This window comes from Spea bombifrons, chromosome 2 (assembly GCF_027358695.1).
Source record: "Spea bombifrons isolate aSpeBom1 chromosome 2, aSpeBom1.2.pri, whole genome shotgun sequence".
Lineage (NCBI taxonomy): Eukaryota > Metazoa > Chordata > Amphibia > Anura > Pelobatidae > Spea > Spea bombifrons.
Genome location: NC_071088.1, coordinates 16,876,574 through 16,948,662, shown reverse-complemented (window position 1 = coordinate 16,948,662; position 72,089 = coordinate 16,876,574). Strand labels below are relative to the sequence as shown.

General features: G+C 38.2%; 1 protein-coding gene across 2 annotated transcripts; it reads left to right on the top strand.

Moving 5' to 3' along the window:
• The first annotated feature begins 37,593 nt into the window (after positions 1-37,593).
• On the top strand, positions 37,594-71,694 carry COL8A1 (collagen type VIII alpha 1 chain). 2 transcript variants are annotated; one of them, XM_053457343.1, is made up of 6 exons: positions 37,594-37,645; positions 48,238-48,305; positions 58,780-58,953; positions 59,063-59,114; positions 67,118-67,367; positions 69,548-71,694. In XM_053457343.1, the coding sequence occupies exons 5-6, from the start codon at positions 67,121-67,123 to the stop codon at positions 71,461-71,463; spliced, it is 2,163 nt and encodes a 720-aa protein (XP_053313318.1). In that variant the 5' UTR covers positions 37,594-37,645; positions 48,238-48,305; positions 58,780-58,953; positions 59,063-59,114; positions 67,118-67,120; the 3' UTR covers positions 71,464-71,694. The 2 variants fall into 2 exon arrangements, with proteins under 2 accessions (XP_053313318.1, XP_053313317.1); XM_053457342.1 differs by having other exon boundaries at positions 59,063-59,157.
• The last annotated feature ends 395 nt before the right edge of the window (positions 71,695-72,089 follow it).

Genomic DNA, 72,089 nt, shown 5'->3' with positions numbered 1-72,089 from the left:
GTGGTCTAAAATGTACGTGTAAAAATGTATCCGTTTGATAATAATTATTCTGTGCACTGCATTGAATTCCTTAGCAGTAGTTGTATTCTCTTGATTAAAAGTAGCTGTCGCACTGGTTCCCTGGAAGCCCAACATGTGAAGCGTGAGCCAATGTGAATGGTGCAATCTCAAAAACGATGTAAGAAAATAGTGATATTTAAACGGGTTTGGGTAGGGCTTTCACGCAGTCATCACACTTGCTTACTGTGGGTGCCCTAACAAAGCGACAACTGAATACCTGGCTAGTCTGCTTTATCGAATGTCCACTCTTTAGCATTACCAAAAATGTTCCAGCTGTCAGCAAAACGTGAGAGTCAAAGGAAAATATACAAATAAGTTTGAAGTTGGACAGCTTTGGATATGTACAATTATCAGTACTACAACTTATAATGTACATTTATGCCTTGAGCCATACAATTAACACCCTTTGATGTTTAAGTCAAACTTTGCATTAATCAGTAGATTATAAACAATACCCATGTGTTGTTACAATATTTTTTGAAGGATGGGGAAGCTCTTAAAATGTAGCAAACTAGGATTGATACTTGTACCATTATCTAACTGACTTACACAAGGCCGCCTCCGCTTGATTTCCTTTTATATACCGTATGTTTTAATCTGTTTAACATACTTGAATAAATGATTCAAGAATAGATGCATTTAAAAAAAATAATGATATTTGAATTACATTTTATATTAAGGTAATTAGAATAATGAAAGTGAAAATCGATTCCTACTACTACCCTATTGATAGCTTACACCAAATGTACATTTTTGGTAGGTAGATGGATGGCTGTAAATGAACATTATCTGATTCATTTTATGGCTGGTTTAAAATAGACCTGACACCTTTTTCTATATTTACCAGTTTGTAAAAAGCCTTTATAGTTTCATGTGAAAAACGCATGTTAATTTTTAAGAAATTCAATATGTTGGCTGCTAGGCAGTTCCATTAGGTATGTGTTTTAACATTATGTCACTTCTCCAGTGAAATATACCAATCCCTCTCCTAATCCATTATGGTAATCATCACAATGTCTCAGTTCTAATCTCCCAGTGGTGCAAGAGGAGGATAAAACGGCCAGCACCAAGCCAAAGCCCAGGCTCTGCTTATTGAACCTTACAAGAGCACAGCTGGATTTCCCATCAAATACCAAAACTTTAAATCCTATCACTCTAGGTCTGGCACAGAGGTTTGTATGAACAGGCCCTTTTATATTGAAATCCCTTTATGTAGGGCTGGTTAGAAGGAGCTCCAGATGGCCCTGCTGCTCCAGAGATGGCCGCCAGGATGGCAGACACCAGTGTATGGTTGCCTGCTTGCCCCTGTAGAGAAAGAACTGGTAAGGGGAGATCTTTTCATCTCCCCTGCCTGTGCCTCTGGCAGAGCCGCAGAGGAGTCACCAGGGGAAGGCTGACATCTTCTGGTCCAAGGGGCAAATAAAGACAAGTGGCCTTATACACATAATCACATCCACATTCATGCTCACACACTTACACATTCATGCTAACACATAAGCACTTACACATACACTATCCTGCACTAAGATTGGCACCCTTTTACCTTCTGGGCATCCTTATTTTCTAGGATCCCAGAATGTTTGCAGGGTATTAGTGTATCAAAATGTTTTACAGCTCAGCAGTCGCAATAATTTGTACAGGACTTAATGATATTGTCATAAAGTCACCTAAAAAAATCCAAACTCAACCTCTAGCCACACCTATAACCACGCCACCTAAAACAGCCTCATTATTTATTCAAAAATATTGGATTGTATAAAATGCTTTAAAATGAAATATTTGCATAGTACTTACTCTTTAACATGAGTAGATCTGGAAGTGACAAAGTCGAAACTATGTGGCTGTTTATGTGTAAAGTTCTGCTTTTTCCATTATTAGACTCCAAGACTAGGCCCTGCCCTATGCAACAGCTGCCTCACATCAACCAACAATACCAGAATAAAACTGGCTAAGATGATATTTTCTACATAATAGTTATGCACATAGCAATAAGTATATCATGAACATATAACGTTAGAAAAGCAGAACAATTGTATTTGTTTATTCCACAGTGATTCAGAAGAATACATTATAATGGTTTCCATTTACCACATTTGACAAATTATTAGACTTGTGCACGGCAAGCAAAATCATTTTCAGGACAATAAAAATTGTTTCCCAACTGCTTGGTTCGTATGAAATTCGGGGGCACTTTTTTGATTCAGAAATAAAATTTGAGGGGAGTAAGGAAGCAAATAGAGTAGCAGTAGTAAAGCATGTGGCATGGACAGGCATTAGTAGAATTTCCTCAATAATAAAAAAAATGTAAAAATTTATCACCTCAGAGTAACTGCTGCCAGTTTGCCCCTGAAGCAAAACTGTGCCGCTGTGTGTACATAGGTGTTGGTTCGTACCAGAATTGTTGAAATGTCCTAACACTTCACTCAGGCTCACTTCCTAATGAAACAATTTGCACCTTGCCATGTGCCCATCTCCCACACTCTCAAACTAATCCCACAATTTACTAAGGCACTGTGTACCAGCTGAGGTAGGAGCGGTACTAGTATTATTTTCCATGAGTATTAGATGGGGGTGTTACTGGTACCGGCGCATGTAGGGGAACCTGTGGCATAGCTACCCTTTCCAGGTCATCATTATTGACATTGTCAATGACAATATACTTTTCCACTTGTGTACAAGGCATAGTAAGACCCACTTCTGCAAGGGTTGATCTTCCCTCTTGTTACTTTCTTCTGGCTCAAACATAGATCAGCTGCTATCATCTGACAGTGCCTGCCCACCTTTACTCTGGGGAGTTAGAAACATTCCAGTGATGGCAGTGCTTGCGGTAGTGGTGGTCCGAGTGGCGGTTGTGTTGGCACTGCTAGTTGTTTTATTCCGTGCTTCACCATAGAATATTTTACAGGCAATCTTCGCCTTTGATCCCACCTGTGAGTCCATGGTAAAGACTAAGAATATTTTCTACAGCCAGGATGTTTGCTAGTACTTTGGCTGGGTGCGGCTGCTTGTATTTCTGACCCCAGACAAGAAAGCTTCAGCCTGCTTGGTACTGGTATACCAGGGGTTACCTGACTACTTTTTACTACACGCCACAGCCTCTGCCCAACCTAAGAGCTGGAATCATTCTGTCTCACAGACATTTTTAAGTCCATTGTAGTCACCGGTAAAAATGGAGAAAAAAGTCCCAATTTGCCACCAATATTTTCTGATTGAAAATTTGTGTTGTCCAAAATTAAGTAGTTTTGCTGGTACCGTTAATGTGCAACTTAAGCCCGATTCAGTATTTCCAGAAGTCGAACACACTGCACGCATGCACAGCTCTATGCCCTGTCCCGCCTAATTTGTCACCAATATTTTCTGATTTATTGTTTTGTGTTGTTCAAAAATAAAAGATTTTGCTGCTATTATAAGTGTATTACTAAGGCACAACTTATTAGGAAAATTGGAACATTTGTAAGGATTTGGCTTCTAAATGTATTCTTACTTTGAAAAACAGCCCAAAATAAATAAGTTCATTATTCCATAAAAAAAGGGGGGGAAACTTCTGCTGCAGTCCCAGTAAATTAATAAAATGAACTATGGTACAGCTTTTCTAATCTACCCCACCCGGTAAATGTTCTGCACTACACTACCGACACTTGCAGTACGGTAGATGAGCCTCAATCTCAGCCTCAACACTGTTACTGTCACTGACTGTCTCACACTCCAACTCCCATCAGTCTGTGGCTGCCAAGTTAACATGGCGTCAGCACACTTATATTTCTAATGCTTGTCCCTTCCCCTTGTAAATGTTGATTGTGAATAAAGTAAGGTCAAAAACTCCACAGGTCGATCGACCACAGCCATAACCATCAGTGACTACCAGTCATTGATATGCACCCTTCTACACACAGTCCCTACCACTTTTGCCTCATCAAAAGACGCCAAAACTTGTAATGTTGTAATGGCACCAAACTGTGGCAAAATTCCCGAGATTTTGCCATTCATTTTCGTTTGTTCCGCCGGGGGCCTTCAGATTATTGGAGATTTGTACAAACGAATGGTAATTTTTTAAAAAATAACGTTTGTACGAATCAGAATTCACAAGTCTACTAATTATATATTTTAACAATTGCTCAGAGGTTTAATCTGCCAAAGTTTTTTTGTGTGGTTTTAGGATGTGTACAAGGTGTGCACTCCAGGGCCCGTTACTAGTGTTTTTTGGAAGTGATTTAAATGTGCTTTACAGCGGAAATAAAATAGCAGTGGATTCTCTGCCGGGGTTCACAAGCTTTCATATGGTCAGGTTAAAGGTAAATTCAATTTATTAAAATGGCTGTCATGGGAATGATTATTGGCAGTAAAAATGAGGTTTCCAGAAGACCACAGATGTATTAACATTACAATAAGGTTTACTTTGAATAACCATTTCTTTTGCTGCCGACACGATTAACTCAGATTATTTATAGCTCTGATTTTTTTTCGTATTTTTCAAGCCCTTAGATCTTGGCCACTTGCTGGCAGTCACACATGATAAATTCTTTTAAGTCCACTGCCAGACAGTGAAATCTTAGGCTGACTCCAGGAACAATAATAGTTTAAATGAAATAATGAATTGTCTTTGGCTATCCAGTGTGGTAACATTACAGTTTTGTTTGGATAATGACAGACAGGGTAGAAAGCAGAAAAAAAAAGTCCTAATACCAGAGATAGTTCAGTTTGCACTCGTTCTTCTGAGGCAATGTTAGAAACCCGAAGCTCACGTAATACAGTATCTATAAATCTGTTTCTTACAAGAAAATTAAAAATGCCTTTTTAATACTGCTTAGATGAGAATTGAATAATAGAATGTGCGTAACATTTCCCAAATGACAGAGTTTGCATAATTTCTTGCAATCCAATCAGTTTTTAATTGCGGTTCTGAATTTCATCAGGGTTATTGAAGGTTGATTACCTGGTTACTTTTTGAGGTTACAGTTAAAGGACTTTCCCTGCGTGTTCCTCGGAGTGCATCAGATCTTAGCACTAACGGGACATCAAAAGCAAGCAGAGAAACGAATCCTACACACCTCCGAATGATAGCCCAAAGTCAAGGTGTGTGGTACCTTCTTTTAGAAGACTACCACTACCTGATTTGAATAAAAATTAGACTATTGTAGTTCAGGCAGCCATGGAATACATAGACCAAATACTTATAAAAATATAATAAAAAAGTAAAAAAAATAAACAAAAGGCCTTATGGGTATCCTAGTAAAAGTATGAAATTGGAAAGAATACCAGAGTTTTACGGAGTTGTTTTATCAGGTTTTATCCGGTTTTTATCAGGACCTAACATATGAGATTACCTTGAGGTGATGAGATTACCTTGAGGGAGGTTTTCAATGTTCTTTATCCATTGAAACCATTGTGGTTTCAGGCGATGGGTGATATTGGTAAATTTAGCTGTGGTTCTGTGTTGAGCTGATCTTTTAAGATGCCATGTCAGGCAAATGTATACACGAGCACTGTACCGTTGTATGTGAAAGGTATAGAAAACTTTAGAAAGTCCAGAGATTTTATACTTCCTTGCACCTGACTCTCATTAACTAAAATTCTATGTAACTCTGTCCATCCTTGGTTCAAATCCACCGAGGAGCATATTCACATCTGAATCGTGTGCTAATAATGTGGGATAGGCAACTGTACCCAAAAACCGGTGTCCAGAATAGCCCCTTTGAGCTAGACTGCTAAGGCTACACTATTTCCAGTATTACTTGGATAAGGACTGCTATAAGTCCCAAGAGGGCCCGTTGGTAATATGTTATTGTGTTATCATTAAAAATTCATTATTTCTAGGAGAAAGTATTTGATTTTCTTTCTTACCTCATATTTTTCACCAAATAAAATTAAAACAAAGTCAGATAATTACTGTACAATTATGCACGTATGACCTGTATAGTGCAAATTATCCAAATTACACTTTTGTCGTCATGGCTCGGAAGCACTTACAAGCAAAAGCAAACTACTGTCCTTTCACGTAACTCATTTGATCAAAGAGAATTTAATTATTACCAGGATTTTTGAGCAGGAAAATTTTGTACTTTGGATTTTGTATCTAATAAATGCTTCCAGGCACTTTTAAGCCTTTGAGTGCGGGGGGGGGGGAAGCCATATTTTGGCCAGGTATGACGGGACAATTTTTACTTTTGTGACAACCTTATAAAAAAACGTACATGTACATCTTGTTTAAGGCAGGCCAGGTATCTTAGCACATGATATAATAAATAATTACTCCCCATACACACAAAACCAAATAGCAAAAACAATGAAAAAAATATTGAAAGCCACAACTTAAATAAATACATTTAGCAAAAAATGGGGTTGCGCATGCATGTTGACTGCGCACAAAGCCCATATGGGTGACTGCACACAATGTATTGTAGGCTTGGCACACAGAAGATAGGGTTTAATTCCATAATTATGCTAAATACACACAATATAGGTATGAGATTGGCACGTCATAATGTATCTGCTCTCCTGTAGACTCTTCTGTCCACTCTTCCTTTAGTGAATACGTCCTAAAGAGTTAAGGCTTTGAGTGTTGAGTAGGATAAAGCATATGCTGCACATTAAGTATCTGATACTATTTCTATGCCAGCACCTCATAATTTGTAAGTCATACGGACTACAATTTAAAATCAACCACACCACATATATTGTCCTCTATGTCTTACTAAGTCTTGCTAAGTCTAGTTCACACCATTTATAAACATACACTGATAATCTATGTACATGATCTCTGAACTCTGAAAATGCATTTGTGTGAGAATAGGGAATTCTTGTTTGTCAATGACCCATTTTTTGTTTAAAAAATAAAATTGACCCACTATCCTCAACATCCTCTTATTTTACCTCCTTATCTCACCCCAAGTCACACCACCACCTCATTTCCAGTGTGCCAAACCATATACATAACCATAACTCTTGGAGCAGGGAGACCAGTGGTCTCTCCCTGCCAAGTTGCGGCACCAGGATTTTAAAAGTCTGTACGAACGACTCTATTGGTCGCCAGCAAGGGGCTCGTCTGCCATGAACCAATGAAGTACAGTTGCACTTCATTGGTTGGCGGCAGAGGAGGGCCCTTCAGGCGACCAATAGAGTTGCTAGTACGGACATTTAAAACTCTAGCGCCAAAGCTGCTGCGTAGTCCGTACCACGTTAACCCCGTATTAACCCCTTCTAAAAAAAGGCAAAAAACTAAGAAAACACGAAGAATGTACATGAATATTCGCCCGAACGGAACTAAGGAACGGGCGAATAGTCGTGGAATACGAAGATGTTTTCCCCCACGAACACGAAGAGTTGGCCGGCGCCCCAGTCTAGTATATACTGTATATTTTTTTATACATTGTAATAATTGCTAGCAAATGCTTAGATAACCTATACATTCCTAAACTGTTCATAGCCTTGGTATATACTGGTATATGTGTTAAGACCATTTATATAGAAGCGTGATCCATAACATTGATAAAAGTCAACTTATTTATACAGACCCCTGTTCAAGAGATATCATGGTGTATTTCATATGGGTTAGAATAGTGACCTGGTGAAATACTTTCTGTTTTATCATTAACTTGATTGCGTTTGACACATGCCTGTAGAAGGTTTGCATTCCTTAAGTGTAATTTTAATGTAAAACCCATGGCTTATAGATGAAAAAGATTATTTTAAGGATGAAAGATATTTCAATGGGGAATAAGTACATTTTATCTGCATTTTACTAATTATTTGGCAGAGACTTCTTTAATCACAACTTTCATATATACATACTGTATAGTTCATGGTAAGTTTTACATACCCGTAATCAGAAACTTTTATCCCTTTGATTGGTCAATTAGTATGAAAGTATTTTTCTTCTGTGGTCTAGACACAGAAACATCTAAACTTGTTTTCTTTGAAATGCAGCCATGTGCAGGAATGTACACCACCCTATCACTGTATTTCATGTTTAGTTAAGTCTTGATGGATCAAATTGTATTTTAATGTAAAGAAGTCTCAATGTATCTTAATAGTTCCATGACTTCAAAAAGTGCTTTTGAGTTGTTTGGAAATAAGTGTTTTATTTTTTTCTAAATAAAGTGTTGTACGCTTGCAGTGGGTCAGTGTTGAGGTGAACAATGCGCTTGTTTACAGAGCCCTTAACAAGACTGCACCTCCTATATCTCTACCCTTATCCCCAATGATTCTCCTCTCCTCTTCATTCTGCGCATGACTTGTTATCACATCATCCTGCTCCCGTCTCCAGGATGTTGTCAATGCCACACCTATTGTCTGAGTTGGTAAGAAAGTGAGTTTTGCACCCAAAGGGTTGTGAGTTGACTTGCAAAGTACCCCTCATAAACACTTCAAATAAAATAAATAAAAAATCCTCTCTTTCTTCTCCTCCGAAAATACATGATGGGTGGGGGTATTTAAATAAGCATGAGGGTGTATGTGTCCATATATACCCCCACCACTCCATTGTATTCATGTTGTTCAATGCAGACACCCATAAATTATAAAGCAACAAGTAACCAGCAATTAAAGGCTCTTTGCCACCAATGGCCATGGGGCCTGGGGCAAATGGCTCAATGTTAATCAGCCCCTGATGACAGAGATGGTATCCCAGTCTAATAGTTATTATATTTCTGGTGCTTACAGACTCCTCAACATGCTAGAAGTTATTGTTTGCAAAATGTAATAATTTTATCATAGAGTAATTATTTAGTATTGTAAAAACATTAAGATATCTGTAAACATACACATATACTCATCCTCAAGATTGTAAGCTTGCGAGCCGGGCTCTCTCCACCTAATATATCAGTTTTTCTTAGTCTGTCAATTTTTGTCTTGTCATACCCCTTGAATTTATGTATTGTATTAAGCGCTGCGTAAACTGTTGGTGGTATATAAATAAAAGATAATAATAATAATCTGTAAATACCATATGATTTTCCATTCAATGAGACCTGCAGTGTAAACTGTTTTGATCAATAAATAACTCAGAATTTACTGAATTAAATGTCTTTATGAATATTAAGTACCACAAGAGCAATGGTCCTTAGTTTAAAAGTTTATCGGCCCCCCTAGTGGCAAATCAACTAAGCGCAACAAAGATACAGAAGGCAAGAAAAAGCTGCAGTAAGGTGATAGAAAACAATGTCGTAGTCTCCTGGGATGTTATTTATACGTTTTCAGGCAGGATAATGGGAGGACAATAAGAAGAATTAGGCTGAGAATGGGTGGAATCTTCTAACTGTGTATAAAGGGCTGTCCAAAAGATTGAGTATTCATTTGTCATGCCTGGAACCTGTAGGGTTCTGACAAATGTATAAAGTAAGATGATAAGTTTCAACTTCCTAAAACTCACAATTTAGTAAATAAACCCGAAAGCTCATTCCAACCAAGGGCGGATCCAGAGCCTGAGTGCCACTCACACTAACACCCACACTTACACAACCAGACACTCACACTAACACGTACTTACACCCAGACACACACACGCTTAAACTGATATAGTCACACACATACACTAACATATACACATACTATAATACTCACACAGTACTCACTTACTCTGCGAAGCCACATCCTGTTTTAATTGGTGCAACTACCGTGGGGTCATATATCATTATGTGACCCGGCTGAACCCTGCCTCCTCCTTGAAATTAGGGAGGTAAAGAGGGAAGTCCAGAACTCTCCTCCCCTAGCATATAGCCATCTTTCTCAAGGGGGCAATTGCCCCCGTCTTCCCCTGGATCTGGCTATGATTCAAACAACAACAATACATTCTGCTATGAAAATACCCATAAGGTTAGACATAGATGACAAACATATTATCTTATCATGGTTAATTTCCTGTTATCAGAATCTGCATGGTTATTACTCACCAATATTATCTCTGCCCTTTGTTAAATTGTTCATTATTCTCAATTGGTATGGGTACCCTGAATGCAGGAAGGAAAAGGGACAGGGTATTAATATATTAGATATGCTAATTTTGTCCCCTTTCTTGCCAGATCAGTATTCTTGTAGTCGGTCATTTGCACGGTTTACACAACATCTACAAAACAATTCCACCAACAGACAAAAAGCACAACACATACTGTAGGTACTTTTCATGCATTACTTAAAGAAGCTCCCCTTTTGAATCCAAATTTAACTGTAAGTTTCTATAACTAAATTGGCAATGCAATTTTATACATTTCCTCATTAGTGAATAGTAATGAACTCTGCCAGATACTGACAAACTGTAAAATATATATGGCATCTGAGCTTTATCATGATTTCACTTAGTCATGGTTAACAACACACTATTAGCAAATATTCATTACCTGAGTAATTTTAAGTGACCGCATTTACATTGTCCCCTACATTATTAAAGGTGAAAAAAATTATTGCCTTATTAACAACTGATGAATTCGGCTGCAAAGCTTTTAGTATTCTGGATCTTAAAGTTTTTGGAACCGATGTACTTGACTAGGCTTTATAATAACAGTTGCATACTTTGAACGCTTTGAACAGTTATTTAATGAGCGTTGATCAACTATGTGAATACGTCTGTCCTTTATTGTCTAAAACATACCAATGTGAGTGATATATAACAGGCGTTTCACTTATAGCAAGAAGACATTTCTATTGAATATACAGAGCATGCAAAATGTGTGAATGTTTAAGATCACTACTATTCTTATGATAAAGGCATTTAACAGTGTCTTGATTTTGATATCTGAATATAATAGACACGCATGACACATAAATCAAAAAATCATTCTGTAAATTTACAACTTTATTCCCCAGTTTCCTTCCCACTGATAGAATGACACAAGGAGACAACATTACCCCTGTTTATTCCAGGAATAGAGGAACAAAGGGTAATTCATGAAATAAAAGGATAATTTGGATTTTCTCCAAGTTGTTGACATTTCACGGCAAGAACATTACACATGTGCAGTAAATGTAAACCCCTTCCTGACAGATATATGCTTCATACAAATGTACATACTCATGGAGCTGTCCGGGGGCTAGGAACCTTGGTGATGCCTGCTGACATTTTGAACTGAGTTGCTACGGACGTCCATTGTCTCACCACGTCGTTCTTTTGGGGTTATACTGTGCTCGTGGTGGGCCACAATCGGAGGTGGTTACAGAGAGGGAGCTCATTTGGAAAACCTGGTTTTATTACCCATCTTTAGAACCAAGGTTTACCCAGCCGCAGCTCTGGAACTCTGGCTGTGCGGACCAGTAGTGTACCTAGCATAGAGGGGGGTAGGGGCGGTCCGCCCCGGGTGCCGCTCATCACGGGGGTGCCACCACGCCGGCAACCCTCCAGAGATGGACAGTAATGAGGAGCAGGCTCAGTTGGGGAGATCAAGGATCTCCCTCTAACCGGCCTAAAGTCAGTCAAGGGAGCGGGAGGTCTGTTAATGCATGGATTTCATGTCCTATACCGGCGCACAACACTGAAGCCGCGCCCACCGCCTTCTGTGCTCACTGCACCAGAAGGACACAGAAGAAGAAGAGCCAAGAGGAAGAACGAAGAGGAGGAGGAAAAGGAGCTGTAGAGGGGAAAGTGACAGTGACAGAGGAAAGGTAGGGGAACATTCAGTGAGAGTGGATTAGTAAATGTGGATTATTAAATGTGGATTAGTAAATGTGTGAGAGTGATGGGTTTTATGCTGTGGCCTGAACCATTGCCAGTGTCTTGTTCAGTATAATTATGGGAGTTATGCTCTAAAGTACATCATAACTCCCATCACTATAAACTATGCCAGACATTACATGAATATAAGAATGAGTATATGAATGAGTGAATGAATGTTTGTGAATGAATGTTTGTGAATGAGTGTATGTGTGATAGCATGGATGTTTAAGTGTGGGGGGATAGCATGGCACAGGTTCTAGCATGTACCGACTGCCTGTGCATGATAGGAGTGTGATTTCTGTAAGCAATCATATATATATTTATATACGGTATATAAAATTCTTGATTTTTTTGTCCAATTTTGGTGTGTTAATCACACTTTTATTAAAAGTAAGTAACACACCAAAATTGGACAGAAAAATTCAATAACAATATTAATATATATATATATATATATATATATATATATATATATATATATATAAAGGGGTAGTAGAAGTGTTATTAAACACTCATCTACAGACACCAGACAAGCCAGAAGGCTTGTTTTTCCCTCAGAAATCTCATGGTGCTGCCACAACCACAAGGGATTCTGTGTAGGCACATGTAAATAAAGTTAACAATTATCACCTTTGCCCCTATAATCACTTTATACATGGATCCCTTGAAAGTAATTGCCCGCTGTACAAGACAGCCTTTAGAGAAAACTTGGGTAAGAGGTGCAATAGCCAGATCACCACTCATGGACAGCTGTTTCATGTATATATGATTGCTATCAGCAATCACACTCCTATCATGCCACGTCAGCCAGTACATGCTGGAATCTGGGTATGCCTGGGCATGATAGGAGTGTGATTGCTGTAAACAATCATAAATTGTTGATTTTTTTTGTCCAATTTTGGTGCGTTACTTACTTTTAATAAAAGTTTTTTTTTGTTTTTTTAAAGGTGGGGGTCATTTTTGGTTTTGGTTTCGGCCAAGAGAATGCTGAATTTTCGGTTTTTGTTTCGGTCCAGAATTTTCATTTCGGTGCATCCCTACTAAGCCAGACACTGAAGTGGTAGACCTTCACCACATCAATGTTTGGCTTAGTATATAGTGATAGGGGTTATGCTGCATTATTGTCAATGTCTCGTTGTTTTGCACATAACCCACAGCATCATCCGGAAGAAAGAAACAATCACAGAGACACAGCACTTGAAATCTCATAGCAAAGGGTCATTTACCTAAGCAGGGGTGCTTTTATCTCATATATCATCAGTACATATTACTATATGACACCTAAAAATACTATGAATCATTGAGTTCTGTTTCTGTTATTCCTCTTTGCACCATCTGGTCACTTTTGCGGGCTGCAGGGTATTTTGTGATGGGCCTAAAATCCTTATAATCCCTGCCAGTTCTTGGCTGTTTAAATTGTTGAGCGTAATAGTCCAACCATCACAGAGCAGCCAAAGGTTGCCTATCCATACACTGTATAAATATGAAACTCAATTCATAATTCGATCTACCTTTAAATTTGCTAAACTACTTTAGTGTTACTCAAGGAATAATGAGATATTAACAATTAGATGATATTTTCCTCTGCAAAGAGCCATATTTTAAAGTATTGTAACACTCGATCCAAAGTGTTGCTGAAATTAATTTTCATCTCATATTGGAAATTATTTTCAAGAAAGGTCAATGAAAAAAATCACGCTTCAGTTGTTGATGAATATCTCATATTATGAGAGCACCTTGGATACAAAACCAGGACAGTTCATTACTGTTTCCAAACAAATAGCAAGAGTGTGTTATATGAGGCATTTATTCCTATGCGACAGCACTATTGTAATTCATATTACACATTTATATCAGTTTACAAAGGGACAAATGGGGAACATGACACCAAAATGTAATTCCAAACTTTTTTGGCTAATATTGGCATATGTATGGCCAGAGAGTAACTCTTCCATGTCACTATTATTCTTCATTAGTGTTGAGCTACGGTTTTACTTATATGGAAAATATCAGCCTTATACTGATAGTCTGCATCATTCTTTCCTGATGTATTATCCATGGGCAATGGGTTGACTCATAATCCTGCATTTTACAAAGCAGATGACACATAATTTTAGGCAGATTTACAAAGAATTATTTTTCTTGGTAACAACAGTAGCATATCTATGGGGGTGACTAGTGAGGTTACCCCGAGGAAACAGAGCATGGGGCAGTGGTGCCAAGGTCGGCCTGACCTACAGAGATTATGGGAAACTTCCCTGTAGGTCTCCTCCCTTGAGGCTGGTCTTCAGGGCCCTGCTGAGGAGGGTGTGAGATTTTGATCTCTCCAACTGGCCCTGCTCATTGGACAGTGAGCACCCATGCACCATGAGCGCTGGTCTGGGCAGCAGGAGGCACCCACGGGGTGAATGCTGCCAGATGAGCAGGGCAGGTCGGGGAGATCACAATCTTCCTCTAACTGGCCCAACATTAAGTCCGAGGTCTGTCACTTCAGAACTCTGCTTTGGTGCTCCCTAATCAGTATGTGCCAGCAATAAGGCAACCACATGTCCTGGATTGCCCTGGACAGTCCCACATTGGCACTTTATGTGCCCCAATTCAGGGCAATGTGTGTATGTGGCTGTGTTTGTCTGTGTGTGTTATGTCTGGTAATAGAGGGGTTAATTCACTGAAGTTGATAATGTCTGGTAATGATGGTATGTATAGTATAATAAATTATAATAAACAGTAAATATATTATTAAATCTGAAATCAACATGGTTCCCAAGGCTTTCCAATCATTCATATAATAAAACATTTATTTTATGTGTATGTGGTGGTGTGTATATATATGAACTAGTGTGTATGTGAAATATATATATATATATAAAATAGGCCTGTGTGTATATCTCCTCAGCTTCATACTGTGTCCCTGAATGGCAGGTCCGCCAAATGTGTGTACCCTATAGTACAGGCTGCTTTGTGTTTAGTCTAAATAATAGTACCTTTAAGGCAAAATTACCCTGCCATCAATAAGAACTCCCAAGGAGCTGACTGATTTTTATAACCACCTTAGACCCACAAGAAGTGGTAGCTTAGTCCTACTGGAACATTGCTGTTCAAAAAACACAGACATCGCTCTGTTCAAAAAGTAAAAATACTGTAAAATAAGTGTTTTCATTTTCAATTACTAATATTCTTTTAAGCAAGAAGATCCATAAAATCTGGCCCATTAACAATATTTATGAATATGTTTGGGAACTTCTGGAACACCTGCAGAAATACTCGTACAGCCAGAGTATACTTTAGTTAATTTAACGTGAAGGTCTTTGTATGAGTTACAAATAGAAATGCAGTTATATATGTGTTTAAAAATGACAGCTCATAAGGTAGTTTTTAGTGTTACAGAAATAAATGACTAACATATGCAGAAGTGTTTTCTGCCAACTGTACAATAGAGAGCTGGTTAGGTGACTATATATTTTTTTTGTTCAACTAGCGAAAAAAAGTACTATTTGCTTCTGGAAGAACCGTTTCCCCATAAATTCCGCAAACTTTCCAGTTTTTCATACTACAAATAGAAAATGACATAATCCTTAAAACTATATTCCCAAGGTCAAAGTACTGTGGATTTATTTTAAATAATATTCCAGGAAAGCCAAAGTTTTGTTTTTTTATAATTAAGGAAGACGCCTAATGGTTGCTCTGGTTAACAGTTCTTCGAGGGACATCTAAGGTCAGAATTTAGATATTATCCTTGATTTTATTTAAAATAAAGTTAATGTATATTACAAGATTCCAATTCTGGATGGCATCGATCCAAACGAGAATACATTATTTATGCAACACCTATCAAATATGTTTCTATGATTTTAACCCATACAGTGCCGAAATGGTTTATGGTTCAAAACACACATATTCTTGCTAGCATTGGAATGCCCCATAACAGAACTTCCACGCTGGCCAACGGGGGAACTCTTCCGCCACTGCAGCCTCCAGGGGCAGCCTAGCTAGACCCGAGGCTGCGCCCCCACCCGACAGCCAGCGCCTGCTAAATTCCAGCCTGAAGTCCCATATTAAAAATATCCAACCCAATTGGTGAAAGGTGAACACCATCCTTCCTCATGACATCCACATTATCGCCCTCCAACTCCATTGCACTATGGCAATACACCTTGCCATAGAGCAGCATTCTGGATAGACCCGGTCCCAAGGAAGGCCCCGCAAACCGCGCCATTGAATGCAAATGCTCTTTGGAGGGAAACCTAGATTTCTTCCATAAACCCTGCCCTCTGCTCGCCGTGCTGCCCAATACATGTAAGAGTGGCCCAGAATCCACACCATTCTTGGAGGACCGCCTAAAACAAAGATAATAGTATAATAAGTGGGGTCGAACATAGATTTTAAAAAGATTAGAAGCCCATCTACTCAATTGCCTGATTCACTCCTCTGAAAAGCCAGATCTGAAAGCCTCCGTAGCTACCCTGATCCTGTGAGTGAGGAGAAAAAAGCTTTGCGTCTAAACCACAACCTTGAACACAACGGCAATAAACTGTAGAAAACTGATAACGAGTCAATGGCAAGCCATCGCTATGAATCAACCATGCACCAAAAACATTTGGCCTAATCCTAAAGTAAGACTGAACCAAGCGTACCCCCAACCTTCTTCCCAGCCCACTATGCGAATCAAGGATGAGACCGAGGCCAGATTGAGTTCCACTGTGCCCCCAGACACTCCTGTGTCACACGGTTCTGCTGTATCCCCCATAGTTCCACCGCTACTACTATGGGGAACAATTCCAGAAATGCCAAATTCTGACAAATGTCGGAATCAAGCCATTCTTGTGGCCACCTCTCAGCACACCACTGCCCCTTAAAATATGCCCCCATCCCCATTGCGCCTGAGGCATCAGTGAATAATTCTAACTCTGCATTGGAATATTCTGCCTTCTGCCAACATGTATGACCATTGTACTGGTCCACAAAGTGCAGCCACAAACGCAAATCTTCCCTAATACTCCAGGTGATCCTGATACAATGATGGGGGACCGAACTCCTACAGTAGACAATGAAAGTTGCCTGCAAAAGGCTCTGCCCATAGGCATCACCCTGCAGGCAAATGTCAAGTGACCCAAGAGAGTGACTTTGCACCATTTTTTAAGGTTGCCTTAGCAGAACCAAATATCCTATCCAGCAAAAGCTTAAGCTCCCGAATTTTATCATTCGGTAGCCGAAAGACCATATCTTATCGTATCTATTTCAATTCCTATAAAGGATATTATCATTTTGGACCTTCTGCTTTGTCCCGTGCTAATGGTATACCTAATTCTAATGATAACAGCTGAAAATTATCCATCAAATGCTGACATTCATCAGTCCTAGGAGCACCCACAAAGAGAAAATCGTCCAAGTAATGCAAAACTGAACTTAAAGATGACCTCTGAACCACAACCCATTCAAGAAAAGTGGTAAAAACCTCAAAATAATAACAAGAAATCGAACAACCCATGGGCAAACACATATAATAAAATTCACAGTTAAATTGAAAACTTAACAAATGGAAACAATACGGATGGAAACAAAATGATGAAAATTCACTTTATACTTTGGCAAGGTTCCTTACAGTTCCTTAATTCTGTTTGGCATGGTGGGTAATTAAAAGGGTATTGTTAATGACTCTAAGGGACCATTACTTAGAGTGGAAAAGGCAACATACGGTATGTATGCTATTCCACTGTCTTTTTGTTTAATTTGACCATCAAACACAGCTGTGTTCAGTGAGAACATTTAATTACTTTAAAGGGAATGAGACAGGTCACTGGAATGTTACAAGCTGTTGCATTATTGGGTTCTATAGGCCAGAGTCTTAGAAATCTACTGCATCCAAACCTGACATCACAGTGAGAAAACTATTCTTCATTTAACAGCGTACAGTCAGACACAAGGCTGGTTTCTTTGAAGTAAATATACAAGAGTAAGCATATACACATTCAATAACCGCAGACCTTCCGACTGTGTTCTTCACGGCACCTTCTTTTGGGTGTGAGATAATTCGTTTATTCACTAAAGTTGGTTTGAAAGTTTTTTAAAGAGAGCTGTGATTTTGAACTCCCTGACTTCACTGTTCATTGAATAATGCCAAACTGGCATGTTTCTCCAGTAAGGAGGGCTGAGCTGACCCTGCAAAATGTATAGTTCAATGGAGACTTTAGAGAATTCTCACTGGGTTTAACTATACATTATGCAGGTCCAGCCCAACACTTCCTGAAGCAGAAGTTCACTGGGGCTGGGCCTTCATAATGTATAGTGGGCTGAAACATAACTCTCTTGCCAACTCTCCCTTTAGTGAATAAACCAGTAAACCAGTAAAAAAAAATAGATTGTTTTTAAATTTTGATACATAAATAATAGTTTGCAAGCCTCAAGAATATACAAATATACAACTGTTGTATCATGTGTGTTCAAATGCAGGTATGAGTACTCTCTTATGGTATAGCTTGTATTATTGCATGGCTCTTTATATTTACCTGAGCCTTAAAATGCATTTATTGAAATACCCCTACTACAAAGAGACACAAGGGAAAAAGACCCTGAGATAAAACTAAAAAGCTTCTAAAAAGCCAGCAACACAGTTATAAACCAGTCACTAAAAACTGCAGCAAATATTATGCAACTATTATAAAAAATTAATGCGGTTTTAATGTTAGTATTAAAATATTTGACATTACTAATAATAATGTGACATTATTTTGTGCTGCAATGCCTATAAATTGCAGGGAGCCACAGAGTAGTCTCTGAATGGAAATGGAGACCTGGGCCTACAAGAAAGGGCATAAAACCAGTTCCTTACACACCTACCTCTACCGGAGTTGGGGCTGGCTGGTGGATGTCTGTGCGATGCGCGCAAACAACCTCTGCTGCTGGCACTTCAGCGACAGAGATGCACCGGCTGAAGTGCCGGCAGAGGAGGCTGTCTACGTGCATCGCCGCAGGCGGTAAACGTCTGAGCGATACGTGTAGGCAAGCTCCACTGCCGGCACTTCAGTTGGCTTCCACGGCTGCCCGGAGACAAGCAGGGATAAATGAAAACGGAACAAAAACACCCACCCGACGCCCGGGACACGAACTGCGCATCCCTGCGCAAAACCCTGAATATAGGCCACACCCCCACTTAAAAGACCTAAAGTGTGTGGGGGGGAAGTACGGCCTATATTCGGGCCAATATGGTATTAAGCTTACAGGGATAGAACTTCTTAAAGGACTGAATGTTTAAATCTAAAATGGCAAAATGGGTGTACGAGAAGAAAACATAATTCTATAAGACAAGGAGAAGTTACATAGGACCAAAGATAACTAAACGAGACAAGTAAGACAAGTATCTGATGAAGTGTAGGAAGTGGAGACCTGAAATGGAAAAGGGTATGGGAGGAGAGGAGCTGTGCATGCCTCTTAGAAGTATTCTAAGGTCACCGAGTAGTAGAGAATTCAAGGATCTCATGGGTAGGTAAAGAAAACAAAGCTTTTATATTTTGGGTGGATATAACCTGAATTCTGTCTTTTTTTCCCAGGCTTTTTGAGAAACGGTCTTTACATGCTCTGTTTACATAGTACATAACATTGTAAATTCCGCAAGCTAATGATAAATGCAGCATATTGTGTTACAGTTACAGAATGAATACACTTTATTGATCCCCCTTCCCCCTGTAGCTTCTGCTAGATCTAGAAGTTCCAAAATTCCATTCTGCATACAGGCTTTCCAAAGCACATACCTGGCATATTTGATGTTTTGGCTTGGTATGAGCTGAGTTTAGAGGACAGAGTGATAGTGATTGCAATGTAAGGAACTTCCGGTGGTAGATCTCAAAGTTTGTGATTTCCATATTAGTCCTTTCAATAAGAGAGAAAAAAAAATCAAAGAACCCACTTGCAGTTTGAATTCTTTTAGACGACTGTCTATATGAAACAAGCCAAAAAAATTATTTCATTTACTTTTCTTTTTATTCTTTATAGAAACATTACTAAACAGTCGTTACAGGGTATTATTACTATTTATTGATTTTAGTGCCTCTTTTTATAGGGAGATTATTCCTTATTGACACTGCTTTAATTGTAATGGTTTTATCATTATTATATATTGATTTATATAGTGCCAGGAACAGGTACACGTGAATGCATCCTGAAAGCATAGATTGTGTTTAGGTACTATTTACAAAGTTCACAGCCATTACACCACTGGTAAAGGAGAATGGGAATTCCTTCTTAAAGAGACAGTGATGGGGATTATTCTGAATTTCCTTCTGATTTGCTGCAAGTGGGGTTTTGGAAATCATCTCATTATCTTACGACAAATCTTCCTTATCCATTCCTTTCAACTCATTTTTAAATTGTTCTGTCTTTTTCTTTCTTCTTGTATCCCTATTATGGCGGTACCTTATGTTATTATATTTCACCTTATCATTGTGTGTTAAGAGGAAGTCGTTATTTTCCTTTTCTGGTTATCCGGGTAGCATTATATTTGCCACTGGGCTGGTCTAAAAGTTCACTTCCCAATTGGGGGTCTTTTGTTTGGATAGTCCCCAACTTATATTTAACGGTCACCTCCAAATTGAGTACACTTTTAATCATATCAGCAGTTATATTATAGCACCAGGCCGATATGTTCTTGACCAATATTCTGATATGAAATTAATTAAACAAGTAAATAGGATTCTAAATGCATTGTAATTGTAGTCCCAGTTGCTTGGAGTAGTGGGTTTCCTGAGCCCTAGGTTACTGTCCAAATCTCCAAGATGTCTATAGTTATAGTATTTTAGACCTCTGAATGTTGATGCTGCTTTTGAGAAATATGTTTACTATAGGTTGTGCCCTACCCTGTGGACGACGGTGGGAGGTCCTGCTGATGTTGGAGGAGGATGACTTGAGGAGGAAATGGGTAGAGAATGGGGTGTGTCAGGACCCCACTCTTGTGACCCAGAGGATTCGGGTGTCAGCCCGGGAGAAGTGTCTCTCCTCCCGGAGTTCCCAGGTATGGTTATAAGACCATTGAGAGGGAGAACATATAGGTTATCTGGGTTCCTTAAGATTGTGATATTATTATTAATATTTATTGTTTTATATAGCACCATCATATTCCATAGCACTGTACAATGGGTAGACAGAACATAACAAGTACTATATAGCATAACACTTTAACAACAGGTGAGGAGGGCCCTGCTCAAATGGGCTTACAATCTATTGGTTTATTATCAATTCAAGAGCTGAGATATGAGGCTCTGTGGTCAGCATTTCTATTTGCATTCTCTTCATATTTATATCTATACTAAACCAGGAGAGCAGTCACTTAAGGAATATTGTTTCTCTATGCCACTTCCAAAAATGTTGCCATGCCAGTGATGCCAGTACATGCCAGTCTATTTATAATGATCAAATGCTTGAAACATGATTATCTAGATTGCACAAAATTGAAACCTTAACTTAAGGTTTAAGTGAAAACAAACATGGGAGGCTACATGGTCAAAACGTACTTTATTGTTTTATCTGGAGTCATAAAATGTCCTTATATGTCTACTGTAGAACCTTCAATTTTAATTTTAATATTCTAAACCAATGGGTTATACAAATCCAGACACAAAGCTCCATAATTCTTAAGCTTAAATGAACAGATTCTTAAAGAATGACTTTGATATTTCAACTGAACAAAACAGAAGGTTCTCTTGGCTTCTTAGCTAAAATTGAAGCACGAAAACAACAGATGTAGATAAGCCCAATGTCAAAGATAGTGACTAGAACATAAGACTTCATCAGCCGCTCACTGGCTGAGGTTGATAGAGCTGGGTGGGAGTTGTAAGAATAGCTGAGGGTCCTCATTTGACAAAGCACTTTGAGGAAAGGGAGATTGTTATGGGGTAAATGGGTTGGGAGGGACAAATATCCTTCCTCTCATCTCTAGTAAAGAAGATAACCATGCAGATGGTATTACATTTATACAGTACAAGCAGAAGATGGCTGCTTTGGCCAAGGGCAATTTGACTGTAGTCCAAGGCTTTTGAGAAAGTTTATGGATCTTGAAGTTGGGTTTCCAAAGGGATTAGTTCAGGATACAGGTTATTGGTCTTATGATGTTAGATTGTATGCTTTTCTGAACAGGTAGCTGGACACAGTGTTGTTAAGGGTTCTGTAGGTATGGGTCAGGAGTTTAATTTTGTTGTAGAGAGTATGCGAGTCATTGTAAGGGAAACAAAGTAGGGCAGCAGATAAATGGTGATGGGATAAGAAGATTAGTCCACCGGAGGTGTCTATAATTCATTGGAGTGTTGAAAGGCAAGAGATAGGGGGCTTGTTAGGGCCCAATTATGGTATTTAGCTGCCACTGACCTTAATGTGCCAGGGCAATTTTTAATCTCCAATCCAACCCTAGAGTAAAGTATTAGTGTGTTGTCAGCAAAGATTTTGGAACCAGAATCCAAAAAGAGAGATTAGTTTAACAAGATAGGGAGTTTATGTGTAGAGGAAAAGAGGAACACATGGTCACATAAGCTTTAAAGGCCTCAGAGGCCTATTAAAACGTATCACAGAGACCTTTGGAGTATCTCCTCTGGCACCAAAATGGCAATACCACTTTTTGCATTGAACACTTGTAATAAATTGCTTCTTTTTGACATATGTATTGTACAATAACAACTGTCAGATTATCCTTTAGGCACACTAGGCAGTATTGGCATGGCAGCTACCACCATGTGCACGGGGGAGAGGAGCTAGGTACCCGCCAGGTAAGGAGAGGTCTTTGTGTGTGCGAGCACGTGCGTGTTTAGGGTACCAGAATGGTTTTAATCCAGCACTGACCATACCCAAATCCTAATGTGGTGTCATGTTATTGATTGGGCATGACTTCACGTATGCGCTGAAAAACTTCAATTGATATCCAATAAGCAATTTTTGCATTCCCTGTGAACTAGTGAAATACTCAGGTTCACTGTTCAATGTTCATTTAACATTTTCAATGTTCAATGTTGGCCAACATGCCAAAATTGAAGCAGATTATAGATATAGATGATACTCAAATTACTCATTTTAAAAACAGAAATTTATTTCTAAGCAGCCGGAGCATTAAGATTATTTTTCTTTATGTATGTCCAGTACATGATTTAGATGTGAGAAAATATTCTACAAACAATATTTTTATTTTAGCAAATGAACGTACATGATATCCTGCCCTGGATGGTTTATTTAGATTGTCTCTAAGAACTCGCGAGGCTGAAAGGACTTTTAATATATTGGAGAGCTGTAGTTTGATAACTGCAAATTGCTGTTTCCCAAGACGTCTGGTGCTGCATTCTTGGAATCTCTGGCTACGTTATGTAATTCTGAGTTTAATGCCTTATAGATACAGGCAGGCATCGACCATGCCAATCAAGTCTCTATGAGAGTCTCATCTTATGCAACTATAAATAGAAACCAAACATTTATGCATGGATAAGATTTTGATCATCAATGTAAATCACTTTTCAAGAAGCACAGACATAACAATCTGAGCTATTCAACTTATGAGGGGTTTCTTAAAGATAGCTTTTTGTACGGTTTGTAACTTGCCCCAGATTCTGCAACAGTGATACAATCAAAGCTGACCAAGCTATATTGTGCACCTTACTATTCACCTTGAATATCTGACTTCCTTCAGGAGAGGTATTTTGTGAATGGGGTGAGTTTCAGCATGTTGCGTCTACATATGGTAACTGTCATTTGGAATTCTGTCACACACACAACTGTTAATTCACTGCAGACACGCCAAAGCCTGTGACGCACATAGATAAGTCTATAGAGATTTTGAAAAAAGTGCTAGATACCTTATTCAACATCTTTAATCATTTCGATTTTTTGCATTCATATAACCATACCTGGGGACATCCCAATGTAGGCTAGCTCCAAATCTCCTGAGGGGCAGGCTTGGAATAGGGGTAGGGCTTGCCCCATACAGCCTTTAGTAGGTAAAGAATCAGAGGAAAGTAAATTCAAATATCCCACCCTGCCCAGTCAAAGAAGAACTGACCTGAAGACCCAGGAAAACAGGGCTTCACCTGCAGATTTGACTGACCACAGGGGTCACAGAGGGTGGAGGGCAGCTGCACCCCCTGAGCTCCCTCTTACTGTCAATCTGTAGTGTGGGCAAAACATGACCTTAAACATACCCACAGGTCCCAACATTTCAAACAGCCAGGGACACTTTTCTTTTAGCAATGTGGTTAAAGGAGGTTGTAGTTACATGTCTTTCCCAATCCTTATAAGTGACCTTTTGATATCTACTTATGTAACCAAGCAAAGTATTTAGCAGAATATTCACTAATTTTATTTATACAGTTGACACCAACACATTTTCTTCTGTTCTTGAACACATTACTGTGACTTTTACGGGTGGCTGAGCACCAGAGGCATTTGGGTCCCAAAGAAGGACTGTCTTTCCTAAACAGGGACACTTGGGAAGCATGAACATGTTATCAAGAACAGTAAATGGCTGTATCATATAATATCATATAAAATACAATTGTTTTCCTTCATTAGGCCTTGTGAATGGAACGTGTTTTACCAAAAAATACAAAATTTACAAAAATAAGATAAGTTATGTCATTCCTACTATGGATTAACTAGCATTAATTATTGTGTAATTATTTATTGCTATTTGGTGGTACAACTTTTTTTATAGTGTCAGTTAATAAGAAAACCTGTCTTCATGGAGGTCTGGAAAGTATGTCATGTATGTAGAGTTTTCTCCTTCCAACAAATTCCAGAAATAGCGATAGTTCTTTATAGTGTCTCCTTCCTGGACTGAGCAGTGAGACCGTGATGTTGGAAACAATGACAATTAATGTATCACATTTCATACACTTGTTTTTTTATCATGCGGACCATTGAAGTGCCTACCTGTTGACTATTAGAATAACAATGGTCAATCAAAATCATAATACAGTAACAGTGTTTGGCTGACCAGCACCTTATGATACTAAAAAATGATAGTTTTCCACAGCCCATATAAGAGGATAGGGGACTAAGAAGTAGATATGCAGATTAAAATGAACATTTCACACTTAGGCCTACCTTTGGCAAAATCCGGCCTGCTTTGAGCAGTTTGAGCATTTGTCTATATGTTCTCATCATCGCACCTGTCAGAAAGCTGAATACTAGTTGAAGATAAGAAAAATAAAATTACACGGTCACCTCAGTATGATTTGTCATTAATTGCTGCCTGGGCCTCTTTTGACCCTGAATGTCAGTGTCCCATTTTCCATAACCTGGGAGCTCTCCTGGTTTGACCCTGCTTTCCGTAGTCTCCAGGTTTGTTTCTTCTTTCAGTCTCTATGTATGAAGTGAGGAAGGAGAGCTCTGGGTACCCTGGGAAGTTATTTATGCATATTCCGCATTTGATCAATCTGCCATTTTGAAAATACACAAAATCTCTGGATGAAACCGATAAACCTCTATGGTGCACCGGGATTCAGGGGGAATCAGAATGTGTGTGCCATTGATGTTTTTTATGTTGTTCACTCCCCTTTCTGTATATTAAGCTAACACACTGATACATTTTATCCCAGTTAATAAATCTATGCAATCTATGTGGTGATTTTGAATTCAATATGGCCTTCTAGAACCTTTCCTCCTGGGTTAATATTTGTTTAAGGACATTTGCCCCATAAGTGTGAAGTATTTTTTTTTAAAAGAAATGTGGGAGAAAAAGTAGACTTACATTTTCATTTTGTCTATGCTGAAAATTTCCATAACTTCTATGAGTATTGAAAAGGTTTTACATGTTTTACATAATTTTCAAATTATTTAAATATACCTAACAATAAAAGAATGATAATTGAAATATTTTGGATGAGAAAGACTTTTTCTACATTTTGCTAAGCTGCCAATGAATCAAAGTATGCCGATAAAAAATGCAGAAATCGAGGAATGCAGAAAAGGAAATCAAAAGAATATGTTTTTCCTAATAATCCAGCTTTTTACAGTAAAATTATGATTTGTTATTTCCCGTGGGAAAAAAAAACCTGAAAACTAATATTCACACAAAACTAGCATAAAAGGAGTTATGGAAAATACTTGCAGACCTCAGTCTGAAGAAATGTAAAATTTGGCAGTTGAGATTTATATGGTTATGGTGAAAGAAGAGTTTGGTGGGAATTCATTCATGACAAATGATTTTTTCCCCATTTAGTAACAGGGGGATTTCACAAAACAGTCTATATGTAAAGAGCATGCCTGGGAAGTACCCTGGGTAAATTACCCAGAGATCTCCCACTTTGGGGGGAAAGGCTTCCTAAAAGAACAGTGCAATTCATGCATGGGGCATGATCATACCTGGGAACACATGCGCTCCAGAGCCTACCCTTGCGGGACTCAGCCATGACTGCCCACTGACATTCCTACTGACATAGCTGGAAACACTCCATTTAAAGGGAAAATGGGCATTCTGGCGTTGACATGGAGAACCGGCACTTCTCCCGGAGAGAAAGTTCCCAGGTATGGGCATGATTAGCCTAACATTGGGGTGAGGGTAGCCCCAGATAACCTTTTATGAGTGACGCATAGGAGAGGAAATGTGCAGGGACTCCCCCCACACGGAGAACCAGGACCGGCCTGGGGATGATGAGGAGGCCCTGGGGCTTTAAGGCCTGAGATTGCCATATAATGCAAGTTTGGCCAATGGCTGGATATCAGAACAATACATTGGTTAAATATTTTCTGCTGACTGATTGGAGTAATTTCTGCCGAAGACCCACCGTGCATTTGTGCCAGACTGACAGTCCATGCAAAAAAACTAAAAAATTAACTCGGGGACCTGGGGAAGAAGGGCTTCAGCTGGTTTAAAACCAAAGGAGTTCCCAAGTATGAGAAAAGGGTAATGATATGGTATCATTGTACGCTTGCGAGAAAAAGGCCCACTTTACCTAATGTATCGGTTTTGTTATACCTTTTGAATGTCCTTACCGTAAGAAGCATAAATTGTTGGTGCTATATAAATAAAAGATAATAATAATAAATATTATTTTTAATTATTATTAAGTTAATATAACACTGAATGCATTTGAACTAGAGTGTAAATTTTGTTTTAGAGTTTAAATGAAAAGGAATATTTCAATCTAGCCACTGAAGACTTCTTTAAAGAAGCGGTTGGACCTTCAGTTGTTTTACAGGAATCAGCAAATAAACTAAATTTCAACTTTTTTCAGCAAAATCGACTACTTTGTAGTATCAGAATACTTTAATGGGATGTCCAGTGGTATTTAACACAATTAAATGATGCCTTTTCTACTGACATGTAGTGATTTCAAAGAAGGAACATAAAATATAACCTTAAAGGCACCCTTCACGAATATTTGGTTGAATAACCCTTGGCAACAATGACAGCCTCCAAAAATTTCCTGTTGGCAGTTTCTACTACTCTTCAAACACAGTTTGTTCAAACTCTTGAATGTTTGCAGGATTCCTTTTTCCCAGTGGCAAATTTCAACCTTTTCCAAAGGTTTTCAATTAGGTTGAGATCAGAACTTATTAATGGCCAGTCCAAAATAGTAAATATTCCCTTTTTACTATATGTTTGTGCTTTTGTGTGTTCATTTTCCTTCTGGAGGATGCATACCTGGTTTCTGACATTGGGTAGCACCTTTTTGCTTTAAAATTCATTGGTAATCATCTGATTTCATGATTGCCTTAATAAGTTCAAGTCCTCCAGTACTAGAGACAGCAATCAGCCTTTGTCATATTTAACTGTAATAAACATATAAATATATCACCGGTCTGTTTTTGCCAAAGAGCTCCACTATGTTTTCGTCTGTTAATAGAATATTACAAATTGATATGTAAGCAAGGCTGTATCTACAGGAGGAGAATTGTACACCCACAAAAAATATATATGGGACACAACAACAAGACACAATAAAAAGTAAAAATGGTGCAGGTAATGGTGAAGGAGTAGGTGTGGTATGATCAAAACGAATACCCTGGGCACGAGTGGCAAGACATCATTAAAGGGCAAGTCCCATGGAAAAATATTTCTCTTTTCTTGTCTACATTTTAATTATCTTCTTCTATTGTCAGTGGAAAAAACCTTTAAGGGTGCATGTGTTCATTTTTCCATCAATGTTTGTTTTATGATGTATATTTCCAGTGCGATAGAATTTATTTGAAGCCATTATAATCACTACAAGGGAGTAGTGGCAGGCTGATGGACACCCTAATTACAACATCATCTCCCCATTTTTTTTAAAACAATTCTTCACTCATCTTGAACCAGCCTCATTATTTTACTTTTTTAAGAGAGTGTTGAGGAAGAGATATTTTTGTGCCTAGTGATACATGAAGATCCGATTCCTTAAGAGATCTGTCCTACAAACCGATCTTTGTTAAATCCTAGGGACAAACTTGGTGCAGAACTAGCACTCAAAAATGCACCAGATAAACATGGAATCAGCCCTGGCAAAAACTAAACACCAGGGTAAAATGTACATTACAGATCAGGGCCAGCCTTGAGATCACGAGACTGGCACTGGCAAGCTACATGATTTATAAATTGTGCTCAAAATGGAAACATGAAGGGCTCTCAGGTCAATCTCTGGAAAGGAGTGATGACCACACAATGTCTCTGAGGTATTTCACATGGTACAGGCAGGGTTGTGACATATATTCTCTTTACAAACACATATTTCAGCCTGTGATATACCAGCTAGAAAGCACCAACTAGTGTGCTCAGGTGTAATTTAAGTCAGAGTATTATATGAATGAGTCTGGTCCAGATTTCATGATCCAAGTCCAAAGCTATCATCTAATGCTTACCTGTAAAATAAACTCATTGACTGCTATATGTTGTTATTCTAAACAAACTAAGCAAAATACACCATATCTGTGTTCAACAAATGTTTTTATTTTCGATAATAATTTTAGTGTTGGCTGTAGTAATGGAGGAAATGTCCTCTCATGTAAACACTTCTCAATGTCTAAAATCTTCAAAGCAAATTTGAATTTGAATTTGTTTTAGCCAATACATGTGTCAAGTTATGTTTGTAATTATATTCATTTATATTTACAAAGCAATATTTTCTACTTCTGGACTAAAAACATGTTTTCCATTGTATATTTTAGGTTGCTCTTTCTGCTAATGTCATATCTGGTTTTCTGATCTTTTAATGGTTTTTCATCAGCAAAATTTCCAGGAACAGACAATGCCCATTATTTAAAGCCCGTCATTCTGGAGCAAATTGGGACTGGCTGTTCAGCACGTTAGGCAAAATAAACTTGTATACTGTATGATGTCATATACACCCATGAAAATGCGTAAACAGCCTCGGCCACTCCAAGGTTTCCCAGTCCTATTGGAATGATATTTTATGATGTTTGTGGGAAATTTGGGGTTTTATTTTGTTAGAAAAAAGACAGGGACTATGGATTAAAATGAAATTATAAAAGACTCTGGCAGCTGGGTAAGTATTAACGTAGTGACCGATGTTAGAAGACAGTGGGGTATGGTAAGAATGATTGCCATGGGTAAGGGTGGTTAGTTGGGCAACAACATTAATTAAATGATAGAAGGTAGGAAGCATGGCATATGGCTGTGAATGTCAGAAATTGTAAAGCCTATCAAGTATATTATTGAGTGTAGGGCTTTGTTATGGGAAGAAAATGGGCACATTGCAATGTGTTGGGGTAGGGTGTTAGGACGTCTCACCAATTCTGGTATGAACCAATGCCTATGTATACAGCACACTGCTCTGTGGGGCATAGGTATCTTTGCTCCCAACCAATGCCTCCCTGTTGCACAACTTTCAACAGGACCATAGTGCCCTCCCTTTACCAGCCTCGTGTCTCATTGTTGAAGGACAAGCTTTCCGAGGCAGCTGGACAGACCGTTCACTTCACTTAGAAAATATCCAATATGTACCTTACCATTTGTATGATATCCCAGTTGAGCAATGAGTGTAAAAACAAACATACATAAGTAGGGTGATGTCACAGCAGTTGGCAAATGGCACTATTATAGACAAGTCCAGTTTCTCTACTGCACAGTACGTTTACTGTTTGGCCTTGGAAACCTGCAAGATTGCATTAATGTATTAACCTCTCAAATCACAATCCCCTTTCTTATTGGTCTGTATCCTCACCCTTTCATGCTCAAGGGACATGGAATCTAACCCAGGCCCCCACCATTCCAACATGCTTCCACCCTGCACCTTCCATCTGAAAACAGTTCACTTTAATCCTAGCACCCCTTCTTCCTGTACCCTCTGTAAATGACAAACTCACTGCCTTTCATGACATTTTCATCTCTAACCACCTCAGACTTCTTACGCTCACTGAAACACAAATAATATCCTACAACACTATCTTTACCACTGCTCTCTCTAATGGTTGTGGTCTGCACTTTAGCCAAACACCTAGAGCTGGAGACAGACAGGAGGGAGTGTTGGAATCCTCCTCTCCCCCACTGCCCCTTGCATCAATGTTTGCCACTAATTCCCTTTCTTTCCCTTTTGGTGTGATCTTCCCGCCTCCTGGCCCTACTGCCAAATTATTTGATTACTTTGCTGCATGGCTGTCTCACTTTCTTCCCTCCACCATCCCTACACTAGTCCTACCGATTTTTAACCGATTCTCAGCTGCTGCTGATAATATCACTAATATCACTCTCCTCCCCCCATGCACCACGATGGCCACTAAAATGACCTAGTGTCCTCCCACCTTTGTTCAATATCTAATTTCTCCAACAATCCTTTATCTTTATCTGACTACACCCTGTTAACATTTAACCTTGTGTGAGATGTGGGATGTGTTACATCCCACATCTCCTCTACCTAAAAAAACACCACAAACCTGCCCAGACCTCTGTAACCTTAACAATGTACGGCTTAAAACACATTTCTTCCTCTGCTCTCAAACATCTCTACTTCTTCCTGTCCTGATGGTGTCACAGCTCAGTATAGCCATAGGTTATCCTTAGTCTTAAATATGGTTGCTTCTGTAACTGTGTGGCTGCCTCCACGTTATCCCCATCAGCCATGTCATTTTACAAAGACCTTTCTGCTCCAAAGAAGTTTGCATACTGCTGAGTGTCTGTGGAGGAAGTCTTGACTACCTGAAGATTTCTTGTCGCTAAAACAAAAGGTCACTTCTCACTGTTTTTACTCTTGGACCACTCTCTAGCCTTTGACACAGACAACCACCCCCTCCTTCTACAAACCCTTTGTGCTCATGGCATCCGTGACATAGCTCCTTTCTGGCTCAAATCATACTTTTCTGGCCATAGTCAGACACTCTAGTCTTCATTTCCTCTCCTGACCTTTCACCCTCGCCTCACAGACTGTCTTTCTGGAATCTTTTTATGTATGGCACCCCATTACCTGCAGCTCAACATCTCCAAAACTGAGTTTATGGTTATTCCACCATTCCCTCTGTCCACAATTTCTGACATCCTTATTATTGTTGACAACTCCACTATCCAACGAACAGACCAAGTTTGCTGCCTTGGTGTGACATTTCACTCTCCTGCATCCTTTGCATCCAGTCACTCGCAGAATCCTGCGGCCTTCACCTGAAAAACATCTCCAGAATCAGCCAAAATATAAATCCAATCTTTTGTGATATCCCATCTGGATTATTGCAACTTCCTACTAACTGGTCTCCCCTCTCCTGCCTTTCACCACTCCAAGTTATCCACAATACTGCAGCAAGACTAATTTTCCTTTGTCACCATAAAAAATGAACCAATCTTTACAACATTTCTGAGATTTTTCTGTAAATTTTTTTTTGTTTCCTCATTATGGGAGATTTGTACAAAAGCATGAAATTGGCAAATTTAAATTGGCAAATCCAATGCACTCACCTAGCACACAGGGGTCTGTACAAACCCCAGCACGTCACATTACCCAAGTCAGCACTGGTACTGAATGGAGGAACAGTGACAAAGGAAATAAGTGATAAGGGAGATGTGCTCAGCTAAAGCTTTTAGCTGTGGTGGGCAACACGTAAAATTAAAGGGGCAGCACAGGTATCATATGTATTATAGTTCAAGTGATGACTGGAGTGTGCCTTTAATAGGGCAAAGGGTAGTTTATAGTGAGGAATAATCATACAGATTCAGAGAAAGTTAAGTGAAGATACCGGTCTACATGAAATGCATTTGTATGTCTTATTTTAATCTGCAAACATCATTATATAGGTTTAACGTATACAAAAGTAATATGTATATGGATTTGGGGAAAGAGACTGATTGACTGGGTATGTGAGCACTCACCTTGAACGCTTGAGAATAGTGTGGAAAGTAAATCAGTGATATGGCAATATTATAGATCTCCAATTGTGATTAGTGAATTACTTTAAGAGCAACAATGAAAACTTACTGATAAAATTTAAAGTGTATGCTTCACACCATGTGTTCAGGTATTGGTTTATGTTTTTATCAAATTTTGTATTGTATTTCTTTCTAAGGTTTAGTTATGCTAGAATAGATAAGATACACCACATCTCCTCCAGGCACTAAATGTGCATGATAGCTGCTGCAGAACCCTACTCCAGGTTTCCACAAGAAGCAAACAGTAATACAGAACACTTAGTAATATGCGATCATACCCATGTTTAGCTTTCAATAGCAAGGGTGCAACCAGATTGGTACGTTACAGCACCCAAAACAGGCTTCAGGGAAAGTAACCAAGCATTTAAAGCATTCTAATAAAGCCCTTTATGCATTTACTATTATTATTATTATTATATACTGATTTTTATTGCACCATCATATTTTGCTGCATAGCACAATGGGTGACACTGAACTATCAAATGCATTTAAGTGCAAAAGGTAAATATTGAAAATATTTGTTTAATTATAGCACCAATATTATAGGGTAGCATTGGACCTATCAGCCCTTGTGGGGTAAACCTACGTATACAATAGCTTCATAATAGCCTTGAGATGTGAGGAGATAGCACTTATCGTATCAGTTCTCCAAGAAGACATGATACCTCTTGCAAAGGGTAAACTTGTTTATTAGGCTTTGTAAATGATTTTTATCCATGCAGAAAGAACAACATAAGCACAGGTAATAGGACTGATCAGGGAGTGATTAGTCATTCAAAGGTAGGGGTGCCACATTGTCTGGCTCAAGATGACCTAACAGTGATAAAGCTGCTTACATATGTAACTGGATATTTTCAGCATCCTGCCCAGACAATGGAACGGTCAAGTAGATTTTTCAGTCTGGTTATTACTGTTAAAGTAATGTGACAAAGTAACTTTATAGTCAACAAAGTTAGAAGTTTAGCCATGTGTAAGCAGGGAGCAGGGTTTATGGTGACTACAAATGAGCACATTTTGGGCACGGTGAGCTTGGATGAATTCCTTGACCAATGATGACATACTTGTTCAGTCTTTTTCTAATTACTGTCACAAACTTTGACATTTAACAAGCTAACTGAGGCCTGTAGAGTCTAAGATGTAACTCTTGGGTTTTTTGCAATTTCTCAGAGCACCGCAAGGTCTGACCTTGGGGGTGAATTTGCTGGGACACCCACTCCTGGGAAGATTGGTAACTGTCTTGAATGTTTTTCACTTTTTGAATAATCTTTCTCATTGTAGAATGATGGATTTTACATTGTTTGCCTTAAAACCCTACCCAGATTGGTGGGCACCAACAATTGCTTCTCTAAGATCGTTGCTGATGTCTTTCCTCCTTGGCATTGTGTTAACATCTAAATGCTCCAGACCAGCAAACATCTAAAACTTTGGCTTTTGGCTTGTAAGTGGTTACACTTGCTGATGACCAATTAATAAAGGGCATTTCACCTGTCTGCTACTTTCACACATGGCTTCTCCATTTTGGGTTTATTTTTGTTTCATAAATCAGGTCACGGTATAATATGTCATGTGTTGTTGTTCATCTGAGGTTGTAATTACCTAATTTTTAGACCTGATAAGGAACAGATGATTGTTATGTCCTGATATGTAAAACCATAGAATTCAAAGAGGGTGCACTTTCATTTTCACAGAACTGTATGTGTGTGTGTATGTATGTATGTGTGGACGTACACTAATGTACAAAAGTTATGTGCTAACATAATTGCAAAAGGGTTTTCTAATGATTAATTAGCTTTTTCAACTTAAACAATATGTCACCAATATGGTCCCAAATGCTTCTATTTGAATGCTTAAAGCAAACATAGATTTGGTTTACAAGCTTTGCATAGTTAGGACTCGATTGCCATAGTTCACCCAAGGAGTTATCTCTGAATTATTATTGTGCTAACCCTTTTTTGTCAACCCCCTTGCATTTTCCTGGTGTTTTTTCTCTTTAATTGTTCAACACCCAATTTAAGGCTATATTGCCACCGCTAAATTATACACAATTTCAAGTTCTCTGTATTACATCTGTGCACAAATATATCCATTTTTTTAAATGAAGCGTGCCTAAAGAACCAGTGTTTTGTATCTCTGTGGTCGATATCCAGCTGGGAGAAGAAATAATGTTATTATTCCTTTTGGGTATACTGAGTCATGCAGACTGCAGATGGCATGCCAAGAACATCACAAGTGTGTGGTTAAGGCTGGACCAAAAAAACCTATAAGCTTCAGTATTTAGACCAGACGATTAACCACATTATACCACTATCCCACATCGTAAACCTAACAATTGAGTTCAGACTCTTTCAGACCACCACATTTCTCAGTACTTGAAAGGTTACACCACAAAGTACATAATTTGCACAGAAATATATTTAAGAATTCCATAGAGAATCATTCAGATTCAGAGATATATTTAAAGAGAAATGACAGAAATATTCACTTAACTGTAATATTTAGTTCACTGGTGTGAAATTATTGATAAAGTGTTTTATACATTGATATTTTTGGATGTTTTTTTGTGTTTATCCTGGAAAGATGTCACAAACAATTAATGTCACAATGTTTTTGTAGCTAGAGAGGTAGATCATGTGTATAAAGAATACACTACTAGTAGTCTATAAGATTAGAAACTGACGTTCTTGGAGTCTTGTGTCATGTTGCCCAGAAAGGGGTATAAAACAAGTAAGACTTCCGGGGCAATACACCTGTAAATAGGTTTGTAATAAACCCATAAAACCAAAAGCTTGGGGCTATATGAAGTAAAAGACATGACACCATATTGGCATGCACAGAGTTACCAAAACACTGAACAATCCAGTTGAGAATAATTTAAAGCCACAATTTTCCTTCTACTAAACAGTGATACGGCAGCGTTTGTAGCACAATGTATTTAGGAATGCCCCACTTTCAATGGGTTCTTAGTAGTTTAGTAACATATTGACTAGTGATATAATATAATAATAATAATAATGATATAGGCATTCAGCAAATAGGTGAATGTCTCCTGATGTCAGCCACTGTATCTCCTACATTTTGGTTCGGGGTCGTTCTAAAAAGCAACTTTTAAGTAGAAAGTTAATTTGAGTGCAATAATAAGAGCAAATATACAAAAAAATTACACACACACACACACACACATATATATATATATATATATATATATGTTTGTATATACGCATTATATATATATATATATGTATGTAAATTTTTTTGTATATTTGCTCTTATTATTGCACTCAAATTAACTTTCTACTGAAATGTTTGCATTAAAACACACAGTTTAGAACGACCCCGAACCAAAATGTAGGAGATACAGTGGCTGACGTATATATATATATATATACATATTTGTATGTATGTTTTGGATATGAGAGATTAAGGAAAATTATTGCTGAAAATACCACAAAAAAATTTAACCAGCATCAGGACATTTACAGTATTTTTTTCTTACATTCCCTCCACTTTAATAGTTAACTCAAATCACAAGCCCCAATTATATTGCTATGTGTGTGTATCTACAGTATATATTGTCTGCTGTGGCTGCTAATGGAATTGTTTGTATGTTTTCTCAGTAGACCTCTAAGAAGGAATATTTATTTTAGAGGTAAACTAGAACCCCAGTGAAAACAAGCGGATCCAGGTGAGAAAACAATGGACGGATCACAAACGACTGCAGTTAATTTAACTGCTAGTCAATTTAACTGAAAATTCTAATTGCATTTCTTTGCAGATTTATTTCAATGAATCCACTAATCAGAGAGCAGTATTAAGCTAATTGTGTGTCCTCTGTCCACATAAAAGTTGAATTTATGGCCCAAGTTACAGGTCCCAATTAATCCCGTTCTCCCTTTACACATACGCTGACAGTTCTGGGGTCACAGTTTGGCATGGCCACCAACACTGAAAAAGGCTTAAGGCATTTGATGCATAATAGCTAATATGTTTGTATGGCAACCATTAAAAACTAGAAACTTCTAAAAACAAAACAATGCGTAAAGCATAACATTGAAAAAAAAACGCATGGCACTGGCATGCTGGTCTACAAGATGTACGAAAGACTAAGGGACCACAATGTGTATAGCTTGGAGGATAGAAGATGTGATAGAAACACATTTTATTTATATTAAGGCCATAATCTAAAACTAGAGGTTCAGAGGCTTAGATGGAATGTAAAGAAGTTTTATTTTACTGAGAAGGAGGTAGATAAGTGAAAGAGCATCCCAGCTCTACATGGTAGAGGTGTATCTGCCTCCGGCGCTGCCCTAGGCCTATCCTGCTCTAGGACACTTGTCCTTCCTATGATGTCATATCCTGGCGCTTCAGAAGGTAACCGTGGAGGACAGCCCCCATAATGTTAATGGACGGGTAGGAGAGATCAGTGTTCTCCCTCTTTATCGGCCCATTGGTTAGAGGCCTTAAAGGGTGCCTGGTCATCCAATAGGGCAATTATTTCCTTCTCATATGGCAGAGAGGCTACCACCCCTTAGACTTGCCACCCTAGGTAGGAACCTAGTCAGCCTAGGCCAGAGTACACCACTGGGTAGAAGCAAGAAAATTTAGATATGCATGGTATAGACATATGACCCATTGTACATTGCTGTGGTATATGATGGTGCTATATAAAACAATACATAATAGCAATAAATAATAATATGGCTATCCTCCGTATTTATATCAATAAAAATGGGAAGACTAGATGGGCCAAATGGTATTAACATGACATGAAACTGAAAGGTTTCACACTCTCTGAAGAACATGGAAGGCTTGGGGAGCTTACATATCTTAGTGATAGGAACAGAGGTAAAGTCACTTGAACCCTGACTATTCTATGCAAGCAACAGTCCCAAAAATCAGGCAACATAAAATTGGGTTCTATTTTCTGCATTACTCAGGATCATGGATTGAAGGAGTTTACAGCCCTGCAGAGTGTTGGGCTCTCCAACTGATTTTTTTCAATGCCCTATTGCACAACTTCATGTGATCATAGAATCTTAATTGAGATGGCAAAGTAGTGCTTAGCAGTGTGTAGCAGACACCCTCAAACCAAAGGAGAATACATTTCCAAACACAACCCAAAGTGCCAAATCTTCAGTAATTACAGTAGAAATTAATTTTTCATATTGATCCACAGTGATTACTTTCCCAGGGAAATACTCCTTTATGAAATGGGGGAAACGACTTGCTGTCGGTGAGTTTTAACCCTTTGATAACACAGATATTCTGTCCCTTTAATATTCCAGTGTGAATGAGGGATGGTGCAATAAATGTTGGAGCAAGTATCCATCCCCTTCATTCCAGACACATTCTCCTGGAGTTTTTTTTTCATTCCTTTATCCTATTTGACTTCCTGTATCCCATATATGTGACTTCTCACTGCTGCTTTTCACAGAGACTGCTGGGAGTAGTGTGAGCAGTGCCTGCACTCTGTCTGCCTGTCACTCTCACAGCCCACCTACCATAGGGACGTAGCTCCGCCCAGCTGCAAATAAAAGCCAAGTCAATGTAAGCAGCAGCTGATCAGAGACCGTTCTCAGCCCCTCTCTGCCACCCCACCAGCAGCACACCTTCCCTGTGGATGTTGCAGAGCCAAGGTAAGAAGACAGCAGCTTTCTCTTCTGCACCTACTTTCTAATGCACCTCTCACCCCAGACTCAGCCTGTTTCTGGGATTGCCCTAATCTCATACTCTCTGTGTGTTTTCAACATTCTAATCCTTCTTGTCATGTGTTTCTTTTAAGAATAAAACATTGATGCTGGTAACATTAATGCTCACATAACAAGTTTGTAACATTAGTGCTATTTACAATTGCAATGTAAAGGATGCAGTTGTTTGATATATGTGCATTTGTGTTAGTAAATAAAAGAATACAAAAAACAACAGATCTGCTAAAATAATATGGTTTAACAGTGAAAGGAGACAGTGACACATGTCTGGGATGTAAGACAGACACTTCTGGCAAGGAGAATAGTTTAGGTATGAGTGAAGCCCAATGAGTGAAGCAGAGGGTGAAGCAGATGCTGCCAAAAGGGTGGCATGCCCTGAGCCCAGCGCACTCTCTGATCAGGGGCTTTCAGCAGGTGCATCAGCAGATCTTGTGCAGTAGCAATCTGTGAAGCATTATCTGTCTGGGTTAAAAAACATGGTAACTTGCAGAACATCACACAAAGCAGAATGAAAGCAGATGTAGGAGAGGATTGTATCATCCCATGCTGCACATCCTAGATTTTACAGTCCACTTGGGGAATGTAACATCAGGCAATGCCACATTCATTATATTATGTAACACTTGGCCGGCAACCTGAAGCACATTTTATATCCCTTTAACTTTGTAATAGACAAGATGCGTTACTGTGACTCTAAAGTTACTTTTCTTTAAAATCAAGGTTCACTGTTTAGTAGGATTAACTAGGATGTAATAAATCACAGCTATATCTATATGTATAGATATATATATACATTAAAAGATGACTTTGATTACAAGAAATTAATTTCTACTATGACCTTAAATGCAGGGGAAATCTCTCTTGATTATAATTTTGATGACATGAAACCTTCAGAAATGGGTTCAGACACTACCAAACATCTCACTTGTGTACTACCTATTGTATCCATATGACTACAGTAGTTAAACAGTAGTTTTATTTAAATCTAATATGTTTTATATGTATTTAAATATGATTTAGTTTCAGCAAACTCAATTAGCTTCAGGAGGGTAAATATTTGTTTCTGAAAATTCTTCTTCTGGGTAGTTATTTTTCTTCATTGGGAAGGACATGAAATGATGCTGTGAATTTCATAAGCACCATGCAGACCAGTAGATCATCTGCAGATAGCTTGGATAAAAGATTCCTAAAGTGGTTTCAGAATGTATATGTAATGTAGGCCCTTAATGTAATTATAAATTGGATTCCCTGTGGATGATCAAGATTGTTTGCTTCCAATATCCAGAACATTTGTCTATGAATAGGCTTTTCTGGTGGCTTTCTGGACCTTCAAACTGGGTAATCCATGTTTTGGACTGGCATGTCTTGGCTTCTGGAGTAGACAATGTGTCTTACATGGGTGTATATTTGTAAATATTCATTGGCACTGATGGGAACTTCTGTGCAGAGGTCACTGGGCTAGTTTAAGGCTTCCTTGTAAATCTGCATTGTTTAAGGTGTTGCTTGCATCTCACCTTCTGCTCCTTTAAGGCTTTTGGTGTAAAGTGCAGCTGCAATAATCATTTTAAGCCTGTTATTTTTTTCTGCCTTTGTCTTGCATATAAACAGCTCTTTCACTAAAGCTTCCCTTCGGTTTGTGCTGACTGCCCCCATATAAAAAGATTTATATTTCAATAGCTAGAATTCCTTAACATTTATTTGTGAAATGTCCAAAAGTAAATGTTTTAGAACAGTTAAAACATTTTCATGGATGTGACCTTTCATTGACCAGGCATGGGTACCCTCTTGACTCCAGCTGCTGTTGGACTATAATTCTCCTGATTGTCTGGCAGCTATTTGTGAGCATAATGGGAATTGCAGAAAGCCTTTGGCCTCTCACACAACTTTTCAGTCTAGTAAATGTATGTGGCTTAGTGATACGTGGTGTTAAGTGGTTAATAATGTGAGATGTAAGTCTAAATTTACAAGTTGCACAGAGTAAGATAGTTTTATAAAAAGAAATGTGCGTCGACAATCAGACTGAAGAGCTGTAACAATAAGTGGGCTTATACCCCATTTGCTGCCATTTCTTCACTCCTTCCCTTTGCTCTGTTGTCTCGTAACGTTGTTTCTGTGTGGTTTTAGGTTTCTGATGTTTTAGCAGGGGGTCTAGTAAAATTTCTGTATTTTATTAGTGCTTTCCATATACATTGAACTTTTTAGCCTTTTCAGCTCAACATTAAATAATACCTAAAATCTCAGTTTAGGGCATGGCAACAGTTAAAGAAAATATCTGATTATCCCAGAAATGTCATGTAGCAAGCATCTATAATGCTTTTCAAAATCACTTATATTCTATTCTATTTCTCTTAAGTACAACATTTTGGTTAAAAGGCTTTTGTTGTTTTTATTTGTTTCTGGAAAAAAACACCTTTAGCCATTGAGCCGCTTGATACCTGAAGATGTTTACCAAAATTGCTAAAAATAATGAAATATTTTAAATAGGTATAAAATGCTGGGGGATATTTATGTAATTTTATCATAATGTTTTTGGATACAAAAGGTATATTTCAACATGGTTATTAAATTACTATGAGCACAAATTAATTTATAAAGTTCTATAGATAGTATAGAAGTTAAAAGCTTTTCCATTTTAACCTCGAAATGTGTTCCTTGAAATTCAGTGTTCATACTTCTCTCAGGTTGACTGGCAAGGGTGATGGGAGTTGTAATTCACTCACAGCTAGAGGTCTGAATTGGCTAAAATATATAGAAACATAAAATGTGATGTCAGATAAGAGGCTTTTGGTCCTACTAATCTGCCTGTTTTTCCTGCTTTAAATCCTAACTGTCTCAGGATAGGTTTATGTCTGTACCATGCATTTTTAAATTCCCTCACGTTGTCAGCCTCTACCACTTCTGATGGGAGGCAATTCCATTGATCTACCACCCTTTTGGTAGATAAAATGTCCTTACATTATATCTAAAGCTTTGACCTTCTGGTTTTAGATCATAGCCTCCCGTTCTAATATTCCTCCTCGTTAATTTCAGATGTATTTAAATGTTCCTATCACATCGCCCTTCTCTCTTCTCTCCTATATATTTAGCGAGAAAGTTCTGTAATCAATATCACCCGTAATACATTCCTATGAGCTATTCCTGTGCAGAAACAAAGTATGTAAGGCAATAAAGTGGAAATTCATGGACGTCAATAGAATATGTGTGAGTGAAGGTTTTTACGCTGGCTTTGACTTTGCTCAAAGTTGTCAGCTCTACCTAAAAAGTTTAATAATTATATTTACTAGAAAAAGTGGACATAATTTGAAGGTGGAGAGAGAAAGGGGTAATTTAGAACAAGTAGTGAAGAGTAGGAGCTATCTGGAATAGCCTTGTAGTGGAAGTAGCAGAGGCAACACTCTACATGATTTCATAAATGCTTATCAGCAATAAAAATGTGTTAAGTGCAGCCTTTTAATGGGAGAGTATTGAAGCCCGCTTCAAGAAGTTAAGCTCCAGCTCTCTCTGTCTTCCAAAGGGTTAACAGTCTCTGTGTTAAATCAATGGTTTAGATGGAGACAGTAATATCACAGCGACACTGTCTTTCCAAATCTTTTTTTCCGATTTTTCCCAGTTCTGACCATGCGCGTGATCATTATATTATCACAATCTCTGTAAAGTAAGTCTATCCGTGGCATGTTAACTTACTCCAGCCGCATATTTTTGTTAATGTGTGCTGCAGTGCGTTCAGCTCCTGTTCCTGCCGTTTAAAGTCAGTATGTGATGTGCTGCAGGCCTCTACGAAGGCAGAAGTGTCTTTTGCCAGCAAGAAATGGGAACCTTGTTTCTGTGTGTTTTATTGTGTGGAATTACTGAAGGGCAGTTGTAATTCCCTCGTTCTGAGATCATGTCCATGTTCCACTACAAACAGTCTGTGGGATTACTTCATATCTAGATGCCAGACATATGTCTTTGAAAAATGCTTTGTACGGGCCTAATTTTAAGGTGTGTAATGTCAGACTAAAGAGGTCCGTAAGGAGGAATTTTGGAGGAAATTCATTATTGTAGAAGTATTTCCTGATTCGTTTTATCTTTTTCTCTTCCCTCATGTCTCTTCTCATGCTGTGTTTGACATATATTGCTCTAGGACTTAGTTCTGTTAGTTGGTAATAATTATAAGTAAGCCGTTATATGGTTACTTAACACATTTTGTTAACGATTGGCTTTATGTCTCTGATTCCAGAGTTTAGAAGGTTCACATACTATGTGTCTCATTGGCACTAAAAACCTCAGATTTTTATCTCAAATTAACCAGGCCTTTTTCCTTCACACGAATCCATCCACATGTGTTATCATACATTGCCCATCTGGATACCTAATGACGATACAGGCCTAATCTTTCCTTAAAATTGTTCTGTAGTGCAGGATACGTTGAGATGTACGATGGGTGCTTTACTTAATCCAGGACACTGGACATTGCAGATCTAACCATAGCTAAATTAATAGCTAACCATAGCTAGCCATAACCATAGCTAAACATAGCTAAATTAATTTATGGAAACTACTTATATTTGTGGGTTTTGTTCAGCAATCATGGAAGAGTCAGCATTAACTTCCTGTCTTGAGGTCCTCTCCCTTCTCCTAACCCTTACAAAAGATGTCTGAACCAATCACCAACCATCAGAAACATAACAGAACAGAGATAATCTTGCTAATTGTATTGTCTGAAATGAAGATAGCAGGTTACGTGACCTAAGTTGAGTTTCTAGGACAAAACTTCATGTCCCAAACTGGTATAGGTGATCTTCCCTTAATGGCTCCTATAAAACAGCGAATCTCTAGATAGATTTACTGCAATGGTGGCCAGAAAGTGTATAGTTCATGTTCTCAGTTTATTTGATGTAAAAATATATCCTTTTTCTTTTTTTCCAAATAAACTAAGAAATGCCAGAATAATGTTCAGAAAGTTTTAACCATATTATTTTTCCCAACACACTTGCAATCAATAGTAAAAAAAAATACATTTTACTGAAGGTTTCTTGGGTTTTAAATTCACATATTTCTTCCTGCAATGTTACATAATAGTAACATTTATCAGAGGTGAAAATTCCATATACAAAGGACCGACTAGTGTGTATGCTATGTACTAAGGTACATGTTCTATGAAAATGTTTGAGCTTGTCTCCTGGCTTGGTAAAAATGTGTGATTGTTGGATTTATTTATTGTTGGTACCTACAGTTTCTGGATCTTCAATCTATACTAAGAATTAATTAATTTTTAAGTAGAAATATACATTTTCCTTCATTTGAATTAAAATGTATATCCTTGTTAAGTCACCTACCATAATAAATATTTTGAACTCAATTAGCCAGATATTGTACTTTAGATATAACGACGAGTAATGTACCTTGTTTTACAAAATCACATCTTTAGTTCTTATTAAATCATATGGTATGTCATCTTTTTTCATTTTTGTTACAGATAGGGATATTTAGTTCATTCATTTTGATATTTTTTTGCTACATTTATTTTATAAAGCAAATTAAGTTACGTAGCGATTTTAGGCTATTTTAGGTTAACTGTGTTACACATTTTAATTTCACATGGACTCAACACAATTTGGATACATTTTTCGTTTTGATTTTTGCCCATTTGTTTTCGAACAACAAATTTTTGTTTCCCACAATTACGATTTAGACAAAATCTGTAGGGCTTTCATTCACGATCACTATTTTTCTCACTGTCTCTCCTTACCTTCTCATTGTCTGCACAGCTCAGCGTCTTTATTGTTGCCCCTGGAGCACTTCCACATAAAGGCGCGCATTACGGGGATGACCTCTCCCCCGATTGGAGGAATGCGGGAGAGGCTGTCCCTGTGCTGCGTGAAGAGGTTCCGCCATGATGTGAAAGTGCCCCAGTAGGCTAAAGTAATGCAGACTCGGTAGAGAAAGAGAATTATTTCGGCTCTTCTCTTTCTCTGCAGATCCACCTGCAATATTCTGGCCTCTTGAAGCACTTCTGCATCAGGACAGAGCCTTGGAACAAACCCTGATGGCAACCTCCATCTCCGTAGTGCGCACTGAGCCTCCACCTTGATGCAGAAATGCTCTAAGAGACCAGAGTTACTCAGCAGATCACCTGGAGAAGTGGATAACCTGCAGAAAAGAAGAACGAAGACACTGAGAACATGAAGAAGGAGAAGAAGCTGTGGAAAAGGAGACTAATAAGATAGGGAGACATTGACAAAGAGTGTGCGAGAACGTGACAGAGGGTGACAGAGATTGAGTGCAGAAAACAAAACTCAAACAAACTTTAATTTGTTTAGTTGGAGCCCTCTTCTTGTTTTTGGACATCCCTACGAATTAACAAAAGTGGCAAATTTTGTTAAAATTCACACAAATCTTTTCCTACCCAAATAATAGTATAAAAGAACAACAATTGAGAATATGAGAGGTATACAGTAGAGACTTTGGGGAGACATAGGTAAAGAGGAGATGATTTCAAGATCTAATAATATAATTTTCACTTTAGTATAAGCACAAAGCACAGTTAGGAGCGGTCTCAGTATTATAATATTCAGGTGAAAAGTTTGGGTTTCATAGAATAAGCCATTCTTTATATTAAAGTGAAAATGCAGGAACAAAGTCAGTGAGGAGGAAAAAAATCTTGTAGAATCTCATGGAGGACAAGGATTTGTAAAGTACTGGTGAGAGAGAAAATGTTAATTTTGCCACTTGTGTAGTTGAAAAGTATTACTGGCAAAACTATAAAGTGAACTGTGAATTAGTTACAATTATTTTAATGGGACATTTATAGTATTAATTAACAAGTGTCCATGAGACTTGCGTATTTGTTACGGCCCATCGACCTGTTTTGCCATAATCTTTGCATTATGGCGTTTCATTTTCCAGCAATTGGTAAGATAACCTCCAGCCTAATTTCAGTTGATGTTTTGCAGCATTATAACCTTAGGCATTGGTGCTCATAAATGGTTTTGCTTGATCGGGTCCTCGTCAAAGGTCCTCGTCAAAGAGGTGCAGAATTTGAAACTCTGGTGTGGTCTTCCAGCAGCTGTACTGTCTGGGGAGTCAATTTCCTCTGGAATTTTACAGTTAAGCTCCTACATCTGCCGTGTGTGAATTTGGAACCCTCATTGACCACAAGTCCGCGGATACTAGTATGAGAGGAATAAAAGTATCGTCCCAGTGCAACACTTAAAAGCCAAGCTTATAGACAGAGATGTTCTTCTTTTATACCATATAAAAAAGGGTCTAATACAATAAGCTGCTTAATGTTCTTTGATCTTTAAAGCTCACATCCATGTTGTTCAACCTCCTGATAATATATCCTGCACCTAAAATATATATATTTTTTTTATACATTTTTTTTTTGCAGCTGGTTTTAATCAATAGTTGTGTTTTAAGAAAGCCCAAAACACTATACCGATAGTTGGTTAATTATAACATAATTGCAACATGGAACAATTCTAGTTTTGTGTTCTGTGATAACCCTTGAAAAGTGTTTGATCACAAAGCTATTCCTGGTAAGCCTTTAGTAATGCAGACACAGATAATCCATGCCCTTAGAGTTTACCGACTAGGAGGAATATATTATATCTGTTGGAAATTCCTCAGCAGGTACTTCCGCAAGCTTATAATGATGTTTGTTTAAAGGCCCAGTCACATCCACATATTGTATCATGACTAAATTTATCTTTTTAAACTACATATAGACCAGTGAAAGGAGGACATATAACCAGGCCAACCACATTACTGATAATGATGATGGCTTCCTCTAGAAGACACATAGTGAGGTTTTCTACAAAGCATTGATACTTTTGGGGTTTTATTCACTAAAGGGAGAGTTTGAAGAGTTTTTGTTTTAACTACCTCACTATACTATTCATTACTATGGTCCAACACCAGCAGGTTTCCCCATCAAGAAGGGCTGAGCTAGCTCTGTAGAATGTATAAGGAGACTTATAAAATAAATCACTGATTTAATACATTATACACTGTATACATTATGTAGGGCCGGTCAAGTTTGTCCTACAGTGGCTCCATTCAAAATGTATAGTGCAGTGAGAAAGCACAAACTCTCCTGACAACTATCACTTTAGTGAATACGCTCAATTGTAATTTGTACACATGGTTTTAAAATACGTATTCTGCATATAGCTTTAAAAAGTGATAATACTTAAACTGAGCTATCAATCTGAGTGTTCGGGATATTGACAGGTCCACCTTAACATCACAGGGTGGTGATGAATATTTTAACCAATAAAACATTTGTAAACTTGGTGCCAGGTTCTAGGTTAGCGCTATTTACTTTTCATCTATATGTTAGAGTGCGTTTGAGTGCGTTTTTTACACACTTTAGCTTCAAACTGCAATGGGAAGTGAGATCACATTATTCCAAACAATACAGCCAAATTAAAAGTCTTATATCAGTGTCTCTTCTTGAGGTACATGTTGGTAATATTGCATCCTATAATCATATTTATTGTGAAAAATACAAGAAATTTTGCAATACCCAGTAGTCAGTCTTGAGCAAAACATATCACAGAGCCCAGAAAAAATATTGGGGTTGGGGATCTGATCAGAATTATTGATCTCCTCAATTCTGAGAAGTACAGTCAGATATTTAACAGTCATCCATGGCATCTGATTGTCCCCAAATGTGTTCTGCAGCATGACAATGACCTCAAACATACAGGCAAAATCTATCTTCAGCGTAGGAGTCCTTTAAGTGAATATATAGTGGTCACACCAAATATTTATTTGATTTAGATTTTTCTTGTTTACTCACTTAACTTTGTGTTAAATGATACAAATAAACTATTAACATGTTTATTTTTGAAAGTATTCTTACTTTATAGCATTTGCACATTACTGTATATATATAATATATGTTTAGTGATATATGTTGCAATCTTATTCAACACCAGTGACACAGTGGAGGTTGAAGAAAAGTAGATTCTGGTGCAAAGTTTGAAAAAGTGATCTTATCACCATAGCAACTAAAGGAATGTGCCTCCAGACTGGACCATCCCATTGGTTGCTGTTATGTCACACATAAGCCCCATTGGGCAAAGATGGGCAGCCTTTGTGGGAAAGTCTCTTTATGTCCGATGTTGTATGTCATTTCATTGAGACATCTGGTTGAATCGGCGACTATGCATTAATGTGGTTCAGAAGTATTTAGCACCAGTGAAGAGGCAGATAATTAATTGTCTGAACTTAACACTAATCCAGTATATAAATAAGAAGGGCACACGGCTAGCCAAAACCCCAAATGTGCATGTACACAACCGATTATGACATACAAGAAATATGCAGTTACATGGGGGGTGTATGTCTGCTAAAGCCAATTACACAACCCCTCTAACAAATAATGTCTACATAATAAAAACTGTTTGTGTTCTCAGCATGGACTCCATGAGGAATGACAGGGAGGAAATGAATTACTGGCGGACAGAATTGTTTTGTTGCATTGCTTTTTATATTGGCAAGTTTAAGAGATAATTTCATCAACTCCTCCAAAGAAAGGTTATTTAGTCATTGACGGTTGTCTACCTAATCATAATAACACATTTTTTTTTGGTTGAGTTTTTGCCAAATTGAAAGTTGGATTACGGGAAATGCAAACCATTTATTAAAAATATAGAGATGACACATTATAGATAACTGCACGCATGATTAATCCACAAATTCGATCACAAAATTACACAGTGCAGTATCTGAGGAAAGAACCCATTTAAAAGGTGTTTACTGCTTGAAATCATTATTTATCATCTAGAGTTATATTTTAGGAGATTTTCTAGACCGGTACATTACATTTCTAAGGCCACGGGGGGCAAGTAAATTAGGTCATTTAAAGGACCCCGATTGTTGCAGGGCTTTTATCACATGAAGGGTTAATGACATTTTTAGTTGTGATATATATATATATATATATATGTTCTCGACTCTCCATGATGTTTACTGTATTAGTGTGTCTGAGAACAACCCATGTTGATGCACATTCAAGCGACCCCAACGTTTTGTTCTGGGTATTACTGTTGTCCTGGAAAGGGGACGCCATGGACATGGGATATCTAGTAAAATTACCAGCTTTTTTGAACCAAACAGGGAAATGTCATCAGACTTTATGAGTATTTCTACCTTTTTTATCATTTTTTTTAATACATAATGTTAGTATTAAATGATTTTACAAACAACCTAATCATATATGGAATTTCAGATTCGTGCATTTGCAGAAACAATTTAATATTTCACATAAATGCTGTGTGTTTCCCATTTTAAATTAAGTGTTTTTTTTTATTATTTCCGATGTTTTATTATCAAGATTTTATGCCAGCTTATATATTTGTACACATGTATTGGCAGTCTGGGAAAATATGGTAAATTGAGGATTGTTTGAATTTCCCAGGCTCTTAGTTGCATTCGCACTTCAGCTTTTGGAACTGAGACTTCACTAAAATATGTTTTAATCTATTTTAAGATTTTTATTGCAAATATAACTCTACATTTCTCATGCATAGATATTGTCCCGCTGCACTTTCTTTTCTTCATCTGGCACACGCTTGGCAATCAAGAAAAGCTTCATTTGGTGAGTTGGAAGCAAATAGATTTAATATATTTTTGGTACACTATGGAAAAGTAAGGTTCATAATATTTGTATTATTATAATATATTCCATGTGTTTACCTACGTGATTTATCTTAAACAATGAAATTGCCTCTACAAGAAAAAAAATGAAATAAAAAAAAAACATTTCAAGTGGTAAATTGTAGTTCCATAACTACAAGATCGACAGTTTTTTTTTGAGGAACAGTTAAAAGATGTGACTGCAGGGCAGTGCTTTATCAATTTTTTTATATAGATGATATCCAGGGCCGGCCGAAGACTTAACGCCGCCTGGGGCGAAGTTTAAAACGCCGACGCCGGGGGGCGGCATTTTAAACTTCGCCGACGCCATAATCTACGATCCCCCCCCGGTACTTACCTTTAAACAGTCCTGGGGCGAGTCTCCCTGCTCTGCCACGGTGCCGGCTTGTAATGCTGAGCGCCGGAAATTGACGTCACTTCCGGCGCTCTGCATTACAAGCCGGCACCGGGACCGAACAGGGAGACTCGCCGCAGAGTAGAGAGAGAGAGAGGGGCGCCGAGCGGGTAAGCGAAAACCACTCGGTGCCCCTCTCTCTCTCTCCTCCGCTTCAAAAAAAAAACAAAAAAAAGCGCTTGGGGCGGCAATTGCCCCAGTCTGCCCCATTATAGGGCCGGCCCTGATGATATCTATTGATATGATTAGGACATTTAGATGAATGATATATTTGAAATTTAATATGGAAAAATGGTTGTAGCCATATTGACCAGAATATGGCTATTTGTCAAAAGTGATAGCTTTTATGCAGCCAGGGACAGAAGTACTCACTGAAGGCAGTGGTGCGGGATAAGAGGGGGACTTGATGATGTCACCAATGGGATCTCAAATTTTATCAATGTTTATCCAATTTTGATGTAGCTTGCATACTAACTTGAGTCTATGCTAGGGTTACCTAAGTATGCTACTGACTGCACTATCCCTGGCTTTAGGCAAACTGACCACTATGTCAAGGGGGTGGCATCACATAAATCAATACACAAAGGGGTGTGGGTGGCTGGGGGCACAAATGCACATGGGGCAATACACAAGAGTATGGGGGGAATATATTAAAACCAAAGGGGGGACCTGGCTGGGGCATCAATACACAAGGGGGAAACACACAAAAAACAAACCAGTGTGGAAAGCATTTTTATGCTTTGTGTAAATTAACCCATACTGATGTGGGTGTCGGTGTGGCAGAGCCTGTCCTGGTGTGTGCTTGGGTGTCAGTGTGACAGAGCCTGTCCTGGTGTGTGTTTGGGTGTCGGAATGGCAGAGCCTGTCATGGTGTGTGTGTGTGTCGGCGTAGCCGAGCTTGTACTGGGTGTGTGTGTGTTTGGGTGTTGGTGTGGCAGAGCCTGTTCTGGTGAGTGTTTGGTGTGTCGGTGTTGCAGAGCCTGTCCTGGTGTGTGTGTTTGGCTGTCGGTGTGGTAGAGCCTGTCCTGGTGTGTATTTGGCCATCTGTTTCCTGGCACTTTAATTTCTGTAGGAATAAATTGAACAAATAATTTTTTTAGTTATCCAGAGATAAAACCTCCTCCTAAATTTGTAGTCACTTCAGAGGACAAAACTTTCCAAGCCCAGAAATCAGTGAGAGGAAATGTTAAGGTTTTGTGTTATTTACTGTATTTCAATCTGCATATTTTATTAAAAAGGATTAGTGGGACTAAATTGTGGCTTCAGGCGTCCCTTGTATGATTTTTTTTTAGTTTACTGATGTACGCCCAATACCATCACATTACATCAATATGCGTTAGAAAATCAGGAAAAGATGGGCATGAATGGTGGGCTGATTTGGTGGCGCAACGGGCCACTTGACTAGACTTGCCCCCCAGGCCTTAGACTGACAGCCCTCCCCTGCTAGTTCAGGAATGTTCACCTTTAATCCCTGGTAGACCAACACTTTTGGTCCTTTTGCAAAAGTCATTTAGTGGCCAAGGCCCTTTTCCATCCCCAACTAGTCAACTTTTGCATCCCCGATCCTTGAGAAAATGTCACTAGACAAAGCCATCATGCCTATGCACTTGAAGTTTTAAATGACTGTAAGTGTAAGTAGATTTTGTTGAAATCCTAACAGGGAAAAGACTCAAACATTTAATAATAACGGAGGGAAAAATGTCAAAAATTCTTTATTTCCTCCTACATTTGTGTTTTCTGAAAGTTAGGTATTGTCAGTGGAATGCTAGCTGCTTGCAGGAACAATGTTTCTTTCTTATTTTGGCAGTTCATCAGGTCTAGATTTGTTTTCATGAGGAAAATAATACTAAGGGGATTTTGTAGAGTTTTTTCTGGCATGCATTCAGTGAGATGCCTCTGTCCCCATACAAGAGCAGACAAGTGCTACCATAGAGCTACACAGCATTCCCTTCTTCTGTATATTATATCTTCTCTAGCACAGGTCCCTACCAACCACAAGGACCCACATCTCCTTGTGTCTAATATATATTTTCTGCCACTAATGTGTACTAGAGGATCCAAAATATACTACCTCAGAACAAATATTATTGTTCAGCATCTTTGTGGGCCTGGTTGATGGTTTCCCAGGCCCACATGTGGTCCCACTGGCATACACTCCAAGTTACATTGGCTTTGCTGGAGAGATTTATAGTCAGTTTTTGGTGGGTTGCAGGGGAGCCCTGGGTAGTTATAGGGAGGCTGGAAAGAGAATGGTGTATTAGATTGTAGGCATTCTCCAAGGGGGTAAGGAGATTCAATGAGACTGAGCCAATTTGGGCTTGAGACCTACCAGCTCATTGAACTTGCCTGGTTGGCTTAACCAGTGCATCACACATGTAGTATCTTAAACACTAGCAAGTATGCATATTGTACTATTGAGGTAGCTTGTGTGAAAATCGTACATCTATGGTATTTCAAGGTAATTTATGACTTCACAAGCAGTAAGTAGTGTCACAAAGTTTGCCTTGTATGTGCATATATATATGTCTGCTTCCTATCGGCTCATGTTGTTACTTTTACAAGTGAGTAGAATAAACATTGCACTATGTTTGAAAGAAAAGTGAACCTAAAGAATACATATTTTTTTAGAAAAACAATCAAACTAATTTTACCTATAAGTTTTCTTTAAATATTCATTTTTCTCATGGTATGGATCATGGAAAATATACCCTGTTTTTAAAATACTTTATAGATGTTGGAATACATTAAATGCTTATCCGAGTTAATGCTCCGTTCCCAATTAAAAAAAAGTTGCCATAATAAAAGTTGTATTTTAACTATTGGCATATTGTCTTTTGAAATCTGTTTCCAGGTACATTCGTTGGCCAATTCCTATAATTCATTTTTGCTTCACAGTATACCATAAAGATTTATTGCCACATTACTGTCAATATGTTTCACTGTTGGATGCCTATACACAATTTTTATTTTTCAGAAATATTTTAGTAATCCCAATTACTCCATTTCATGGACCGTAATCTCATCTAATCCTCCAATTAAGTGTTCTGGGTTCCCTTACGTTCATAAAATTTGGAACAAGGAAAGGGACTGGGAATACAGCATCTATATTCCAACCTCATGTTGGACAGGAAAGTTGAAAACCCAATACCACCCAAACTTGAATATATATTTTAAAGAAAATCTAGACGTTGGAATATCCTATTTAAATAATTTATAATACAGACTGTAGTGTCTGTATATAAAACTGAATTTTCCTACTGACTGTCTGGCCTCAAGAACTCTCCTACATTTAAGGTTCTTTGATCTTCATACATTCGCACAAGAAGGACTCATCTGAGGTCATTGGAAAGCCTTCAGGGTTACTTCAGGATTACTTGGTACTGAGGCTATGAAACTTTGCTTAACAGATGCACCATAAATATTTCTTAGTTGGTTATCACATATTTTAAATGTGGAGGTTTTAATATTTAAACAGATTTTTAACATTGGTTTTACATTTTGACACTATTTGGCCATATATCACCAGTCCTAAACTGCACTCTGCGACCTACGTTTATAACTAGTATTAGACCAAGGGCTCTGCCCAAAGTGTGCTCTAAGTAGCAAGTCATTAGCCATTCATCCTGTCCTGTTGAAAGATTAAATGTCTAGATGACACTCACTGGTTTTAAGTACACTTACTAACTGCCACTAGACAGTCTCATAATTCACCATAATGGTTTACTTAATAACAGAACACCATTTTGTTTGGCATATAATTGTTTTGTAATTATATAAGTTTAATGGAGAATAAAAGAGTTATTAAAAAATGTAAACTGCAAATAAAATCTAAAAATAATTATTTCAGTAGTAGAAAACGTTTAAAAAAAGTGTTGTTTCGTCTCCAGGTACGTCTTTGATGAATACACGTCTTCTGGGACATCCTACAACTCTTATTGTTATACAAGTGGTCCAGAACCTAGTAGTTATATGTCATCGCTGCATCCCCAACAATTGTTAGTTTAACGCAACGGGGGAAGAAAATAGGGAAGCCACCCAGTATTAGGATATAAAAGATCACATTTTTCCCCTTTGTAGTGGTGCTACTGTATTTCTCGATATGTTTCTGCGTTTAAGAAAAATGTTTTACTATTTAGCAGTTTGGAGAAAATGTATGTCCAAACCAGAACTGAATGAACCAATTAACCTTATATTTCAAAGTATTACAACCACCTCCTGTATGTCAAGTATTAATGTAAAGGATTAAACATTCCTAATATACTTGTAACAGTTATGGTATTGTGCCTTAAATAGTTTTTACAAAGCTTTCATCGCCCTTTATTTTGTGATCTTCTGAGATGTTTGGTTTACTGTACATATTATAAAAAGTACAATATAAGTTATTGGTGTTATGTAAACAAATGATGGTAATGTTATAAGAACATTTTTGCAATAATCTCATATTATGTCCAGTAAGAGAGTAGAGAAAGTAAGGGGCATATCAGAGGCTGAGATTAGTTTTTATAGCTGGTGTACCTTTGAGTTCATGACGAGGTTTCTTTGTTTCGGTAATAGAAAAAGTTATTCATTGCATGCAGGTTCTGATAATCCTTCCAGAAGCTCAAATGTTCCATGTTGTTGAGTATCTGGACTGCAGGTGAATGGTCTTTATTTGTAAGGTCAAACCTGATTCAGCACATTGAAGGTGCGATAATTGGTTTGAAGTTGACCTGTTATGTTACAAGATCTGGTATAAAAAGGTAAAGTGTTGGTGAAATATAAAATGTTATTCTTACCAGATGATCTTTCCTATTCTTGCCATGAGGGCTGCATATGCCGTCTCTCTTGTCACATATCTCCAGGCTCAGATTGCCTAAGAGGGTGACCTCTCCCCCATGGACCTGCTGCCCTAGACCTAGTCGGCCTAGGCCAAAACAGGTTGCTGGTGATACTTGAGAAAAAGGGTTGAGAAATGTTGTTCAAGATGTACTTGGTTTGAAGCTATTTAATCAACTCCATATTATAAAAGCTTTCCGTCATAGAGAATGATTTCCTTGTCACAGTTCAGTAAATCTACATTTCTTTAATTAGTTTCTGTTTACACATGATGTAACTTATTACATGTGTATTACAACAAAAATTTTTGGTTTCTGAATGAGTTAAACATAGAATTTGACGGCAGATAAGAACCATTTAGACACTCTGGTATGCCCATCTTTCCTGATATAAAGACTCAGACGCAGTCTTGATCTTAGATTTAGGTTAGCTTTATACTTATCCCACGAATGTTTAAATGTGCTCGCTTCTTACATTACATCTAAGCCTCTGGCCCTCTAGCTTTAGATTATGAGCTTTTGTTCTAACATTTTCTCCTCCTTTGAAATAAACTTCACTCTTGTCCCCTTAAATATTTAAATATTCCTATCACATCTCTTCCCTCTCTTCTTTCCTCTCCCTTAGTTTTTCCTGATTCTTTTCATCCTGTAAGCCATTCACCATTTTGTAGCCCTCCATTGAACTTTTTCCACAATATCAATATCCTTCTGCAGATGAGTTCTGAAGTAAACAATACTCTAGATGAGTATACAACCCAGCGCCTTGCTTGCTTTTTCTGATGTTTTATTGCATTACCTGCTTACAGTTATGTCCAAAGAAGTAATTACTCCCAAAGTCCCCCTTTTTTTGCTGTTGCTGACAGAACGCTGCCCCCAAAGTTATATTGTGCCTTGAGATTTTTACGTCTCAAGGCCTTCTGTTCCATATGCACCATTAACTGAAAGCTTCTATGTCCCGTCACTCATCCAATGCCTTATCTATTCAACCATTTTAACATCCAAACACAACATTATTTATGATTATTCTATGAAGAGCTGTATAAAATCCCTTACTGAAATCTAGATAGGCTATATCTACTGCTCTTCTCTGCCAGGGCCAGACTGGGAATAATAAGGTGGCCGTGGCTGACTAATAACATCACCCCGGCCGACAGCTGGATATGACAGGCCGCACGTTATGTTATCCATGCTTTTGAGGCATGTTCCCGGTGTGCCAGATGGCCAGAGCGGGCCTTCTCCCTGGTCTATTATTGTCGTTTCCCATTAACACAATATATAGATTACGTTAGTTTGGCAAGATCTCCCTAAAATAAACCCATTCTGTATCTGATCACAAAACTATTTCTTGAAACATAACACCTGGATTACCACGTAGGAAACACTTGTGAAATGTATTGGCTTGTGAATTGCCCTGGGTAAGCATCGATGAATTTGATGAAGGTTAAGTCTCATCATTAGCCTGGTGTTTTGCATCTTGAAGAACGTCTGTACAAAATATGGTCTTGTTTTAAAGACATGTTTTTCCCATCTTTAACATGCTTCACAGGCAAAGAGACTACATCATTACTGTTAACATCTATGTTTATTTTACAAAGCCTAAAATTGTTAGTCTCTTATCCCAACACTTTAATCCCATTTTTGACATCCACTTCAAACTTTGTTTACGACCATGTACAAACTATACAGTCATAACAACTGAGATTTGGATTAATTATACAAGCAGACTCAAGAGAGAATCTAGCCAGGGTAATTAAACTCAGAATGTACTTGGCCCCTGAAATTTGTCATTGATTAGCACAACTTCCATGTGGTTTTAAGACATCTGGGGATCTTTATGCACATCTGTAAACATGATGTCAGCTTTGTATTGATGAGCCAGTCGGGTATACTTGATTGATAAATGGTTAAATGACTCACTCATGTTTGTTGCGTGCAGGAAATCCACCGTGTACACAAGTGTTCAGACAATCGAGAGAACAGTTTGCTCTTCCAAACATTCCTACCTTGAAATATTAATATATAAACATTACTTCAGATTTTTCTAGATCATCGATGTATCCTCTTGTGTTGTATGAGTTGGGGTAAAGTAATCCTGAAGCACATCCATCCGTCAGTGAAAGCACGAATATCCCCTAGTACCTAACGGAAAAGAGTCAAATTGTTTTTAGGGTGACAGGTTACTTGCCAGTACAATGATCTCCCATGTGTTTAATACATTTAATAGAAAATAAAACAGTGTACTGGATCTACGGATGAGCGTCTGAACAGTTGTTAGTCCAAATTAAACTATATATAGGTATTATTATCTTTTATTTATATAGCGCAAATAATTTACGCAGCACTTCATAAAATACATATATTCAAGGGGTATGAGAAGACTAGAATTGACAGAATAAGACAAACCGATACGTTAGATGAAGAGAGCCCTGCTCTTAACCTTATATCATTTTATTGAATATAATATTAGTGCATTTCACTCCCCCGCAAAATTAAAACCCCTTTAAATTAACCGATGAGTAAAGCTCCGTGAGCAATGAATTCCGCTGCTCTCTTTCCTAAAACGTGGAATATTGAATAGATTAATTTTGTATACCTTTGAATGAAGATTGTAGACAGTAGTTACATTGTTCCCATTAAGCAAAGTTTAAATATTAATATTAAATTTACATTAAAACTGTCTTAGAAAGTTTTTTTAATCACCACTTGTACTGTTGGTGATGTTAGTGAGAGCAGACTATTAAGAAACTATACAGGGATGATTTGGATTGTCACACTATTTACAAAGGTTAAGATACCCTACCCACTGTGGCTTTATTCATTTTAGTTCAGCCACGAGTTTGAGACAAATTTGTGTTTGAGAAATGGCATTATTAATATGGGACTGAGTTTTAACTTAAACTTAACTTATTATAAACAAGCTAGTTTGCATTGGCAGTATAAGATTGGAAGTATATTTTGTGAATATTTACTAAAATAGTATTTTAGATTTTTTTATAATCACAGCGTATTAATAAACCTAGCCAAAAGTGTGAAGGTCACTGTGAGCTTCCAGTGTCTGGACATTTTAGGCTCATGCGCAGGTAGAGCTGGGCAATATGTTCATCCACCTCTACGTACGGATTCCCAGTAGAGCTGATGGACGGATATAAGGAGCCAGTTACTAGTAAACAAGGAGCGAAACATGGCTTCTGCTGCAGGAACACAGGACCGGTATTACCTTTTTTCCAGACGCTAATTATTCTACACATTGGGGCTGGTGTTAATTCTGCCGTCATTGCGTCAGTTTTGGCACCATCACTTATTTATTATCAATTTGTTTTGCTTAGTTTTTGTCTGACTTCATGAAAAACAAGAAAGAAAATGAAACGGGATTTTTTTAAAATCTAAAATCTCTGTATTCGGTGCTAGAAAGTCGGGTATTGACACTCAAGAAATTTCAGCTTTAGAGACCATTATAAAAATAGAAAAAGATAAAAAAGATAATATCTGTAAGTAACTGTATTTGCCAACACTAACATACTGCCGGAGTGTGCATTATTGCGCTACATTCCTGCATATATCTTATGAGTTTATCAGAAGGATCCTGACCCTAGATCTCCTTCTTAGATCACTGTGCATGGTAGAACAAGAATGTGTGCCTAATGTGATGTACATACCTTGGACGTCTTGGGGTTTATTCACCAGTTTTAAGGTATCTAGCTGGAAGAGCCAATGTCAGGATCGTTATCGGAATCTGGCTCCTTTGGTTCCTACAGTCATTTGATTAATTGGCGTTTACCAGCCTGTATTTTTGTTACTTGTATACCAGAAATGAAAACCCCCTCCTAAATACGGGTTTAGAGACCGACATCTGTGAAGACACTGTCCATGAGTTTGAAGTGTAGGGATGCATTAATGGAAACTGCAAGCCCAACAATTGGGACTAAGTACTTGAGCGCCACAGCAGGAACTTGCACAAGAAGGTATATTTTATACAAATATAGAATTTCATGCTAGATAAGAACCATTAGTTTTGTTCTGTTATCACTTCAGCTTGAGTGACACGATAGCAGTTCGGCCATCTCCAACCACGGCTTTACGTTTGTCTGCCCCTTATACACTTATTGCCCCAAAAGTGATTGATTAAAAGTTGTCTTTTCATCAAATCGTGTAATCGACAAAAAAACGGTGTGGTAGGCGACTCTGCTTCTTCATTTCAGAAATCTCAGACATATTTACAGTGGATTTTGCACAACCTGTCAGATTTAACTGCTGTGCCAGACTGCTGAAATAAATTGTTACCTAATTCCTCCTCAAATAATAGGTTTTATTGTTTTATAAGCAGCTACTGTGGTAGATTTGCAGATATTTTAAGAGCATTAGTTGATCTGGAACTGGATTTTAGACAAGGGGGATAGATACAGAAATGCACATGTTTTTGCAAACAAAAAGGACGAAAGTCTACCCCATTTCACTTGGCGTAATCATGTGATAACTTCACATTACCGACAATAAATCTTTCTAATAAGGTACAAATTAGAAGCTGTTGTTTATGCATGAAAAAGTTAGACTTGGTATGGCCTTCAGTGGACAACAACCACCCTGAGCACGAGAACCGATGGAGTTTTGGTATCCCTGTTGTATTGCTTTCATTAATACATAAAAATACAAAGCATGATTTGCACTATTACAGATATTCTAGATAAATATATATATAATATATATAAACATATATATATTATTATAAACACCGTGACTTTGTATAAAATAGAAATTAATTAAAATGGTTTAATTTACCTAAAGATGGAATGATGGATAATATTTCATCTTCATAAACAATAGGCAGAGATCTTCGCTCTTCGTTTTCTGATAGCTCTTGTTACTGTGGTTTATGCAGAGCAGATGGCCTGGCTGTCCTGGACTGATGGGGCTAAAAACATGTCAATTTAGGCAAAAAAAACAATGTTTTGTGTGTCTTTTTGTCCTTATTTTGCTTGCTGTGTATAGTGGAGGGTTAACCGCTGTTCAATATTCACTTCCATAAGCCAGAGTAGTTCTTATTCTTTATTAATGAGGTCTAACAAGAACGAAATAGTTCTATGTAATGTAAGTGATACTTACCGGCTCATGACTTTTCGACACAAGCCATGCTCTAAAGCAGCACGTGAAGTGTAAATATTGTATTGTCAAACACATCGTATAACAGAAAACCATCTTATTTTCTACAGGGTTGTTGATGGAGCTCTTCTGAATGACCGTGCATTGCTGGCATGTATTGTAAGGACATCTTCACCTTCTAGATGAAGTTATCCTGTCCTTTCTAACCTGGATCGCATTTGGGAATAACATACTGTCCGCCATATGATGGTTACTTCTGAATTGCATGGGAAGCAAAACAAGAGGTACGTATTTTGATTTAATATTAGTAGTAAATCAATGAATTAAATAGACGATCATTCTGGATCTCGCACCTCCTGCACACCACATGCATATATTTGTGTTTTGTTACAGGTGGTGAACACAGGTGGAAACATTTCTTCATAGCTTCAGACCCCTTTGAAATGTATGTATCAGGAGAGTGTACTTCTTCATCAACAAGCTTTAATGTAAGCGACCTTACTGTAAGAATTGAGTAGCAATCTGTTATTCTTTAAAGACATTGTAAACATACTTTATTTTTTAAAAGTCCTCAAGTATTTCCCCGCGGCTTGTCAGAAACACCATACAGAGTCTCTTTAATGTTATCATCACCTTAACCTGTTTCCTGGGCTGCGGGGTTCAATGCTGGTGGAATATGTATGTGTGCTTGCAGCACGGCCAGACATAAAACTCATCTACATTATAAATGAAAGTGCTCCTAAATGAAGTGGTCATTTTACCCTTTTCCAGTGACTGACATTCATATGACAGATAGTTCCTGTCATCAGATAATTAACAAACTATAATATATATTTATTAAATTAAAATAATCCAGTTACTTAAATATATATATTAAATATATATAAATATATATGTGTATTAGAAGCATTATTAAACACTCATCTACAGACACCAGACGAGTCAGAAGGCTTGTTTTTCCCTCAGAAATCTCATGGTGCTGCCGCAACCACAAGGGATTCTGGGTAGGCGCATTCAAATAAGGTCAACAATAATCACCTTTTGCCTCTATATCCACTTTATACATGGATACCTTGAAAGTAATTGAGCCCTGTAAAGGACAGCCTTTGACAAAACTCAGGAAGAGGTGCAATAGCCAGATCACCACTCATGGACAGCTGTTTTGTCCTTAATGGGACTCGTCAGCGTGAGGTCGTGATACTGGCTTAACAGGCTTGGGTAGCCAAGAACTATATATATATATATATATATATATATATATATATATATATATATATATATATATATATATATGCTGCATTCCAAAATCTTGAAGCCTATTCAATAGTTTATAGCTGTATATCTAGTGGGATATTTTCCAATAAGAAAAAACTATGTGTGTTTAGTGCCACATGGGGAGAAGAGAGTACATCGTAGCTACATACATTGCTGTAACAAAACTACAGGCTCTGCACTATGAGACACGTCATAGCCAGCCACCTCCTCGATCTGCACATTTGTTCATCGACCGCCTGCCACAGGTGAATTGAAACATAAAATCATAGAATTTGACGGCGGATAAGAGCCATTCGTGTCATCTACTCTGCCCGTTTCTCTGCTGTAAAAACCTCAACCCTTATTAAGACCATGATCTTGCCCTATGTTTATGATAGCTTATGCCTATTCCATGAACTGGGTAAGATATATCTTTTAACTGGGCAAGCATATAGAACATTTACATTGCAGGCTTCATTAAAATCAGTGCTTCCTTCTCAGTTTATACACATGTTCCATGTTCTGGATTAGATGAGAAATCTGCCCACCCTGTTATGGTTCTACCGAGGTATGACATCACTGGTCTCTTCTGCTAGACCAATATCATGGGGCAGGGTGGTGGGCAGGGCCAGCCCAAGGCAAAATGCCGCCTGGGGCGAATTTTAAAATGCCCCCCCCATTATCTACCCTTCCTCTCCCTCCGTCCCTGCCGCCCCCCCCCATTATCTACCCTCCCCCCCCTTCAAAAATGCCGCCTGGAGCGGTTGCTTCACTCAGCACCATTGTCGGGCCGGCCCTGGTGGTGGGGCTGTTCTACCAGCCTAAGAACCCTGAAGTCTGTTCTGTAACATGTTGCCGGTACATGAGGAGAAAGCTAGACTGATTCCCAGATAAATATAAAAGAAATTTCTCCAAGTTATTATGTTTCAATAGCTCTCTAAGGAGTTTTTGTGGTTTCTGACCACATTAGGCAAGATATCAAAGAGACCTTCTCAAATACTGCACCAAGCATTAAATGTATTACATTTTGTATTTTGTCACCATAAATTATATTCCTTTAGTATGGTTCAGTATATCAATCCCACTTCCTAGCATGTGTTAGCCATTCCTAGAAACACTCCTAATTTCACAGAACATAATTTTATTGGATTTCTACAACTTCAGAGTTGACTAAAATATTTTCTTACAAAAAGTCATTAAATTGTGATTACAGAATTACAAGTTCTATACTTTTCTATAATATTATTGTTATTTTTTTTACATTCCTATGCTGGCTTTATTCCGTGAAGGAAACCACATGTGTCACTTTTTTAATGTATTTTACAAGGAATTTGATATGCTTTAGACAAGAAGAGTGTAAGAATAATTATATTACTGAACTTGGCGTATTCTGTGTTCCTCACTCTTTTAAGTAACAATTTTCTGGATCTAATTGTCCCGTTTCTCTCTGTGTTGGAATATCAGATCACTGATGCAGTGAAATCACTGTTAAGAATTAATTTACTATCCACAAAGTGTCAACAAGTTCAGCAGCAGTGGCTTACCTACAAATCTGTATTCTTCTCATTACATTATAAAGGAACAATAAATATAACAAATATTTTTAAAACATTATAAAAGTTAAAAAAAAAAGTTGTGATTTCTCAGTAACATGTAGTGTCTTTAAATTTGAAGTGGGAGGGGGAAAAATATTGTGGGATTGGGTAATAATCCATTAACTCTCTCGGAGAGGAATTCGTTTTATATCATAAATATCTTTTATATATAATGTCCTAAATATCCAAGAGTCTGAAACTGATCTACTAAGTCAGTGTATACCAAGCTTCTATCATAGTTGGGATTTTGCCCGGGGATGGCTGCGGGTGTTTAGGTCCCTAAAACAAATTTATTCAGTTGGGTCCTGTCTTAAGTGATGTAACAATTATTATTACTTAAGAAAACAAAGATACATCTCTCTCTTTCCATGTCCTCTTGGGGGCCTTAACCAATACTTAATCTGTTTTCATAGTGGTAATATATCTCCCCAGATATTTCCTAAAGAAGATTGGTATACGGATAATATCAGTGCATCTAATAATTTGACCTTCTAATATAGAAAGTAAGGCTGATTTCCTAGACTCTCTTACCCTTAATGTCACAGACATGCGTTTTCTCTTCATTGTTAGAGGGACTCAAATCTATAGGTGACACATTATATGGCAGCACCACCAGCGCTGTCCTCTGAAAATAATGCAGTAAATAACTTTCTCCTCTCTTTGTCGAACAAACTGCACAGATGTGATAGAAACGGCAGGTGGGTGATACATCTCACAAACCATTTTCTCATTTGACTGTAAGCCCCGGAGTATTCACTGACCTGCCTGTCGTTTCACATATGCTAACCGTGTTCATCACATGAGTGAAAAGTTTGATTTGTTGGCCAAAGGAAAGCACTACTGACTTCTGTAAGAAAACAGACGCATTGTTAGGAGTTTTTTGGATCAGATGCTTGAAATAACATTCCAAATCCAATATTTGGTTTAGCTTCTCACTGACCCAGAGATACGGCTTACATTGTTCTGCAGGGTGAGGGACGTCTCTCTGGCCCACGGGAATATAATTCTGATGCTTATACACTATTTATAAATATCCAATGTTACCATTCTGAATTCTGCAGTTTTTTTTTTAATGTCAGAGAATTAAAAATTCAACGCATAGAATGAATTAGAACAAATAAGCCAAATTCTAAAAAGTTCAGCAGTAGCATTATGTTGGTTGCTATGGAGATACCCCCGGTATCTCTTAGGATAGAAAGGCTTAATCGTTGTACTGATGGAAAATCTCTGGGTCCCCAAGGAACTGGGAATTCTGCATCAGAGAAAGTATATTGCGTGGGCTGATGTAAAGTAAAGTTTGTGTTGCGCAGGGAATAGTAAGATAGGTCAAACTTTGTCAGACATGGATAATGTGTCTATCATCTAGAAGAGAAAATGTAGTTGCCCCATGTACATTTGGCCATCTTGCCGTGGTGCCCCCAACTGGTATGCAAAGATATATTTTATTCTGGTAAAATAGATTTTAATCAAAGATTGGTGTTCTGGACTCTGAGATGATAAAATTGGTTTCCACCATGTCTATGTACATAGAATCCAAGGCTCAACACTGCCATCTAGAGGCTTGTTAGGTAGGTACAGCAAAAAATGCTTTGCCGTGTCTTCATTTTCTCATGAACTATATAAAATTTCTTCCAGTAAGATAGTTGATGCAGTAGGGTGGATAACGCCCATGTGGCTAAGGATGTATTACATTTGAGAAGAAAACTTTTCAGAAATCAAAACATTAAAATTTTGTTTCCCTTGTTTTTAATTTTTAATAATTATTTAATTAATTTAAAATAGGCTCATACACTTAGACATTGTTACTTGGGTATCAAAATTGTGTAGTAGTATTTAAGTACTACCACTTAGAAATTTAGAAACAGTAGTAAAGACAGGAGACCATTTCATTTCTCAACGTTTACTGTAGTGGAATTCACAGGAATTTATCTTGTTTTTATAACTAATATGATGATGGAATGTTTTTTAGCCTTACATTACAAAATATAACTCGATTAAAAATGTAACAGAATTGGTGAGAAATACTGTATTAGAATATTAAGTGTCTCTTTATGCTGATGGCATCCCATTGCCTTCCCATCCTGGTATATGTTGTTTTCCTTTAAAGTTGCATACATAGAATGTAGAAACATCTTGTATTAACCCCTTAAGAACAATGGGCGGTTCCTAAACCCATTGCATTTTGAGCCTGTACATGTACGGGCTTTGTCATTAAGGGGTTAATATGGGACACACTTCATACAACATCCTTCATACAACACTCTGTGGGTTTGTATCATGGGACATTGGTGTTTTTTTTCCGCCCAGAAGAATGAAGACTTGAGATGTAAACTAAAGTAGTCACCAACTGTTTAAGTTAAACAAATGTACCATTTCCGACTTTAAGCTTCACAATGTATTGTCTACGTGGTTCGGTAAATATGATTTGATGCATCTGCGTTTGAATTTCTATGTTGCATGAAGGAATAAACAGAGCTCGTTTCAGCGTTTGGATTCTGTGTAGTAACAAAATATACCACCGTGTGGTGTAAAGCTAATTTAACCCTTTATGACTGGATGTTTTTCACACACTAGCGATTATAGCTTTTTTTTTGCCATTGTTCAGTCACAATTCCCTTTTTTAGTTTTGTGTACCCACATTCTGCAATATGTTTGGGTTTTTGGAGAGCAAAAGTTTGTTTTTATTATTTTAAATGTTTGAGTTGGGGCAACAAAGGTTTTTTAATGTTATATTTTCAGAGGATGAGCTATGAAGTGTTTGGATGCCTTTCTTAATTTTTTTTGTTACATATATATATATATATATGTGTATTACTGGAGATCACTTTGGGGTCTTTATAGACCTCATGGATCTCTTTTATGATGTCAAAATGACATCACTATATACTACAGTATATTTACTTTCTTTTTTTCCCTTTTACTTTAATGTATGTTTTTACTCTGTTTCATGTTTTTCTCACTTTGATTTCCACTGCAGCTGATCACAGAGTGATTAAGAAGCAAGGCTCTATAGTTACTGTGTTAGCCAGCAGGGAAAGTGATTGGAGATGAGGGTTCAACACTTCCAATGGGACTGACTAATCGCTAATGGGAGACACTCCAGTCTATCTTAAGATCTCCTGATCTCCCATATACTATGAAGGAAGTGTGCCTTTCTGTACAAAATACTATTGTGTTCTAAAGTAATTAGGGCCACTTGACGTATTATGTAAAAGTATGTCCTATGAGTATTAAGGGGTTAACATTACTAGCATTTCATTATTCCTTAAATTTAGAATGAATTTTATAACTTGGGTTGTTGAGAATACATAATAGTTTACTGTGTGAAAATTGCTTTGTAATTCTTTTTTTCTCATTATTTACATTACAATGAGGTTGTTTTTGAAGTTTCTGCTGTTGAAGATAGATCTGTCTTGTTTGATTAACAATAAAAGCATAAAATAGTGAGAGCTATCCTGTAAAGAGGACTAAGCGCATGCCAAGCTATACAGAATGTGATGTCACAGATGGAGCATTAAAATCAAAGGGGTTTATTTACTAAAGATGATATATTTTCTGAGAGTTGGAATTTCAACTTACCAACTGTCCAATACGTTGTGAAGGACAATTCATGGCAATTTTTTCTAGCAAGAAGGGCCAAGTATGAATAAGTGCAGGGCCTTCTCTTCCTAAGGGGTTGGTTCTTCATACTGTACAGTGAAACTGCAGCCCTCCTGCAAGCTCTTATTATAGTAAATAAACCCTATGGCCTGTTACCTCTGTTATCTCTAGTGCCAAGGGAGGAAATTGGGGATGGGTTAAATTTAGTCTTCCAAATTTTGACCATACTCAAAATTTTTGACCAGCTTCACCTGTGTCCTGGTTTTTTAGTACCTTTTTTTTTTTTTTTTTTTTTTTTTTTTTTTTACCAAACATTGCGTACCGGAGGGCACATGTTTTGCACCTGGGATGTGGATTGTGAATTATGACCGGGAGGATTAGAAGTACACATCTCTGGTTGCAATATGACAACATATCAATACACTATACCCTTCTTTTGTGCAGTAATCCAACATTTTATCCAACATATTGTAATGCTTCAGAACCATGAGATGTGTTCACAGCATGGTAGAAATGTCACATATACTCAACTGCACAACTGGGTACATTTTAATAAAATATAATCTGTAGCCTGAGTGCCCGTTTTCTTTATTTTTACCAAGGAAGAATCTAAAAGCAACCAAACATGATGCAAAATACTATTCTTCCTTCTTAGCTTACTGTAGAGTTCTCTAAGGTTCTCTAAGACTCTGTGTTCTCTAACATTCTGGTTATGTCATGCCTTTCAAACCATTAATGCCGTGTGAATATTTCTAATACCTTTTACCGATCACCTTCCAGTTGCGTTTTCCTGGAAGAACTCACTTGGAACCAAGTTCTCATATTTTTTTGTTTTAAATGGCCTGAGAAATAAAAACAATAAAATAGTTTTTTGATTTAGGGGTCTGTTACAATAAGAGTGTTAGTTGAGTTTTGGATATAAATGTTCCTAAAAGAAAAAGTATTTTGTTGTTACTGGAGTCGAAGAAGGAATTAATCAAGAAAAAATAAACTTGACTCATTGGGGAATCAAGTTCCCCAACTTAAGCGCCAGCCAACTAAACCAAAAAAAAGTTCTAGTCCTCATTTTGTAGATCCACTAAGGAGCGCTTACTCTTCTCAAAATTCAAATCTTTACTTTCGCTGTCTAGGAATATATTGCACATAAGATGAAATGCGCAGAAAAACGCATTAGGAAGTAGGCAGTGCTTGAAGCGGCAAATATATCCCGGGTTCTTTCTAAGGTACTTCTCATAAAGTGCTTGGAATGATGCTTCAATAAAGTGCAGTAACTGTCAGATATGTAATCGCCAATTCCAGAATTCATTTTACTGCAGGCATTCTATAGTTATCAATATGTATGCTAGGAAAACATAGAATGAGAACATTTACAACAAGCAAACTGCAGTGTGCTCCTTCCTCTCAGTAGAGGTGCTGGGGGGATTAAATATGAATTTAACCTGAAAACAGGGCTGGAGTTCTGATTTAACTGACCGACAGGCTCAAACACTGACATGCACTCATCTTACTTCAGCTGAGCTCAATTGAGATCGAGACATCCTGAAGTCACCAGCAACTATAATTCACATTTCCAACATTATTCTTATTGATGAAAATTGGTGGTTTGTGTACCAGCAGAACAGTGCACACCTTTTCTGAATAGAATCCTTTTTTGCCATCTACCTTCATAGTTAGAAGTGAGTGCTTGCTAATAATGTACTTGCTGTCTTTCTGGCCTCTACTCACTAAACCAGAGTTTGCAGGTGAGCAGAACTTACAAATCCCCCTCTTCACAACGTATCAAGCTAGAAGACATTCTCCTGAAATAAGAGATCCGGTGTTCCTTACATGTATGAGACAAATTCCGAGAACTCTGATCACATATGAACTCTGCATTATAAGAACAAAAGAATGCATGCAGTAAAGTGCTTTGGAGACCAAGCAATGTTATTTCCTGTGCTAAAGTATATATTGCAACAGCTTCCTGACACTTCATGCCCACTTGTCCATTCTATTTCAGGTGATGGATCTTAAAAGAAATATCCTAGCTTTATCCGTGCTGCTCCTTGGTCTCGTCAAGTCATCTGAAGGTGGGGCGTACTATGGGATGAAACAGATGCCCCCACAGATGCCTCAGTATCAACCGATGGGGCAAGGTCCACCAATGGGACATCTTGGAAAAGAAAAAGCACATATGCCTTACTATGGGAAGGAAATGCCACACATGCCGATGTTTGGAAAAGACCTAATTCCAAGAAAAGATGGCAAAGGTGAATGTACTACATACTGTTAATACACTGTTCCATTATAGGACCAGGAAGGATAACGATAATTGAGTACAAATTGTCATATAAAACCAGTGGGATTGTGTACAGAATCATAATGACTACATTTTAATTGTTGTTTAATGTTCTTATTAACAAGAGTATATGTTTTTTTTTTAAAACAGTAACACATCAGACTTGTCATGTGACATTTTTATTATGGTCCAATGGGGAAAAAGGAAGGGGGTTAACTGAAGCCCTGCACACATTTACCTATTTTGATGAATCTCTTAATACTTTCTTCCTACTGTATTACAAATGTTTTGCCTCTGCCCCTTCAAAATACAAAGTATTTTTTTAAGCATTGGGGTTCAGTAGTAGTATTAATATAATAATCCATTCTGATATGTCTTCTGTGCTGTCCATGCAATAAATACCTCTTATCACAGCGTTATACTTAGACTAGACATATCTCCCCATTTTTCAAAAGACCAAAGAAGGGCATTGACTTTGGCCGTGTGATTAGTGTCATGGTCAGGGTTAGGCCAGACCCGCCATCTGGCACACTCGGCAGATGTCCAGTGGGCTCGTGCCCGATGCCACCTCCACATGCTTTTATTTTGTGGGCTACACAGCCACGTGTACCCAGCAGGTGGTCACATCAGATGCTGATCAGCAAGTGCTTGTTGTTTGCTTTACTTGGAATATGTTGGAAATGCTTTCCTACATGTCTGCAGTTAACAGCACTTAACAAACATAATGTATAGCTCTATTGATAAAACCATCTGGTTCTTATTATATAGCATTATAAATGCCATTCCCTGCCCCCCAATCATTACTGATTTATTGATATATGGTGGATAAACCACCCTTTCTATCTTCCATAGAGCTTCTTCCTGCTGTTGTAGTAAATTCCAAATATGCCTTTTTATTGAACCTTACTTTCCTGAATACACAGTTCTATTTTATGAGCCATGTAGAATAATACATTAAACCAGCCTGCACAGGGAGTGTTGAAATAAGGGCAGTTGAGCGTAACGTTCTGTAAAATACTGTGGCCCCTGGGATTTTTATCCCCTTTTTCTGTATATATTCCTGGTTCACTTGAGTTTCACACCTTACTACAAATCGTCTAGAAAATGGTAGTGTGAAGCATTTCAATATTGAGTCTGGGTGTATACACAAGACCTGCAAAATGGGCAGAAAAAAACCCATAAACGTATAAATTAACACAAATAAGCTTCTGTACTCTATATATCACACCTGTAGCGGTATTGCAAAAACTTTAAACATCTTCTCGCTGACTCCACAACATTTTAAAGCATCAAGGCACGTCATCACCACATTGGATTTTCAACCATTTCTTCATTAATGGCAAACATTTTTCCGAACTCGATATAGTAACTTAGTGTTAGTGGGAAATTAAAACTTCAAATCTTGCCATGGCTTTCCTTTAAGATTTAGAAATCAGATTTGTTAAAGGACATGTAAGATCAGTCATTTGGACTTCTTTCAGACTTTGCAGTTGATGTCCAGCATACAAGTACCCCCTGAGTTTTCACCTTCATTCAGTTCATGTCGTGAGATATTCCCCAGCTGTGTTGTATAAAATGCTCCTTCAATAGAAAATATGACCCTCTGCCATTGTTCCATTTGTTCAAAGGCCACATTTTAGCAAAATTTTACTAAATTGCAGAGGAACCTGCATGCTCTTTTAAAGAATGCAATCACCATATCCAGTAAAAGACAATGTTGATGGTATTCTATTGGTGTTTATTCACTAAACCTTGAATTGACTTTGTATTATGCACAGTATACTCTCAGTTAATAACTTATAGTGCAGATAATACTTCATTGGCCACACATGCATGCACCCTCAATGTGGTCACTAATGCAACACATTAATAAATCTACCATACTGGTCATGTTTGCAGCATTTTGACTATAATTAGCACTGTCTCAAACAAGACTTAAGCTGAAACCGATTTTTTAAAAAAAGGTATGGATCTTCTCTCTTCATCACTTCAAGACTCTAATTGATATTCCCATGATTAAATGTTTTTTCAAGCACCTGTGTACTTTGTGTTAACAGTATAGTTTTAATTCTATTGATATCAGATATCAAGATCTCAACAATATATGTTTATATTCAAAAAAATTGTGTCTGTGATTTGTTTTTTTAACAGAGCTTCCATTATCTGCTATGCGAGGCGATCAAGGGCCTCCCGGCGAACCTGGACCGAGAGGACCACCAGGCCCTCAAGGACCACCTGGACAAGGAATACTGGGGCCCAAAGGAAACCAGGGCCCACCAGGCCCACCTGGTTTTCCAGGACTTGGCAAACCAGGAATGCCAGGAATGCCAGGAAAGCCTGGTGGTGTTGGAATGCCAGGACCAAAGGGAGATCAAGGACCCAAGGGTGAGATGGGACACAAAGGATTGCCTGGACCACAAGGATCCCCTGGATCTCAAGGATTGCCTGGTGTCGGCAAGCCAGGTGATCAGGGTTTCCCAGGAAAGCCAGGCCCAAAAGGTGAACCAGGGTTAAAAGGGCCACCAGGATTTCCAGGAGTCATGGGCATAAAGGGAGAAAAGGGAGTAGGAGTGCCGGGTTTACCAGGTCTCAAAGGTCCACCTGGAATACAGGGACCTCCAGGCCCTATTGGTCTGCCAGGTATAGGAAAGCCTGGCATCAATGGTTTTCCAGGACCAAAAGGACATCCTGGTAATCCAGGGTTACAAGGGGAACCAGGGCCAGCTGGTCCTGTTGGACCACCAGGACTACAAGGCCCACCTGGAATCCCTGGTGTTGGAAAACCTGGCAAAGATGGACTTCCTGGTGGAATTGGGTTGCCAGGTGTCAAAGGTGATCAAGGACTGCCAGGTTTACCAGGAGCCCCTGGCCTTCCTGGAATAGGTAAACCTGGACTTCCGGGTCCTAAAGGTGACCACGGTCTTGGTGGTTTACCAGGTCCGATTGGCCCTAAAGGTGAAAAAGGCCATATTGGGGAGCCTGGAATAGGAGGCCAGCCAGGTGACCCCGGTCCTCCAGGTATACCTGGACCCATTGGACCGCCAGGTGTTTCAGGATTTCCTGGTCCTAAAGGGGAACAGGGTAATGTAGGACCTAATGGTCCTTTGGGGCCTAAAGGTGAGCCAGGTTTACCAGGCCTACCAGGTAAACAAGGATTTCCGGGTGAATTGGGGCCACAAGGCCTCAGGGGTTTACCAGGACCTGTTGGGCCAAAGGGAGATGCTGGGCACAAAGGTTTAGAAGGGCCACCTGGTGCACCTGGATTGCCTGGACCTAAAGGAGAACCAGGAATTCCTGGAGAGCAAGGGATTCAAGGGCCAACTGGAATTCCTGGCCTTGCAGGACCAAGTGGTCCAATTGGTTCTCCTGGACTTCCAGGGGTAAAGGGTGACCAGGGTCCACCTGGTGTACCTGGACTTCCAGGCATTGGAAAAGATGGCTTGACAGGACCACAAGGTCCAATGGGACCACCTGGAGGACTGGGTCCACCTGGGCAGCGTGGTTTACCAGGACCTCCTGGTCCACCAGGTCCACCTGGTCTTCCTGCAGAAATTCCTCCTACACCACCAGGAATGGGACAGTATTTGCCTGAAATGGGACCTGCTATTGATGGAATAAAAACCTCTCAAGGTTACTATGGAAAGAAAGGACACAATTCAGCCATGATGCATGAGATGCCAGCGTTCACAGCTGAACTGACCACTCCCTTCCCACCTGTAGGAGAACCTATAAAGTTTGAAAAGTTGTTATATAATGGCAGACAAGGCTACAACCCACATAGTGGCATATTTACATGTGAAATCCCTGGAATTTACTATTTTTCATACCATGTCCATTGTAAAGGTGCAAATGTATGGGTGGCTTTATATAAGAACAGTGAACCATTAATGTACACTTATGATGAATATAAAAAGGGCTATCTAGACCAAGCCTCTGGGAGTGCAGTGGTCCCTCTGATGCATGGAGATAAAGTATATATTCAGATGCCTTCAGAGCAAGCAGCTGGACTCTATGCCGGGCAGTATGTCCACTCATCATTCTCTGGATATTTATTGTATCCGATGTGAAGAGCAGTAGTAACATGAACTCTAAATACAATTTTGCTTCCGTATTTTATATCAGATATAACTGCCTTAAAACCTCTACCAGCGGCATGCAAGGTGCTATTGGGCGATATCTTCCTTGCTTGGGTAGCAGCAAGAAGTTAGCTGGCAGTTGGATCATCCTTCTTACAGTTAAATCTTTTGTTGTATGTATGCACAGTAAATACAAACTTAGAGTGAAAATATAATTTGCATTACAATGCCCTGTCTTTATCATTATTGGAAAAAGTTTAGCAAAAATATATATTTTCTCCCTGAAAAAAAATGCTTACAGTCTTAATATATTGGAAAATACTATTTCATCTGCAAGCTTAACTTTTTAGTGTCTTCTGCTTTGGTCAGAAAGTAAATGGTACAAAAGTACGTACTCCCCCCCCCCACCACACACACACACACACACTGAAAACTAGTACATACAGAGTTTATAATGTTTTGTCATTACATGAAAAGGTTTATTACCTATATTTTGTAGTGTTAAAGTATTTTGATATGGGAGAGATCTGTATTTTACATATAACAATCTTTAAAGGGCACATATGGTAAATGTGAACTCTTTCTTTATCTGAGCTCAGAAACTAATTCCTTAAAGA

Coding starts and splice junctions, on each gene's coding strand:
- COL8A1 (XM_053457342.1), top strand. Junction 59,158..67,117: donor CTTCATCAACAAGCTTTAAT/GTAAGCGACCTT, acceptor ATTCTATTTCAG/GTGATGGATCTTAAAAGAAA. Junction 67,368..69,547: donor TCCAAGAAAAGATGGCAAAG/GTGAATGTACTA, acceptor TTTTTTTAACAG/AGCTTCCATTATCTGCTATG.